The 72,089-nt window shown below is 29.5% G+C and overlaps 2 protein-coding genes across 5 annotated transcripts; one reads left to right on the forward strand and one right to left on the reverse strand.

The window, feature by feature from the left end:
- Positions 1 to 539: 539 nt before the first annotated feature.
- On the forward strand, positions 540 to 941 carry LOC129911147 (uncharacterized). Its single transcript, XM_055988844.1, has one exon. The coding sequence runs from the start codon at positions 540 to 542 to the stop codon at positions 939 to 941; it is 402 nt and encodes a 133-aa protein (XP_055844819.1).
- Positions 942 to 6,838: 5,897 nt separating this feature from the next.
- On the reverse strand, positions 6,839 to 54,682 carry LOC129914553 (protein spinster). Of its 4 annotated transcripts, none has more exons than XM_055993887.1 (9): positions 54,301 to 54,682; positions 53,575 to 53,859; positions 20,831 to 21,188; positions 15,300 to 15,626; positions 14,944 to 15,205; positions 10,725 to 10,823; positions 10,496 to 10,657; positions 10,294 to 10,435; positions 6,839 to 7,447 (listed from the first exon to the last, which is right to left on the reverse strand). In XM_055993887.1, exons 2-9 carry the CDS (start codon positions 53,813 to 53,815, stop codon positions 7,392 to 7,394), a joined length of 1,647 nt encoding a protein of 548 aa, XP_055849862.1. In that variant the 5' UTR covers positions 53,816 to 53,859; positions 54,301 to 54,682; the 3' UTR covers positions 6,839 to 7,391. The 4 variants fall into 4 exon arrangements, with proteins under 4 accessions (XP_055849862.1, XP_055849871.1, XP_055849854.1 ...); XM_055993896.1 differs by having other exon boundaries at positions 54,225 to 54,682; XM_055993879.1 differs by lacking the exons at positions 14,944 to 15,205; positions 54,301 to 54,682 and adding an exon at positions 14,483 to 14,744 and having other exon boundaries at positions 53,575 to 54,218.
- Positions 54,683 to 72,089: the final 17,407 nt, after the last annotated feature.

Below are 72,089 nucleotides of genomic sequence, written 5' to 3' on the forward strand. Positions count from 1 at the left end.
TAAACTAGCTCAATTACGTGCACATTTTTAAACTATTAAAAAAAAACATACTTTACAAGATTGGATCAGAAATTTATTGCATAAGAAATTATATACCTACCCATCTTCACTTTCGCTTTTAATTTATTTACGTTTTTCTGGTTATTTAGTGATTTATTGATTAAATTTCTTACCACAAAATTGCAATTGCTATATAATTTTCATAGCATCAATTCATCAATAATTGTAAGCCCATTTATTTTTTAAATATTTCCTTATTCAGAAAAAAAAAAAAAATAAATAACTACCACATATTATTTCTACATTTTAATCATTCGTTTGTAGAAAACCCCAAAGTTAGTTCGAGTTTACTAGCACCTATGTATATGAATTGTTAGCGTCAATGTGTCCGAAGAAACCAATTATCCTTTATTAATTTCATTGATAATTAAATGTATGAAATTAACGGCGTTAAAATTATTCTTTTTACTCAAAATCTTATAAAAACTTGAGATTCATTGGAAATTCACTAGTAAGGACGTGATCTTTGATTCGAAAAGATGTTGTACAACTTTATTTCGCTCGTTACCCTAGTGGTTTTAACTCTAACTCCTGCTACGAGTGATCCAACATTTAAGAAGAAGAAAGGCGGAGGTGGTGGTGGGAGAGGAGGTGGTGGTGGCGGTGTGATATTTGTATCAGCACCTGCCCATCCAGCGCCAGCACCAGTTTACGCTCCAGCACCACATCCTCAACCAATTTACATTCCAATTCCGAAGCCAATTTTCGTTCCAGTTCCAGCACCACCTCCGCGTCCACCACCACCTCCACCAAGACCAGTTGTTTTTGTTCCACATCCTGTGTATGTTCCAGCTCCTGCTCCAAGACCGCCACCACCACCAGCATACCATCCTCCTCCAGCACCGCCTTGTTGTCAACCGGCTCCTTGTTGCCATGGTTAATAAAGCAAAAGGACAATTATTTTATTTACCTACATTAAGATTATTAATAACAAACAAAAATGCAGCTGAAAAATAAAAACTTGAATTTAATTTAATATTGAATATAAAGTAGTAATAAAATATCACAAATCTTATATCATGAACAAACTAGAACCATAAAATATGATTTTCCAAGATTTTTCGAAGTATCTAGTGTCAGAAATGGTGTTATCGCAGTGAGCAGTGATCTTGATCTTCTTCTATTTACTTACAGGACTTTTTCGCTCAGGCTCATTTTCGTTTTTAGTGGAAATTTTATTTAAAAGGAATTAATTTTTTGTAACAAAAATTGTTTTTCATCAAGATAAAGTAGGTTTATATAAAAAAATAGCGGTATTAACAAAAAAAAAAACAAATAAAATTTTTTTAAAAATCACAAAAAAATTAAAAAATTGCCAGTCGGATTTTTTTTGAAAAACTTATTTTTTATTTTTATTTTCGAAAAATGGATTATCAAAACTTTGATTTTCGTAAAACAAAAATATTATTTTTTTCTAACACTTAACTTTTTTGTTTTAATTATTTTGTATTTGAGTTTTTAACGTAGGTACCTAAGTTAAAAAAAAATTCATTGAAATGGGTTGGGTTGTCTAGGAGGAATTCGAAAAAAAAAAAAATAAAATTCATTCAAATTTCAGTTAATAACTATTTTCGAAGAAACCTCTTTTCATAAAAAAGATAGAAATTATCCAAAATGAACACTTGAACTTTTTTCAAAAACGTTGGAGCCGTTTACCAAAAAATTGGAATTTTATAGGGACAAGTTAAAGCTGATAAAGAAAAGGGAAGAGGAAAAAAAATTTAAATCAACAATTTACTGTATTTCATGCGATTTCAAGCATGAACAACTATTCTTTGTTAAATGTACAGGGTGTCCCACAGTCACTGACCCAAATGAAAACCATGGATTCCTGAGGTCATTTTAAGTCGAAAAACTTAAGTGGAAATTTTCTCGTTTTCGTCCCGTTTTCAAGTTATGACGTTTTTAATGATTTTTGCTCTCTTTTCCTTTTACTGATCTTATCTTTGCCAAACGAATTCGAATGATATTTTTTACAACTAATCAAGCGCAAAAAATTAATACTCATTAACGTGTTTTTTTTTTACTTAATTGATACGAAAGTGTAAAAAACAACTTAAAAAACGAAGAAAATTGTGTTTGATGCAAAATGGCGGAGAAACGGTTATCCGCAGAAAAAAAAGTTTTGAGATAAATTCTTGATTGGTTGTAAAAAAAATCATCAGAATCAGACGTCGTTTGGCAAAGATAAGACCAGTTAAAGGAAAAGAGAGCAAAAATCATTAAACACGTCATAACTCGAAAACGGGATGAAAACGAGAAAATTGCCACTTAAGTTTTTCGACTTAAAATGACCTCAGGAATCCATGGTTTTCATTTGGGGAGGTGACTGTGGGACGCCGCGCCGTGTATTATTTTTCGTTTTGTATTTGTTGCATTTAAAAATACATAAAATACATGGCTGGATCCCGGGTTCCTATTCTAAGAGTTCAAGCTGCTAATTTTTTTTCAAATTTTTTTTGGAAAATCGTTAGAGCGTTTTTTTACTAAACTTGTTTTTTTATGAAAAAAAAAAACATGTAGTATAATCATTTTTATAAAAAAAAAACTGACTTCTATAGATCGAGACTTATATCACAGATTTCTCATGAATGCGGTAGTCAGAATTAAAATTTAACCACACTAAAAGCAGAAGCAAAAAGAATCATCAAAAACGATTCACCCGGCCGAATCTTTTGAGATAACACATAATCTAAAAAAAATACAGAAGAATTGGGAACATCCCCCCTTTTTGGAAGTCCGTAAAAAAAATCTTGGTAAGGTATAGCATATTTTGCACTATAACCACATTTTTAAATAAATCTATGTCCCGTTTTCGAAAATCGAAGTTTAAAAAAAAATCCCAATTAGTTTTTACCCAAAAATATTAATTTCCAAAATTTTTTTTTGAATTGTACAAAAACTATAAAATGGTTTGGTATGGCAAAAATTGGTTGGAATTGACTAAGCCATTTGGGAGAAATTCAGACTAAAAAAAAACATTTTTTTTTAACAAATTAAAACTATTCCAAATCTTAATCTTTAAAACCCCTGTTTTGTTGAACTCAAATTGTAATATTTTTCTTTCTAAGTTCATAAGTTTAACTTTGAAATTTTACATACCTACTTTTTTGAAAACTAAAACAACATCGCAAGTTTTTAAAATAGGACCAAAAAAAAAAATTCACATATTTCTGAATATTATGTACAGTACACGTTAAAACCAAATGGTTTTCTATAAAAAAAATTCTTTACTTTGGTCTCCAAGGTATATTAACTTCCCATAGGCAAATACGAGTTCATTGTGGCGTATGTGTAACTTTTTTGTATTCAAACACCAACTGTCATAGCCTTGATTGGCTAAAAGGTGATGTGAAAGAGTTATCAATACAACAGTTTTACAGTGAAAAATTAAGCAAAATTTGACTATTTAAAGGAAAACAACCAGTAATGTGTCCCTTTGTTGATACGTTAACTTCAACATGGTTAGAAGAATGTCATTTTTATGTCTTATGTTTATAAAATATTAAATAAAATAACGTTTTGGTTCCTTAGAAAAAAATTGGTTGGAATTGACTAAGCCAAGTCAATTACTAAGTAACTAAAAAAAAAGTAAAAAATATATAAAAAAACTTAAAAACATTTATATGTATAAGTATCCACATTTAATTTTTGATTTAATTTCTAAAAAAAAAAAATCGACTACGATCTCAAGCTTTATGAAGCGCGATATGAATAATATGCTATGATCTGTGCAATGAGACTAGTTACCATCCATAAAATTTAATTCATTAAAATAACCAGCTTCCCCACAATTTTGTTAAGTAATTTTTTGGCCGCTGATCTACCAATTGATTGTTATAATATAAATACCATACTGCAATCACCCATGCACTTGATTTTATTCAATAGCTACACAACCTCATTAAAGTGACCAATCTCTTGAAACTTGTGTCTGCCTACCATCTGACTTAGTATGTCTTCCTGTTGGAAGTAAGCACAAAGTTGTCATTACATTTCATCAAAGTTTAACTTACTGCTAACGGTTCATTGAAGAAGTTGTTGGTTAAAATAATTCCATAAATGCAGTAGGTATTTCTTGGAATTTGCGGAAACCTATTTTTTGACTTACTTCATGACATAGTTCCTAAACGGTTTTGTTTACGTGTGGTATGTGAAAATACGGGGACTCCTGTACTAAGATGCAGTAGCGGCAGTACCACTTCCTATAATCCAGTTTAAGCAAAAGTGCTTATATGAAAACTGGAACATGGTACACTTTGGAGTATATTCACAACTGTGTAAGCAATTGGTACTTACTTTTGGATTTGGCGGAAATATTGTTAGATATCTTTTTATGTTTTAATCAATAGCGGTGCTTTAACTGGGTAGAGAAAACTTCTGTCAATGACCAAGCTGTAACTGTAATAGCCCCGAGTGGATTGGTATTTAACATCTAGATGAGGCTCATTTGCTATTATAATTCAGTGGCGGGTCGTTAGCTTCAGTTCAGTTCCTTTGTTTCCTGTTCCTGAGTTAACTCCTTGATTTATTTATAAATCAATTGGTTTTAGCTTAAAATGTCTTAACTACGTGAACAGTATGGATAGGATATGCGCCTTAGTCTGATGGGTTTCAATACAGATCTTGAAAAAAAATATCAGAAAAATAAGGATAGCGCTTTAGTGGTAAAATCGGGTTTTTGGATTTTTTTCAAGATTCCGAGAAAATCACGTTTGACAGTTGGGGTAAATTTTTTTTTCGAAAACTCCCCCAATCTTTGAAAGCTCCTGGAAGCCAAACCGCTTGAGAACAATTTGGGAGTGATGCCAAATGATAGCTTGTATCATGGGCCTACGCTTTGCACATTGTCAGATTTAAAAAAAAATCATCTTCCATGTTAAACTTTCTCATCATGCCTATTTTTTTCAGAATCGGGCTTAACTTTTTTGTTACCTTTAAGTTTTCCCGGTTTGAGAACGCGGGCACCTACAGGGATGGGAGTTGTACCCAAATGTAGGTTAGAGTCCCCGCCACCTTTTGGCATCAAAAATATATGAGATATTGCCGTTTGAAGTTGGGCGGGCGGAAACGCTTCTGGAAGCTGAATGATTTGACCTAGATATTAGAACATTGGTCTCCTGAAATATTCGAAATTGAATTGGTTGTGCTTGTCGTCCCAGCGACATCAAATCACAGTGAAAACACATTTTCGTCTCTAGATTTTACTTCAAACGAAAAGAGATATAATCTTGGGTCTAAAGAACTTTAAGAGTCTATTTAGTTCATAAACTTAGAAAAAACATCCTTTTCATATTTATTTTTGCAATATAAAGACATTCTTGACATATTCGACATTTTCCTTTGAATTGACCATTTTTGATTTATTTTCAGCGAAAACGGTTAAAGGTTGACCTTTTCCATTTATTTTTTTGTAAAAATTTCAACCATTGAGAGATATTTAAAAAAATAAAAAATAAATCTCAAGCGATAACCTTTATTTTTGATTTTTAAAAATAAATCTCAAACCTTAACCGAAACTATTTAAAGTAATGTGGTAACTCTCAGAGAGAAACCGATTGAAAATAAAGGTTGACTGTTATTTCTGGTCTCTGCTGGAGAGTGTCTTAAAATGATCGCCTTCCAAGTTTGAAACGAATCGGCCAAATCGTATACAGTAGAAGATGCGTAGTCAGACGGCATTCTCTATCATTGTAATGTCATGTTTGATTGTTTGTTATCTGAACTTTTATTTTTACGAATGCTTACATAATGAAGTAAGCTTCGTACATTATATTTCCGATGTTCATGAGACAAAAATCTTATATTCGAAAGACACCGAAAATGAAAACTTCATTGCGTTGGCATCAGACAACTTTTAGGACGATATTCTAGATATTTCTAATTCATACTTACTTTGACATTTTAAAATAATTCAACATCCTTAATGCACAAAAGATTTACATTAAAAAAGTCGCAATCGTTTTCCAGATTCAATATCCACAACTAAAATCATTGACACAGGACAGCTCCAAAACAAAAAATTAGGTTGATCAGAAACAAATAAAAAACAAATAAGTTTTTAATGTTGCATGTTTTTTTTTATTTATAATAATAACAATTTCCAAATTAATAAGAAAGACTATAGCTCCATTGGGTACTGTTCATTTGTATGAAATTTCATTAAATTGTATTTTGGGGGTATTTTTCGTTACCGAAATAGTCTTGAAAATTCCAACAAAATTCACAATGCACTAGAGGACCTTTTATAATATTATTTAGTATTTACAGAGTGAAATTTTTTAAATTGAAAAATTTTAACAATTTCGAAAAAAAATTAGGCGGTTGTTAAAAATAAAATAAAAACCAATTTAAATCATCGACCAATTATGTATTAATTTTGTTTACATACAAATAATTTTATCAACACCACCGTCCATTACAATATTAATCATTCTTATCTAAATTGTTTTCTCTAAAATCTATTAATAAAACGAAACAAAAAAAAAAAATAAATACAATTTTTAGATTTATTTATTACTTATTACCAGCAGTCTTGTTCCAAAGCCTAATATTATTCATAGGTTTTTTTTTTAAAGGATTTTTCATTTGTTAATTTAATGCAACAACAATTTATCTTTTTAATTTAATTTAAAAATAATTTCAATTTTTCTTTTTAATTATAGATTGACACCAGAAACGGCAGCATTTTATATATTGTCTTTTTATATAATAATAAAAAAAATCTTAACATTTATTTAAATTCTAGTTAAACTATCTAAAAAAGCAAAACAAAAAATTTCTTTATTTTATTATCTATTTGCATGTTACCTACGAGACAGAGGTAAGATTTATGCAAATTGGAATAATTGATTTTTATTTATTGAGCAATCATTTATTTTATTTTTTTCATCTTACCACAAACAGGACGACATAGGACATAGACTTTGGATAATTGTTTCTTTTCAATATATCGACAAGATTGTCTTGTTTGTGGATATTTTATTTTAAATTACATTTAAATGATTTCATTATGAACCATATTTACAATATGTGTGTATGTATACTTAATACTAAAATTATATAATATTAGAACGCTGTCACGTAACTTAATTATTATAATGATATAAAGCATATTTATACCGTGACTAAGGAAAACATCTTTGCAAAAAAAAAAACAAAATCAGAATGAGTTTTTTTAGTAGATTTAGTAAGAGAGTGCACTTTTTGTAACTTCTAACCTACGTTATACTTCTTAAGATGCATATAATGTAAGACTACTGTGTATGCATAGGCACGTGTTTTTCATGCATCTTACAGCTAATTTTCTTTTTAGGATGGATTGCAGTAACTTATGACATCTGTTCAATATTCATGGGCATTTGGCTTTGTGCTGCAATTTGGCTATCTGAAAATAGAAAAACATAGTAAAAGATTAATATGGAAAAGAGTAACTTTAAAAAAATATGCAAATGTAAGAAGACCTAAAGTGTAAAATTTTAGCTCAACAAACGAAACGCCTTCACAAAAAAACAAAAAAGGACTTCAGGGAAAGATTACTCATATATTCACAATAAAATATAAAAAATAATCGCAGAGAACAAAAATAATTTTGAAAATCTGGGTTCATTCAAGACGTTAAGTTAAAACTTTGAAAAAAAAAAAGCACTGGCATATTTATTAAATGTAATTTTCACAAAACTGTTAGTACAAGGCTCATGGCACGTTTCCCACGAAACTGCTCTGTCCTGTCCTGATATAATTATTTTTTCGTTGACCGGAATATGCAACAAACCAGTCACAGGTTAAAATGGCTTGGAAGGAAAAATTTTGAAAAAAAAATCCTTAAATTCAGAACCCTAACTTTTGTGAACGTGATCCTCCTTGATTGTTTACATCTTCTATTCAGGTTTAATGAGTATTTCTGCTTATCTGTTATTCACACCCAATTGAATTTAAAGTCGCCATTTAATATGGGAAATTTTTAATGGCGACTTTAAATAAAGTTAATAAATTAATGTTAAAATTTGTCCATACAAATTTGGAAAAAAATTAAACTTCATTTTTTTATAGAAAATACGACTATGTAATTATAAAATTAATTTGCGCTTTAAAAAAAAGCCTGCAAGCTTTTTGACAAAAAAAATCAAAAAAATTATTTATCAAAATCATTGAAAGTCCAGGATCGCATTTATGCATAGAATGGACACATAGATTCGTCCTGATAACCATTTACTCGAAATTATTTGCCTGGCGACTGGCGTTGACATCAGACATCAGTTTGGATACATAGGAGTATGTACGAGTAAGCGATTGAACAATTAGGAAACGACCTAAGAAGCACATCTTACTGCAAAAAAGTTCTTATTCGGACCCGAACTAACTGAGAATCATTAACATGGCGACTTAAATGGAGGCGAATTATTTGTTCGCAAGAGTGCAGACGAACTAGCTCGATTGCACAGCGCAAGAAGAGCGGTCGAGTTCCTCAGGTAAGTCTGTATTGCCACGACTCATCGTGATGGGTTCAACAGTGATAAAACCGCTTTTCATTTTTTTCTATTACATATTTATACACCTTGCTTGAGCAAAAGTGGTTAGAGCGAGAAATCTAGCTCCTGAAACAATAACTGACCTGAAAACTGAACTGCTCAAAAACAAAGAAACGTCAGCGAACTCAACAGGTCATTGAACATTAATTTACAAGGGAGAAGAGTGCTAAATATTAGCTGTGTTTTTTTTTTAGAATTAATATCCGTATCCGCAGTTGGAGTTTACATGTATTTCATAAACAAAACGCAGCTTCCAACAGGAATAGAAGCTAAATCAAGTTGCGAATATAGTTTTGACAAAGTACATTAGTTTCTATTTTTTTTTTCTTGATGCGTGCATAAAAAGCTTTGTTCAAATTTTGATATTTTGGAAACCCTACTGCGCATAGCTTAGCCAAAAAACACAGATATTGAGATTTGAAAAAAAAATAACACTTGAGTTTCTTTAAACTATGTGTTTAATTTGTGAGCCATTCAATCTTCAAATTTCAATTTATTTTCCGCTTTAATTATGACGATTATCTCTTACGGCTATATTATTCACTAGTTTAAAAAATACATCTGGATATAAAGAAATTGAAATGTTAAAAATAAATCCAAATCCATAATATTCACTATCACAGAGAGATAAAAATAGTCATTTTTAACTATTTTTAAACTATTTTCATAGTTAAAATCGGGATAACTATTTTGGATTTGGATTTATTTTTAACATTTGACAATTTTACATCCAAATGTATTTTTTAAACTAGTGAATAATATGGCCGTTAAATACAGGAATTGATTTGAAGGAGATTCTATTTTATTGCATGTGAGTAAATCAATGTAAAGTTACCTATTTTTTTAATCTTCATTAACAAGTTTTTTTGGGAGATTTCCTCATGATAATTCAAAAATCTAAAGATCTACATATATTCAAAGGTCTGAAAATGTTGAGTGTTTAACTTAGGGCTCAGTTATAGCTATGAGTAAAATCCATCAGTAAAATTTTTTTTTTAGCTATTTTAAACTTTTATTTTGAGCAAAATATTGATGAAATAAGTTGAAAGCTTATTTAAACTATTTTTTTTTTCAAAAAGAAAAGCAATGCATATGATGTTAAATTTTATTTACAAATCCATTTAATAAATTTTACTGATGAAGTCATATTTTACTAAACAGCTGATTGCTAAATGCCAAAAAAAAATCGATTTCGTTTTACTGATGGCGTTTCATTTTTGTACTGTTCGGTGCCATCATTAAAAAGAACTACTGAAGCAATGATCAGTAAAAAAATTGTTTGGGAAGCGAATGTAAAAAAACATTTAATTTGATGACGTAAATTTACTGGTAGCTATAAATGCTCATCAGTAAAACATTTCAGATTCCTGATGTTTCTATTTTATCTGATGGATTTTACTTTAAGCCGTGTTTTATTGGTAACTCAGTTCTTAGCTCAGTAAAATTTTGCACGGGAAACAACAACAAATGATTGCTAAAGATAAACAAAAGTTTTTTATTTGTTGGTTTACAGAGAATTTTTTTTCTAGGCTTATAGGTTTTTGACCCTTCAACAATAAAAGATTAGTAATAATAAATAAAAGTAATTGTTTGTTGTTGTTTACAGATTAAAATGTTAACTCAGTAAAATACTGAGTACCAATAAAACACGGCTATAGATAGCTATAACTGAGGCCTCACTTTAAAATAAAAAAGAACTTACCTATTACAGCCTGACTAGCTTTCGTTTTGTCCTTAATAATGAACGCCGCTGTTAATAGGAAGAAAATACCACCAATAACTTCAACAAAACTGGTTGAAAACAAAGCATATTGTAATGCTTCGAATTTTGTTAGATTTGTATCCTTTAAAGAAAAAAAAATAATTAGTAACAATTTCAAAGCCTTAAACATTTAGAAATTTACCTCATCAACAATAATTGAAGGAAGAGGATTTATTGCTAACGTTGCCATCTCAGTTGTTGTAGCATTTTCTAGTGATAGCGACAAACTCTCCAATCCATTGCTAACAAACGCACTGGTTGTATGGGCTGAATTTCTCAAGTGCTTCTTAATTGCTTCAGATAACTAGAAAAAAAGAAAACAAAAATCAGTATTATTTGGTAAGAATTTTTGAAAAATTCAAATAACTTACCACTCCAACTAGATATGGACTTCCAGCATCACCAAATGCATGTGAAATGAGAATTTGGAAGGCTTCTGCCGTTGATCGTCTTGTTGGCACCACAACGTACTGAAGATAATTTTTAAATTTTAATTAATAATAAGAATAAGTTTTAAAAATTACAAACAAGAAGGAATGAGAAGTGTACAGAGAATGTCATTAAAAATTGCTATTCAAATAAATTAAAAAGTGTAACGGAAAGCATTGTTATTTACATTACATAAAGCTCTCAAAAGATGGTGCTGATTTGTAGAAAAATTTAAACGCATTTCGCTTTGAAAAATGGTTTGTGTAGGAGGAAAATTATAAATTCTAAACAAATAAATAGGTTTGGATACTTGCTCCATTTTTATATTAGTGGAGAGATTTATAAGTGGAAAAGCATACTTTTAGGCGAATCAGTTTAAATTAAATTGGGGCAAATGTTTTTGGAGTGCATATTAATTCGAATTTTAAGATGTTCATTTTTTCTAACCGTTAAATTTGTGTAATTTGAAAATCATCACTCTTGCCCGGAAGAATTTTATTATCATGAGTGAATGGTGATGCATGTTTTTTTTATATTTAGATTTTTTTTTGAAAAAAAAAAAAAAAAAATTAATATAAGCAAAAGATTTAAAAAAAGCGATATTCGATTTAACAAGAAATTTAAGCAATTTTTTTTAAGAACAAATCTAGCTACTGGCAGTTAACTGTTGTTATTGGTGGAATGAATGAAAGAATTTGCTTAAAATTAAAGAAAAAAACTTAAATAAAATCTAGAAAAACTAAATTTGTTTGGCTAAGTCACTAAGTTGAATTAAAATTAATTTCAAATAAGGTGGTATGGGTTATTTTAAAGGAAACCTTAAAAAAATGTTCAAAGAATATTTTCTAAGTGTTGTTCAGCAACATTTTGTTTTACGGTAGATTTGATTTACAATCAAATAGTAGTCGCTTGCAATAAATGAACTTTAGATTATTGCATTGTAAAAAAGCATTAAATTGATGGTTTATAGTTAAATCCGTCTGCAATTGTTTGTTGTTCGATGTAATATGAATTCATGTAACTTCAAGTATTAATTTACGTCAACTTATCTATTGATTAAACATCATTACTGGTATTTACCTTTCCTCTCAAGAATAGGTACTTCAACTGAAATTAAATACTAACTGCACATTTATGACTACGAAATGTAAAAATAGAATGAAATTATAGACTAAGAGTAAGCTTTTACATAAGACTTGTTTGTATAAAAATCATTCGAGTCGATGCAATATTGAAATTTACTATTCATAAAATAAAATTTTAAACTTTAAATCATTTTTTCGGACTGAGGCTATATGAATTTCTTTACCTAAGTATTTTTAGTGAGTTGGGAGTGGCTTTAGAGGAGGAGTGCTGTTTCACTATATAAAAGAAATAAGAGATAGAAAGGTTACATTGCGATGATGTTTAAAATAAATCAGTTGTTTCTGAAATTGTGTTATAAAGTTTGAGTTTTATTTTTTGAGAAATACCTGACCAAACATCAGGATAGTATTTGTTAAGGGCGGACGTAGTCTCCATAAATAGAAGTAGAGAATTTCTAGCAACCTTTAAGAAATCATGTGGAAATTTTAAAGATAATCGTTTACTGTCATACTAATTAATTATAGGTTGAAAAGCTTACGCAGTGTTTTTTCGAAAGCGTAAGAAAACCTCTTCAAAATAACGGTGGAGATACCATCTGAACTAACGAAGCCCATTCAAGCTCCCTAGAGAGAGCACAAATTTGACGGCTTATTTTTTCTTCAATTGGAAGATTTTAAAGGATTTATGGAAATGAAAACTTTTTTGATCTCATACAACCGAGCTAGTACGAAAAAAATATATAGTTAAATTTATAATCTTAATCTATGGATGTCCAATTGACTTTGTTAATTGAACTGGCACCAAGGACATAGGAATTGTAAACAAAAGTGAGAAGAAGAGCTCTCGATTGTCAATATACGTGTATTCGTTTCAGTAGTACACGTGTAGTTAAAAGGTAAAATACACGTGTATTTACGAAAAACGCTAAACTACTTAGAGCCGTTTGCTGAATTGAAACTAAAGCATTTATATTCAACATAAATCCTTTTGTGACAGTTTACGCAGAGGAAAAAGTAGTGATTAAGAGTTTATGTTCAACATAAAATATTTAAGTTTCAAATTTGAGGTTTTTTGGTGCAAAATGAACAAAATACAATACAAAATTGAAGTTAACCTTAGAAAGCTAACCTTCGTCGATTTGACGAACACCAATTTCATTTTTTCTGATTTTTCGGAAAAAGGAGCTTCCGATTGCACTTTTAATTCGTGTAATCCGTGTGTAAAAAAAATCCTTTTTTTGCTTTTTCTATTAAAAAAATAACTTTGTCGAGAAGTTCGAATGCATCCAGAAGTCTTCTGAAAACAAAAACTGTAAAAACGAAAACGATAAAGTTTGTTGTAAATTTGTTAAAGTGTTACGTATTATGTATATACTATGAATATTTGTGTTCGTTCTTTATGGGCTCCAAAACAATAAGTCCGTTTATAAAAAAATGTTGTGCCTTTGTCCACGAAGGTTCTTTAAGTAAGAAGTAAATTCAATGCTTGCTGACCAAAAAATAGTTCATATTTAAAACTTATGTCGGTTCGGTTATGAAAATTATATCGTTTGACCATGGACTCCTACATTGTTTGTAAAATCATGTGGAACCATTGCTTATTGTGTGAAGAAGTTCCTCAGAAAAGCCTTACTATTCTAGAAATAGAGTATTTATCGTAAATCAGGAAAAATGACATGCTAAGACTAGACACCGCCACCGAAATACTGAAAATATATCACAATGAGCCAAATCCGAAACTTCCAAGCACTTTACAGGTATTATTAATCTCTCAACCTACATCAATTCAAAAACTGAAAAGTCTTGATCATTTGAAATCCCAAAACTTTTTCAACTTGGATTGTTATTTTTTCCGACAACCTACAACCAATATCAAACTGGAGGATGTATTTCTCATGTAGAGATATGCCCTAGGAATCTTATCAATACATCAAGGGAGCAATATCTTTGAAAAATATAAATTGAAGCAGATTCTAATTTCCAACAGGATATTTTTACCATTTTCGACAAAGGGTACTTATTTTTATTTAGCTCGTCTTCAAAACTAAAAAAACAACCATAGTAATAATAATAAAAGTTTGATATAAACTACTAAAACTTTTTACTACTAAAGGTATAAGCAGATGTACACTTCTCAAAAATGTTTTAAATTACAGAATCTAAAAACTTGTACTATATTTTTAAAAATTAGATAATGTTAAATTGTACTTGTGCTTCAAGTGAATCGATCTTGGTTTTGTGTAAAGTGTAAAAAAAAAAATGATTGTGTTTGAATGTGAAATTAGTTACAAAATATGTGCTTTACAAAAAATAATAAAATACAAATCTGTCCACCACCTACCAAGAACAATAATTAACTGCATTTGTATAGTTAGATAATGTTTGTCAAATGAATTTGTGTTATGTTTAAAAAATGATTTTTTTTTTTTAAATTTAAATTTACAAATAAAAAAATAATAATTAACAAGAAAGTTTCAATAAATTTCAAAGCGATAGAATAATAAATACAAAAAAAAAAGGATTAGGAAATTGGTATAAAAAAAAAATTAAAAAAAGAAACTAATTTTCGCGTTAAAATTACAACACGCATTTTTTTTTTTTGTAAATTTCCTTACCAGCAGCATATCCGCAACAATTGCCCAGTTTAAATTTAAAGCTAATTCACCAAAAAATACCATCGTATATGCAGCTGTGCTATTTTTCGATACAACTATCATGGCACCAGCCATTAGTGGTATACTGAAAAACAGTCCAAATGCACATATTAATGGATCTGCTGTTGGTAGTCGTTTGACTAGAGCTCTTGAAATATATGCTCCCAATGGAACACCAATGATACCAGATATCATTGTTAGGGCACCAAATTTGAATGCAACTCTGAAAAATAATAGAAAATTTTTTGGAAAATTAGTCGAAATTCTTAAAAACTGCTAAAAGGATATTCCAAATTAATTAGAAGAAATTGGTAGCGTTCGTTTTTCAAGCAAATCAATAGCTCGCAGGTCTTGAGAGTTCGTTTTTCATCATTCTAGGCACACTTCTCTGTGGTTTTAGTTGGATGTAATTCTCGTCTTACCAAAAGTATATCAGCAACAATGGACCAGGTTATATTTAAAGTAATCTGTGCCAGCCATACAAACGAGTAGCACATAAATGAGCTAGTCCTTGGCAGTATCAGTGCCAAATAAACCATTGGCGATGATAGCAATAAACCACAGGCACATATATAAGGATCACAATTTGGAATAGTTCGTCGGAAATATTGAGACAAAAATGATCCCAAAGGTACACCAGCTATTCCAGCTGTCATTGCTATCAAACCGAATTGGTACGATACGCTAATAGTTTTTTTTGTTTGATTTGTTTTGAAAATTCATTATTCCTGTAATTAGAAACCAATAACTGTTTAAAGGATAAACTCAAGTTACTTACTCTTTTTGGGTTAATCCTTCATTTCCAGGTTGCATACGAAGTCCTAGATAAATGTATTTTGGTCCCCACCACGCTAAAGCACCAGCAACAAAAGTGACACATGTAAAACCCATTGTCGATAGCATAAAGGAACGATTTTTGACTAGATCCTTGACATCTTCGGTGTAGGTTGTGGTCTCGAGGTGATTGGATCCTTCACTCTCGCCACGTTCTGGATCGATGATGAGGAATATTAGTACGACGGCGATGATTCCGAGGAAGGGTGTTACACGAAGTGCCCATCGCCATGATCCAGCAAAGGCAGCTGTTTCGGCACCGACAATGTAACTGAAATTGAAAAAAACAGGTTAATGTACAAAATAAGGATATGGTGATATTAAGAAATGGAATCATTCAAACAGTTCAGGTTTCTGATGTCTCAGAGAACTTCTTCTAAACTACGGAAGTTGAGAAATTTTCTGGGAAATCTAGTTCGAGTTTTTGATATTGATGAGCACTCTAAGACATCAAAGGTTTACTGACCAGTTATTGATTTAATTTTTGTTCCCAATTATATAATAATTTGATGAAATCATTAATGCAAAAGACCAGAACCAGACAGAATTTTTTTTTCCAACAACAAAAGTTACGATAAAGAAGCTCAGAATTGAACTCTCATGTGATTTACTCAATAAACACATTTACATTGTGTGCTAGTGTGATTAAATGAATTGACATTAAGTGGAAATACCAACGCCGACGGGTTGTCGTTGCCGGTCTTTATTGGTTTATGGCTATTGAATTATAATGCATTCAATGGCATCACATGCGGGACTTGTGACTCATATTTACATTGAAACTTAAGTTTCTGGACAACACCAATACTAACTTATTCAGTCGTTGGCTAAAAGCTATGAAAGTGCCTATTGATTTTGTAAGTTAACATATTCAATGTAAAACTAGATTTTGGCGGAAAAATTGCTTTTTCTTGAAAGAAGTTGTTGATACGAGAAACTTAAAATAATGAAAGTATATTTTTAATATCATGAAATCTTTCAAACAAAATAATAGATTATTCATGCAAATAAGAATTTCTCGAGAAAGCTTATCACTTTTGCAGTAATATACAGTTAACAGTAATTTAATGACAACGGACGATGTGAATTTTGAAAATTTATTTAACGAGTAAACTGAGCTAGATATATTTGCACTTGTATTCATTTTAAATAATCAAGATTGAAGTTATGACAATACAATCGGAACGTTAAGATTTCAATATGATGAATCAGATATAAAAAATGTGTAAATTTAGGTGTCTCAAAAGAATTTACAAAAGGAAATTTTAGTTCTTGTAAAATATCGAAAAATTCATAAATCAAACTAAACTTGCAAGAAAAAATATGGAATCACTTCATTTGGTCTTTTAAAACAATAATTGGCATGGTTTAAGTACTTCTACTGAAATATTTTTGGTCTCATTTAATAGCTGGAACCGTAAACTTAAAACAAAAAATTAAAACACATTGAATTGGTGTCGTTATTCGTAGTTTTTACTAAAAATCGAAACATCACCATGAAGTTGACACAAGTACAATACATTAAAAGCCAATATCGAGTAGGCGTCCCATATTGGTTTGTGTAAATAGTTTGGTATTAAAATTGAATTCTGACATATTACGGTTTATTAGGTCTCCTAATTTTGAAAAACAAATTAAAACAAATAGGAAACTGGTAAAGAAGGTAAAAAAGCTGGACGTTTATGGTTTAGAAGATAACAGATTCGCCATAATGACTTTTCTGTGATAATGTCATTTTATTGGGATTTATGGTCATGAACAGGGATAGGATCTTGTGGACCTAAAAATTTAAAAAAAGGCAAAATAAAACTCCCAAAAAGGCAAAAAAAGGCATTTATTGAGAGAAAGCATGAAATATAAAAATTAAAAATCAACAATCATGAGTTTTTTTTTAATTTAAGGTAAAAAGCGCCAACGACCGACGAGTCAATTTTTGGCGTGCGGCCAAGCTTTTCAACTCGTGTGAACGTAAGCTGCAAGTCGGGCGATATATCGCGCGGCTAAAATCGACCTGTGAAAAGTCGGCATAAGAGTGCTTTAAAGGAGCTAAAGATACAATTAAATAATTAAAGCACTCGACATCACCCACTTCAACATTTGCCGGGAGCTCTTGATTTGTGTTCCCATTTATCACTCAATTTACTTGTTCAACTCTCTCGAGTATCTTATTGCCCAAAAAACTGATTTGTACTTCTCAACAACATCTTTTGCGACTGCCCCTTTCGCGGCTTCCAAATACCTCTTGATTGTCAAAATCTGGAAAACTTCTCCAATCGAATATTGTAAATTGAGTAAGTAAGCTTTTGAACCCTGATACGCGCAATAGAACATAGAAGGCAATAAATGGTAGCAATAGCAGACAAACAAGTTGCATAGGTAGATCTTTTTACTCGAATTTTGTTTGTGTGGGGTAATTAGTGAATCCTTAATATAGATATATTGAGTAAGTAATACCTATATTGAGTAAGTTAGCTTTTTGTTTGTATTTGAGTGTTTTGTGTGTAGGCATTACTTTAAAGACGCTAAAAAGATAAGAAACATAAAAAAAGGCAAAAAAGGCAATAACAAGAGAAAAGGCAAAAAAAGGCAATAACAAGAGAAAAGGCAAAAAAAGGCAATAACGAAAGAAAAGGCAAAATAAAATACATATATTTGGCACGAGGGGGACGTGAAACGTGTTTGTTTTTAATCTATAGTGTCGTACGATTGAGCAAGAAAAAAAAGGCAAATTCCACAACATCCTATCCCTGGTCATGAACATCTCAGGTATGTACGGTTAGTGAATTTGCAGTTAGGAGATATCTTAACGATGCCGTCTTTAACCCGATTAGCCCTTCCTAAAGTGATTATTATGGTTTCAGTCTTGATTTAAAGCTAATGAATCAAACTTTTCATGATTTTATACTTCTGCTCAATAAACAATTCTTTCACTTTAACAATGGTTAAGAGTTAACAAAAACATCTTTAATATAAAACTTGTTTTATTTCTTTCAATATTTCGCTAAAATAAATTATCAGTTTAGATAAAGCACCCGAATTTTTTTCTTCACAATAATTTTACTTCCTGAATGTAGAATTTAAATTTTTTTTAGCATAACTGTATTTTTAGTCTTCTATCGTTTTGACTCTAAGAAATTAGGAATTGGTTTTTTTAAGGCTGGAAAGAAATACAGTTCAAAGTTAGCAGTTGAAAAAAAATTTATGCTCAGGGGCAGAATGATGTCAAGCTCAAAAGTTCAAATTAATTATGTTTATAAAGTAGGTAGGTACCCTAAAGAATGAAGGAACCAATTGCATCAAAAGGGAAATAAACAAAACTTTAAAAAAAAATGGTGGTTCCTCTTTTGAATGTAATTTTATATCTAAATTTATGAATTTTGTTACCTTTTTAAGTCAATCCGTTCTACATGATTAAAAAAATGTAAGCTAATTTGACAAAAACTTTAAAAATGTAGCAGCATTAATAAAATAATAATATGGCAAGGTATTGTACAGAAATACAAAGTTGGACTCATTTCTAAACTAAGTTAATTTTAGTGAATTGGCTTCGAGTTCATAGCCGCAACTAAAAATATTAACTCAAAATGCCAAGCATATAGAAAAAAAAAATGATTTTTTATCATATAAACAAATTAAATTAACTACGTTTCACTTTTTTTTTTTTATTTTATTAATTTAAATCGTTAATTGAAAGTTAAACGATATTTTTTCGTGTTAATTAAATCATCTTCAATTAGTACACCATTTATTCCAAACCGGTACCTAATAAGGCTTTCAAACAAAACAAATTTTTATTGATTCATTTTGGTGCAGAGATGCCCGCATTTAGCGCAATGCCATCCGAAAAACCGAATGGTTGATGATTCTCTCCTCCTAGCATCATATATGACTAAGCAATTAGGAATATTTATATAAAAATGGCGTGATGCTGCTGACGATGATGACAGTGACCCACAACTTAGAGCTCTTTTATGCCTAAATGATGCCCACATCTAAAGTTCACCATCATCACCATTTATTTAAGTGAATTAAAAATATTCTTAAAATATTCCTAAGCGTGCGAGAGTAAAACAATTTATGTACATACATAAATACCTTCGCCGACTTTGACTTGTAAAATACAATCAATATTGGGATAGTAAACATTTCAATAATTGAATATTATTTTAATTGGTAGACAATTGAAATAAATCAATGCTTTTATTTAGTTGTATTCGTGCGTATGAAGAGTTTCTCAGAAAGAAAACAGATTCTTAAATGCGTAAAAAATGATAAATCAACATCTCACGGTAATTCAATATATTTTACATCAAACATTATTGACTTAATTTAATAAAGAGATGATTTTTTGAAAAATAAAAAATAAACAATTTTCGTGTAAGGTTCAGATAAATCAATTGGAATTTTATAAAATGAGACATGCGTGATAATTTTGATTAAGTTCATGGAAATTGATCTCATTCATATTAAATTATATCTTTAAATACCTTAATAAAAATATGTCACACAAAGAAAATGACAGGTCAAAATAATATAGAATTAATTTACATGATTTCTTATACAGACACGAATAATATTTTTTGTTAACGATCTTAACAATTGCTATGGTACCTATATAATTATTCTCAAATTCAAAATAATTGGGTTTTTTAAGAAAAAGGGAGCATTTTTTTGCCTTAAAAATTGCTCGTTTACTTAATGATTTTATGATTTCTGTGGTAAGCAATGACGTATAGTTACACTTTCAATTCAATCATCATTAACTTCGACAAATTCTAACCGATTTTGACAATGTTTTCGGTTATTTATCGAAAAACCTGTTAAGTATTATTCCTGTTCAGTACTTTTTTGAAGTCAACAACTTATATATTCTTATAAAGCTTAACTTTTAATCATCAAACAAAAATTATCACAGGTCAGTCGCTTTACTTTATAATGATAACCAAAAATATAATATTAATAAAAATATGGCAAAATAATGTTTTATCAATTTTTTTTTTGTATTATCTGTCAGACAAACACAAATAAACACAAAATTTGCAATGATAAGAAATTATACATGTGATGTGAAAATAATATTAATTATTAAAAAGATAAGCTACTAAATTTGTTTGGGTATAGAAAAGCTGTCGAAATCTTATCAATCATTTTGTTTATAGCTCAACTAACTAGCACGAGCCACTTGGACCTAGTTTTGTTTTTGCATTCAAGTTGAGCTATCTGTAGTCGAGATAACTAAGGAGCTTATGAAAATGACCTAGAATTATTAATTACAGTTTGATGAATGATGGGCAGAAAGAAGGTTTTATTCAAGTGATCTTTTGGAATGAAACATTTGAGTCTCAAAAATTTAAGAACATTCCTGTTACACAGATTTGGTATTTGGTATGATTCATGATATTTTGCCAAATAAACTATCGATATTTTATATCTCGTGAATATTTTAACAACAAAAATGCATAAATTTTAACTTACCCCAGACCAGATCCAACTGGAATTGCAAAATAAAACAACACCAACATTTTGGATCTCCATTCATTCACAAACAAATCAGATATCAATGTTGGAGCTATTGTACTGTAGGATGCTTCACCAATCCCCACCAACGCCCTAAACGTGATAAACCAACCGAAATTATTCATAAACGATCCCAGAATAGTCGTTGTACTCCATAGCAGTACACCAATCGCCATTATCCATTTGCGCGAATACCTATCGCCAAGGTATCCAAAGATTGGTGCGCAGATCATGTAGGAAAGGACGAAGGCAGTTTGCAAGAGACCGCCATCATCGTCGCCGATCTTGAAGTCTGATTGTATGTCTGTGAGCACGCCTGTAAGAGATAGAGATTGATTTAAAGGCATGTTATTGTTTACGTTTGAATGGTTTTAAAGTTTTAGAAGATATATTTTGAGAGAATTATCGCATAAATCTTTATGGTTTATTGAACTTAAAGGGTTTGGTTGGCTGGCGTTGTTGTTTAGATCGTGATAAGCAGTGATTACTTTCTGTTTCGAATTAATGGAAAATACATGTACTTGATTTTATTGTTCAAGGATAAATCCTTAATATTTTCAAATAAGGCATTTCTAAAGCCAAACAATTAATTATGTAAAGCTCCCTTAAAAGTTAAATTAGCAATAAAGCGCCAATTTAATGGGACTTCTTTTTTTGTTTTAATTTTTTTTTTGCTTGGTTTAACTTATCTTCAAGAAGAAAGAATAATACATAAATAATTTAATGGGATGCAATTTGAAAAAATCTAATTAAATACAAATGGTGTCAAGTTCAAAAAAAAAAAAAATATTTAAATAACCATAAGTTGCCATTAAAATGTAGATTATTTGGCAAATACGTTGCATGAATTTATTTATTTTATTCGGTTCTAAATTCAAAATAAATTAATTGTTTTTTTTTTTTAATTTAATTGAATTAGATTAAAAAATGGTAAATGTCAGAAGTATGAGCTTATTTTGATATAAATATATGATTGGATGACAGTTGCATTTTAAATGTTAAAAGCATCCAATTTGAATAACTTATCTGTTAATAACGGTGAATTTTGTTTTTTATAAATTGATAGTCTGTATGATGATGATTGAGTGAGTTATTGTGGAAATTGATTTGTTGCGGTGTTTTATTGAGTATAATAGGTATATACTTCTGACTTTTAACCTTTTCGGTACCAGCGTTACTCTCATGTAACATACATATATTTTAAAGTTCGTAAAAAATATTCCATTAAATAATTTTTTAGGTTTCGACGGCTTGATTGAAAGATAATAATGTCTAGTTACTGGATTAGTACACAAAATTTTTATATTTTTTTTCTATCGAAAAAGGGACTGAAATTCACATTTTTGTATATGGTCATAATTTTGCCCAAGGTAAGGTGTCTTTTTTGATCAAAAAGCAGTGTATGATAATATTTATCTTAATTTTTTTCTGTACTTTCGAATTTTTATTAAATTATTAGGGTTCACACATTTCTTCTTTTTGTATACGAAATTTCTAACTGATTTGGGTGTTACTATTTACTATTACAGGTATAAGTACTAAGTACTTCTTAATTTTGCATTTCCTCCAAATATTTGACTGAGAATTTTTTTTTTTGGAGGAGTCGTGGTTCTCCTGAAGTATGAAGTAGGGCTAAAAATGGTTCATATTTCCGCAGAACTTAAAATTGATAGTTTCACTTCATTACCTTTGTGGTGATGTCTTATAAGAAGCCATTTAAGGGGATGGGAAGTGGTTGACTTCTCTACATTAACAACTCTTTTTCGCTTTTTTTTTTTGCGCTGCTTTAACTGGTAGCACGCGGTGTACGAAGAAATGGATGACATTCAAATTTAGTTGAGCTTTTAAGCTTAAGTATATCTAGAGGGTCTTTAATTCGTTACTTAATTTATTAGGGTGTTTTCGCCAAAATTAAGCGATTTTTAACAGCATTTTTAAAAAAATGTTAATTTGATAGTCAGCTACCCAAGTAGCTGGTTATAAAAAAAAATTAATAAAAAGAAACGCAAAACATTTATCAGACTTTATCTTAAGTTCCAGAGTTTGTCAGAGTAAATTTCAGAAGTGAGTTGGTTTAGTGGTTAAGCATTTGATTAGTAATTCAAAAAAGCAGGATCAATCCCAACTGCTGACAGTTTTTTTTTTTTTATATTTTCTTCTTTTCAAAGTTGAACAAAATTTAATTTAACTACGCTTTTTGTTTAAAAACCACTTAAAATCAACATGGTTTTACTTTGATTTTAAAATTATAGTCATCGACTCAAAATCATTCTGAAAAATAGTTAAATCAAAGTTGTTTTCGTAAAAAGTTATGTCATAGAACTACGTTAAAACAGTGGTTTTTATTTTTTTTTTAATAAATAGCTAGTATATGAAAACCTGAATAATGCAATTCTCAAATGCTATTTTCGAATTTCAACCCAAGGATTTTTCATTAGTTTTCAAAAATCATAAACAATAAAATCGAAATGTTTTTTGACCCTTACATTTTTTCCACTATTGTAGCAAAACCATCATTAATTTAATAACAAGTTACAACATTTTATTGCGTGATCACAAAACAATATTAAAGGTTGCGTTCAAAACTATAAATTGATAAAATCCATCGAATACAAATTTTTTCTATTATAATTTCAACAAAGTAGATTCAATTTTCTAGTCTCAATAGTTCAATAAATATTTTGATACAGTTTTTAAAGAATGTGTTTCATGTAGGTACCTTAAAGTTTCATTTATTTAATACTCAAATATTGGTCATCAAAGTGTAAATAAATGTTTCACTTTATCTACTGTTCATACGTGTGAATATGAACCAATAATGTTATTGAGTCAAGAAATTTACCAAGGCATTCTGTGTTGACATTTCATATGGTTGCTCTTGCTCAACCTTTTATACCTAACTTTTTGACTACTTTCAAATAAAAAAACAAACAAAATAATCCAAAAGTAAATAAAAAAGATAAGTTAAATTTTTAAAACTCGAAGTTTATCTAAAAAAAAATGTGTGTCTAATTTAGACAAAAATGCAGTTTGATTCAATAAATATTAACTTGATGATTAAATTGAGAAAATGATCTACATTGATAAAGCACTTGAAACCTTTTGCTTACAAAATGTTTAACACTTCAAATTATTCTGACGTTTATTAGATTGACGCTTTGAAGAACCCTTACTTTAAGTAATGAGCTACACCAAAGTGAAAATATTCATTAATTTCAACTTAAAGTGTAAAATCATGAAGCAGTTTTTGACAGATTTTTTTTAATTAAACAAATAAATGCGATCACCTTATAAACGCATTTTATATAAAAATGGTATTTTTTCTAAATTAGACAGACAACTATATTATTATCTTAAACAAAAAAAAATTAATCATAGTTATTAACACGAATTTCATTTGCACTAAAGATAACAATATTTAATTATTGTAAACGAGAAAGTTAAGCATATTTTATTGCATCTTTAGTTTAATTACCCATAGAAACTATAGTAATAAATTATAATATCAAGTACAAACTATAACTATACCTCAATTTGAATTAAAAAAAAAAGAAAGAAAAAAAAACTTTCCATTATTTATTATTAAACAAAAATTGTTATAAAACCATTTTGTTATTAATACTCTTATGTATGTATCACTTTTCATCTATTTTTTTTTTGTTTTTATTTTTTTCTATCATTTAGTACCTAAGTTTGATCATAAAAAAATATTTACAAAAACATTTATGATAGAAATAATACCTAATCTAAACAAATATGGGCGTAATAAAATCTCTGTTATAATACTAACATTTTTGTGGTAATTATTATGTCTACCAAAGAAAACACATGAACTCACCACATGCGATTCCATATTGAACATTTATAGATATTTTTTTTTATTTTAGTAAAAACCTTGTATGCAATAATTTTTTGATGTGACTGCAAAAAAAAATTATAATTTCATGCAGGTTTCAACTTACGCAGATTATCACCGAAAGACTAACAACACATACAACGTTAAGTTGTTTTTTTGCACTATACCTACTCGTGTGCAAATTCATAAAACATTCAAAACACGCAAAAAAAAGATCCGAGAGGAAAGAAATGTTTATATTTAGTCATGTGAAACAGAAGTTATCAAGTTTTGTTTCTTTTTTTTTCAACTTCTCATTTTTACTTCGAATTTTTTTGCAACATTGAAATGAGAGATTCTGATGATCTTTGCTTACATTTTTTTAACTTGCAAATAATATTTGTAAAAAATATTAACAAAACGGTTGGGTTGAATGTATTTGATTTAAGTTTTTTCTTCTTCTTCTTTGACGCAATTACAATTACGCACAATGATGCGTCACTACATAAATTAGAAAAATGTCTACTTGTGAGCTAATTTTGCACGCTTTTTGCATGTTAATAAATTCTTAAATGTTTTTCAACTCTGTTGATGAATAATGTAAATTAGATACATACAAAAGTTATGGAAACGATTGAACTTTATCGATGGATAGTAGAATTGATCAGTTTAATTAATTTTTGAACTATTTCATTAATTTTAGTTCATTTAAGTAACATTTACCGAAAGATCAAACGAAATATGCTGATTGGCCAGCCTAAAAGCTCTCAGAATTTGGTAAGTTGTTTATCCCAAATCCTTACGGTTTGCAATTAAATGCAGTTCTTGTGAAATTTCGAAAAATCCCTACTTTGCAACAGCATTTTTTTTTACTATTCTTTCACTTCAACATTGCTCAACAATAAGAAATTCTAGTGCAGCAGCTCATAAATAACATACAGTATTTTAATTTTATTTTTATTAGCAAAGAAAAGCCTTATACTAAGTGCATAAGTCCGTATTGAGTAACCTTAAAATTTATCTTAGATCAGTACATTGCTATAATAAGTACATTTCTATAATAAGTACATAAAAGTCTATATTGAGTGCATAAGCTTCTTATTTAAATAGTTAACAATTTTTTTTTAATTTACTGAATTTTTTATAACACAGTAGGTACATAAAAGTGTACTGTATACTCAGCGCACAGTGCAATATTTTAGTCTAAAACCTGGCCAAAAATATTTGGGTACATTTTTCACAACAAATAGGTACCAAATGACTAAAAAGTTATTTAGAAGGAAAATTTTTCATTTTCTTGGTACAGTCAAATCCACAAGTGCTTACCTCCCGATAAGCCGTTTAAAAAAAAAATGATTAAAAAATCAAAAAATGCAGGTAAAGTCCTGTGCTATAACTTTTCTTAAAGCTAATAGTTTATTCTTTATTTTGTTTTTTGACTCAAGTTGTTTCATTAAGTAGTTTTTGAGAAATTAAGTTTTAAAGATGCAATTTAGAAACAAATTTTTTTTTCGTTGATTAGTTGATTCTGTATAAAATTTAGCAATAACATGGACCTTTAGTTATCAATATTTAATGACATGGTAGTTTTAAGTCAAATACTGAAGAATTCATTCTAATTAATAACAAAGTTCCTAAAAAAATAAAAAAAAAAAGACTGAAACATACTTTTTTCCTTGGAAACCCTGTTTTTTTTTATTTGCATTAAAATGTTGTTTGCATTTTTTTTTAACTGAACGCATTATATGTGTCAAAATTTAAGGACGATTGGAACCAAATAGACCAAGTTATGAGTATTTTAATACTTCGCTTACGAATGTTTTATTCCAGAGTTCAAAACTTTAAATCGTTCTCCCCACAACTAACATTTATAAAGCCTCATAACTTCAAAACTACTGCACTGATTCTCTTGAAATTTGAAATACTCTTTCTGTACATATTTTTAAAGGTATCCCTATCGAAATTTTCTCATTAATATAATACATTCAATGGATTTTTATAAAAATCTATTAGTAAGGGCCGCTTTTGAGGAGTTTTTTTTTTTCAAAGGACCCTTATTTCCGGGGGGACAAACTCGGGCATACTCTTGAAATGCAATATTGTTCTACATAATTAGCAGTTTAATAATATATAGCTAAGACCATGTTGCGGCTTGTTGCGCTATTTTAAAAACACTAATTTTTACAAAAAAAAAAAACAAAGAAAAAAGTGCAAATTTTTTAATTGTGTACTTTGTTCATGTTTTAATCTAATAGATATTTATAAACGTTTAAATTTTTTAAATTTATTTGAATTTTATAAAAAGCAAACACATAGGTATACTAAACATTTTTTGAAAAAATATTTGTTTTTGTACCTTTTTTTTACATTTTACAACATTATTTTAAAGTAACTAATTTTTCACCTCCAGAATCATTTGGATCATCTCCAAATGCGTACTTTATAACAAATTTTACTTCAATTGTTACTCTCTCTTATTCTCATCTTGAAGTGGGTGTGTGATATACAAAAAAAGGCATTAAAAGAGGTCAAATTAAATCGATAAAGTGAGTCAAAATATAAACACAGTCATGCGGGATCAAATTTAGTAAAGTTGAAACAAAATTGGCACTCAGCCCATAGGTTAGTCATAAATTGCAGTAAAAGTGTACATTTGCAACCCATTTTTATAGGTTGTTTCGGTTTTGTTCACAACTCAATTTTCAAAAAAAAACAAGAAAAACTTACTTTCACCTCACATAATTGACATACATAAAATAAAGTAACCAGAAGCACATATTAGTGTCGACCCTGTCACCTAAACACTATCTTGTTAAACGTGTGCAGAATTTATTTAATTTATTTACCTAAAAATCTTCATTTTTAAGCAAATAAACATACAAAAAATTGATAAATGCTTTCCGCACAAACAAGGTGAAAGCTTTAAAACAATGCTGAGGCTGATTATATACGAGACATAGGTATTTAAAAAAAAATATAATTTTGTTGCCAAAGTTATAAAACTTGATTTCAAAAAAATCAACAACAAAAAAAAAAAAGTAAACAAAAGAGACTGCACAAATTGCAAATTGTATAGACCTCACTCACTAACACAAATCTCAACCTTCAGCTGAAGTTCCGCAGCACACCACATCGTCCACAAGTTAACATACAAAATTGCAAAATTAAAAAGAAACAAAAATAAAAAAAAAAATAAAAAAAACAAAAATTTTGCGGCCAGTGTATTTATTTTTGCAAAAAAAAAAATTCACATCCGAAATACCAAAAAGATCTTCTGTTGGTATGAGTTTTTTTTTTTTTCATTTATAGACCTAACTTGTTGTTAGTGGGATTTCTTCTTCAATACCAAGTTATCTTTTAGTTGCTTAGGAAGCTTTTATCTTATTTGGCATGATGAGATACCACCAGACCGTAGCTTGAAATTTTTTTCAAAGGTGTTTAATTAAGATTGAAATTGTTCCAATGTTTACAATGAAGGAATAATGAAAACGAAACATTTTTAAATCAAAGTTGTTTCAACTTTGAAAAAAGCATCAATTTAAATTTTTAAAAAATTTGCCAGCACTATGGGAATCGATCCTACAACTCCTGGATTACAAGGCGAATAGTATACCAACGAACATCACTTTTGAAAATTAGTCCAACAAAAATTTAAAATTTCTTACGTTGGTTGTTTCAATTTCAAATTAAATATGTTTTATGTTAGTTTTTTCCTTCCGCACAGAATGGGAACTAGGTCCCTCACTCCCTCAGTAAACTTAGTTTCCGTGGACTGAAATCCCTTCAAAAATTCTTGCTTGCCTGTTTATAAAAAGTCTAACTTCTTTATTTGAAATAAGTGTAGGTATGCTTAGCAATATTAATTGAAAAAATATTAAGCATATTTAATAGGCCCCTTAACGAAAAGTAAGCTACAGTGTCTGACACGCTTTATTTGTAATTTTTTTTTGAAAATGTTTGATTTTTTTGTACTTAAAGTTATTTTTTATATTAAATACCGCTTGGCATCTACTTAAAAATATGTTAAAGCAATTTTAAAAATAAATTTTATGTTCTTTTACATTTTTTATGAAATTTCTTAAGAACTGTTAAAAAAAACACACCTATTGATTTAGTATTAAAAATGCTTAAGTAAATAATAGCTGTGTTTATTTTCTTCGTGATCCAGATCAGATCACTGTATTTGTTTGCGAAACAATAACAAAACAGAATCCTGCTTTTGTTGTAAAGCTAATAAAAACATTCTTAGGAAACTACTTCTTTAATGAATTAGAAGAACTATCTTAACTCTCAGGCAATAGCCTACTGAACTTTGTCAAGTCCTCCAAATGGCTCGAACAACCATAGCATTCATAGGTTAACACTTTTTTTTTCATGAAGTTACAATACTTCAGGGTATCACAAGGGATCTACATTGATCTAAGTGTGACGGTAACAATATCAACTGTCAGCCCACATAACCTAACCTAACCTAATAAAAACAATGATCTGATCTGGATCACGAGGAAAATAAAACACACCTAATGTACGCCTCAGTGGCCTTCTCAAATTAAATTTTGGAGATTGATAACAAAAAACTTCATGTAAATATGCATTCTTTGCTACAAATTAAGCTAACCCCTCTTAATGAAATTGCAAATATTTTTCAACATAATTATTGAGTGAAAAACTGATAGTTATGAAGTTAGTACACGTATTGCAATAATAAAGAGTGTTTTGGAAAAACTTTGGAAAAACAATTTTTTTTAAAACTATTAAGCTTATCTTTCTTCTTCAATTTTCAACCGATTTAAATTTTTGTTCTTATTCTAGATCTCGGCCTTTCCCAACAAAGTTTCGGTTAAAAATCCAGACTTCATAAATCAACAATTTCAAAAATTATTTATAAAAAAAAAAAAAAATAAAAGCAACTTTATTACTTAACCCTCTGTAGGCACACCTCTTTTTTGTGACGTGATAGGCAGACGGGTGCGAATTTGGCTTCTACTTTTTCATGTCGCCAGAACTTTTTTATGTCTCATATTTTATAGAGAAAACTTATATGAAATTGATGTAGAATTTTCCGAGGAATTCGAATATTGTTTTCACAATTAAAAAAAAATGTATTTACACCATTATAAAGAGACTTTTTTGCACCCACTTTTTTTGAAAAATAGTAATTTTTTCATTTTTGTCGTGCCAAATTCGCACCCTTGTGCCGACAGAGGGTTGAGTTAAATTTTTAATTTAGTGGACATTTTAAAATAATTTAAACATCTATTTTTTTGCTATGTCAGTTTGCATTTGTATTTGCGTAAACAGACATTAGGTCTGTTTGTTTTTTTTTTTTTTTTGTTTTTTTTTGTTTTTATTATGCAGTATACATATTTAATACATTTTGTTTTTCTACCAATTAGATTTTGTTAAGCGTTCACATCAATCAGTAACAGATATAAATATAAATTTTAACGCGTGTACATGGAGTACACACAGCATTTTTGTTTTCAGCACCAAAACTCTTACCAAAAATTGAGCTTAAACAAAACACACAATGTTTGGGCGCCAGTTACACGGAGAAAAAAAAAGGGGGCCCTTAAAATAAGATGATGCCCATTTTAAATCCCACCACCTTAAAACAATACGATTTCCGCTCAAAATAAGTGGAATCCATTTAAATTTAAGGTGCACTTCATTTGAATTTTAATGTGAATTTTCATCTTAAAAAAATAGCGCCAGATTTTTTGCTTAATAAAAATGTTTCCGCATAAAAATAATATTATTTGCCGCTTAAATTAAGTGGATATCTTTTAAATGTGCAAATTCCAGAAATTAAGATGATTTTTCCTCTTAATTTAAGACAAAGGTCATCTTGGCACAAAGCCATGAAGATATCCGCTTAATTTAATGTGGAATCCGCTTGTTTTTAAGTGATCTTTTTTTCGTGCAGTGTTATTTAAAAAACAAAATCTTTTTTTCTCACATTTATATGTCAAGTGACATTTCTTTCCAATTGTTCTCTGTCGGTTTCCAAAAACGTTCAGTGTGTACTTTAAAAGCTGAATAGTAAAATTTTGCAAATGTCACTCTAAGAAATTCTAAGCGATTCAATTGTTGTCTAGGATATCTTTATTAGCTTGATTAACCGTTTAGAAATATATATATTTCCTTTTGACCATGCAAGAAAATGTTTCATACAGTATCAAATCATCAATAAAAATGTAAACAAAAAAAGCGGTTTTTCAAACTTCTTTAAACTTTCCCCCATACCACGTGCCTGTTCTCCATCTATATAAACACAAGTACCTATCTATATGAGCGTTTGCGTTTGGCCATCTGATTCACTCACTGACTGTGGAATTTATCGTACGATTATTTTTAGCCAATCAGATTTTGTTGCTACAAAAGTGACGTAACGTTAAAAATATATGTACCTATACAAAATTTGCCAACGTGCAATGTATGTTTTGTGCAGCTGAAAATGATTTTTTTTTTCTGTTGAAGGTAGTTTTTGTTGTTGTTTTAGCCTTTTTACTCTTGCTACTTGCTACTAAACTCCAAAACCAGACTCATCGATTGAACGGCAAGAGTTTCTACCAGATACAATTTATACAACATGTGGAAAAGGGGGTAAATAATAATGTTGTTAGTATGGTGAACATGAAGGTGAGTTGGCGGTAGTGGCAAATAATGATGGTGGTGGTGGTGAATTTGTAGGTGACACTATCTCGCTAGACTTAATAAAAAAACTTCACACATAACCAGTTATTAATGCCGGGCCCGGTCGGTTATTGTCTCTTGACGTTTTAAGCAGGTTAAAAGAATGTGAAAGCAAAGCAAAGACTGGCGATAAAGTAGATGCTTAAAAGAGAAAACGGAATGTTCACACAAATGTTTCATTGAACTAGAGAGACGCCCGCTGAATGCTGCCGTCATCACCGGTTACTAGCGTCGCTATAGATATCGTTGCCACCAATGCACCGCACCGGGCGCGTCGGTGGGGTAACATATTTGCCAAATGCAACAAATTCTTGGCGCAAAGTATATATTCAACTGAAATTAAATTCAGGAATTTAAATGAAGAAATATTTCATTTTATTTTATGGTCTGGTGATATTGTTGCAAGTTTAAAATTTATTTAAAAAATTACAAATGACATATTTACTGAAAAAAATGTCAAAAAGATTGACAGCTTGGTAATTTAATTGATGACCAACTGACAGTTGTAGCGAAGTTGATAATTTATTTCATAAGAAAAATGACAATAGAATAAAGAATAGATAAATTATGTTTGCATTGTTTATTCAAACAATAGAACAGAAATGGCGCCCAACAAAAAACCAACATTTTTTTTAACTTTTCTCTTTTTTTTTCAAATTTAAAATTTGCATTATTTTCTGCAACGATTTTTTTGTGATAAACATTTTTGTAATTAACAAAACAATATGAATACATATTTTTCTATTAATAGCAAGAGCAACAGTAAACGCCACACCCACTTTGTGAAAATAGAAAACTGATTTTTGTTTGCTAGTAGATGAGTTGTATATGAGAGTCGCGCGACTGAAATGAATTTAAATAGATTTTTGTTGGGATTTTAGTGAATGGTATGCGCGGGAAATATAGTATTTTAAGATGACATTTTATAATATTATGGCCTAGATAATGCCTATATGCAGTGTACAAGTTTTCTGTATAGCTGAATGGAGTACTTTTTTTTTTTTATTTTTCATTGAGTGCTCTAGATAATTCTTCACAAGTGGGCGGGTATTGGGTTTAAATGATTTAACATGTTTTTAAGAGACTCTGGCTTTTGTGTGTGTTAACAAGTGCAGTAGGTAGGTAAACACAAACTTAACTGTTGCTACCAGGAATAAGGGCATAGTGAAAATTGAATTTTATATAAAAGAATATACACTTAGGTTAAATTATCGAGTAATGATACTGTTTTATATTTATAAAAGTCTAACATAGAATAAAAGTCATATCTACTCAAGAACTAAAGTAGGTGTTATTATAAAACAATTTTTAAACTAATGATTCTATTTTTAAAAGTTCTAAGCACTTAATTATAACAGAGTAATAAATTTCTCCAGTTCAAGGACATTTTTGAGAGCAATACAAGCAGACACAATGGCTCTTATGCAAAAAGAATGAACTTAAGCTCCATCTTCAAGAAAATGTACTGAAAAATGAGATAAGAGCTTAAGCTTATTTTTATTGCATAACACCCAATGCATTATAAATTGCTGTAAAAAATCTTTTTTTTTAAATGCATTTGTTTTCAATTTAAAATTTAAAAAAAATATTTATTGCATCTGAAAAAAATTTGCATTAAAAATAAAATTTACATCGCAACTGAAATAATATTTGCTAAAAAAAAAATATTCACTGCATCTGAAAATATTTTGCATTTGCATTGAAAACAAAATTTTTATTGCAAAAAAAATATTTTGCATTAAAAAACATTTTATTGCAAATAAAAAAATGTCTGCATTGAAAAAAATGTGTGCATTTAATAATTTTTTTTTAATATTCGTCGAATTTTTCAAAATTTCAACTACACTGGTCTGCAAAATGTATCCTTTTTTTTCTCCTTCAAATAATTTTTTTTGAAATTATGAAGGATTTGACTTTCCTGAATCTAAATCTGGTTACAGAAAAATTCTAGCACGTACCATTTTTTTTTTAAATGATGTTTTAAAAATATAACTACTCATATTTTTAGAAAATAACCCTTTTAGATTCGGTTGACCTTGTACAATAATAAAACTATTATTCATATTAAGCTCAAATTTGGAGGACTTATTTCTCATAACATGATCTGTCATATGACACCAAATTTACATATCGCTGGCTGAGAATTATAAGGGTGTATTTCATACAAAATACAAAAAATGAGTTTTATACACCAAAATTTTCGTAATTTCAGCAGCTTTCAGATAAAATTAAAAAAAAAATTTGAAAAAAATTAATGGCGACGGTACAGGTAAAAAAGACATACAACTTTCATGATTTCAAATAAATGTATTTATATAATAAGGTTCTAAGGTTATTCAAATTGCAACATAGAACCCTTTTACTGATTTTTTTCAAACAAAAAAATGCATTGATTTAAGTTACATAGAACTTTTTTACGCAAATTTTTCAAAATGAAATCTTATGGAAATGATCTTTTTTTTTAACTAACGTAAAAATAAAAGATCTTTTGATGTTTCGCTGGTATTGAACATTAGGGGTGGAGTCGCTAACTTGATAGTCAATAATTGACAGTCAAAAACGACGATTTTGCTCCATAATTCGTCGTTTTTGACTATCAACTATCAAGTTAGCGGATTTCACTCCAGGGCATTTGCTAAACAGCAAAGAATTTTTGTATCTCGTTCTGTACTCTTTAAACCAAAATATGTACTATTCAACCTTAACTTTTGCAATAATTCATTCGGATTACCTAACCCAGATATTCTTACATTATAATTAAATTTGAGTAATATTTTTCGTGTGCCAAGAATTGGAAGTGATTTTTTGAAAACTTCTTTTTCATAATCGAGGTTGGGAATTTCATAGTTCTTATTAATAAACCAAAAGTTAAAGAAACACTAAGATTCCTTAACTCAAAACAAAAGAAGTCAAAACTCAAAAAGTACCTAAAAAGTACCTTCGGACAAACCTAAAGCCGATGGCAAGATATACTAGGATAAAGAAACTGCAAACGAGATTCAGCTTTCACCTTAGTACCCAAAAAAAAAAAGGGTCAAGATTTTGCTCTACTAACCGAAGTGAACTCTTCGTTATTCATCATTACAATTATATATTAGTTTATTTCTATTAATAGTTTCATCGAATAAAATTTTTTTTTTAACTTGAAGCAAATTTACTTACGTTATACTATACCTACATGGAGACAAATAAAGCACTTAGAATCAAGATTATACTCCTCTAAAATCCAATCCTCTTAAATTAATAAGATTTCTAATAAAAATATGTAAAATTTCTTTAAATGCAACAACATGATTTGTGGTATTTTTTTCTGTTATTTAAAATAGAATTTGACTGTTTTGTGCAAAACTTGAATAAATCAAAGCCTATTTCACGATGAAGTCACTTTTTTTCATATAAAATCCATTTATTACATGTAAACTCTTTATAACAAACTTTTTCATAAAAAGGTTCTGTCATTTTTCAAAAATGCTCATAGAATCCTTTTTTGTGATGAAATTAATGTTTTTTTTCATGGTTTTATGATTTGTTTAGGGTCTTTTATAAGATTGCATCAATACTTTACTGCTATGAAACTATTTTATCCAAAAACCAGCCTTAAAAAATTTTGAGATCGATTTTCTCAAAACTAAGGTGAATTGACATACAACCCTATAATTCTCAGCCAGCGATATATTAAGTAAAGTTTAAACACATTTAAATATACGAATTGACAAAAACAGCAAAAATATCGAAATCCTGCAGTTTTTAGTAAATCCCACATGAAAAAAAAAAAAACACCTTAACTAAGGAAAATATAAAATATCAACGCCCATTATATTTAAAAAGTCAAATATGTAAAGAAAACCATAATAAAATACATAAAAAAAAAATTTTTACGTGTTTTGTAATTTTATATAGTATTTTTCTTTTTAGAAATATCTTATTTGTAATAAAGCATTCGATAAACTGCCTTGTAAAGCTTCAGATTTGTTTCTCCTAGAAACAAAAGTATACTTTTTGATGTGCTGAGTTAGAATTCGAAGTCAAAAAAATTCTATAACGTCAGGATTTTGAGATATTCGCATTAAAAGATCACAAAATCAAGTTTTTTTTTTTTAGAAAATCTCAAAAAAACTACTATATTCCAAAAACCAGAGCTGACCGAAATTTTAATTTTTTAAGTTCGAAATCAAAATCAGCACACTAAAATCCATTAGAAAAAAATACTTTTATGAATTTTTAGAGATCAGTTTCTTTATGCTAAGATTTGCCAAACCTACTAAACTTTGAGAAGATTGTACGTAACAATTTTAATTGAAAAAAATTACATTATGCCAAAATATTTCTTCAAAAACAGCAAAAAAAAAATGGGTTTTTTAGATTTTTTAACGGGAATATCTAAAAAAAAACGTGACGTCCTAGGCCAATTCTGACTTCGGATTCGGAATAAGCATACAAAAATCGTTTAGAAAAGTATAGTTTTATTAAAAGGAGGATTTCCTTGCAGACCAGTGCTATTTGACCACACATTAGGTTCAATGTTATAGTTGATATAGCTAATGTATGATCAAATAGTCAAAATTGTAAGAAATTCGACGAATATTAAAAAAAAAATATTTAATATGTATTGTATACACATTTTGCAAATTTTTTTGGTAAATATTTTTTTTACCACATGCATTTTTCTGTTTCAATTGATATTTTTACAACCCTGTGCCTCTCACACCAAATCGATTGCTTTCATAAAATTAAAGTGGTAGAAAAGTGATGGATACAAAAATATTTTCCGAAGTTATATTAAAATAAAAATTGTTTTTAATGAATTGTGTGATTATGTCATCATTTTAAATTTTTTAAACGTAATTTCTACTATCCGCCTATGTTGAAGTCATCAATTTTGCAATCAGTTTTGAATTTAAAAATAATAATAATTCTATTAATGTAGGTGGTACAAGTAAACGAGTATATGTACATAAATGGGGGTGGATATCCATTAATCAATTCAAAATAAAATATACACCACATTATACTCTTAATTATTATTTATAAAATATACCAGTGCATCAATTAATTTTGTATTATTGACGTTACTTTCCTGAGTAAATATATATAGCGAACAACTAGAAATATTGGAAACTTGAACTTTTATTCTAAAACGTTGACTTTATTATGTTTTAAACTTGAACTCTTGGATAGTCCTTACTTGCTATTATTGACCATGAAATGAATACCAATGTTAAATAATTTAAATATAAAAAACTGACCATATTACGGGAAGATACAATATTGCAAATTCAACAAAATATCACCAGGTTAAAATGAAACAACATTGACTTTTAAATTAGTTTCACCTTTAAGACAATGAGCTTGTATTAAATTTATTCTAACTTGAATTGATTAGAATAAATAGCTACGTACTTGTTGTATCTAAAAATTCAATTAAAACTTTTCAACATAATTACATCCAAACTGGGCTGTCAGAAAAGTCAATGGCAATTCACAAAAAATTTACGTAATTGAACTTCCTGCTAAAGATCAAGGAGTTTAAACTTTTTTGTAAGGAGGAATAAATTTCAATGAATGTTACTGTTGCTTAAGAACTTTGTACAAGGTTTTAACCCTCTGTCGGCACACGGGTGCGAATTTGGCAGGACAAAAATAAAAAAAATTACGATTTTTCAAAAAAGTGGTCATAAAAAAGTCTCTTTATACTGTGAAAATATTTTTTTTCGGAATTGTGAATACAATATTCGAATTCCTCGGAATGTTCTACATCAATTTCATATTTAATTCTCTATAAAATATTGTGACCGAAAAAAGTTCTAGCGACATGAAAAAGTATAAATCGAATTCGCACCCGTGTGCCTATCACGTCACAAAAAAGAGGTGTGCCTACAGAGGGTTAAGAAACCTTTGATTTCCATAAGAAAATTGGTTCTGAGGAAGATGAAGCTTTACAGAAGATTTAATTTAATTTAATTTCTTTCTATTGTTAACGAAGCTGTTGTGCAATTTTAACCCTTTCGAACCCAAGCTATGAAAATCAATATTAAAAAATGTTTTTTTCAGTATCATCGTGTCAAAAACATAACAACTAAGAAATATGAATAGCAAAAAGCTATTTTCTAAAATAATAAATAGCTAAAATAATGTGTTACTCTCTTGTTGCATGTAAGTAACATGCACTGCCTACGACCACCAACAAAAGTCGGACAACTGGGAAAATATTTTTTTATAGAACAATAATGTTTGCTACTTCTTCTAAGCCAAAAAACAAAACACTTTCTGGATTAACATTTTTTATATTTTTTTTCAAAATTATGACCATATATAAAAAAAAAAAATTTTGCAAAAAAAAGAAAAAAATTTGAATTTCAGTACCTTTTTCGATAAACAAAAATTATAGTCTAAGAGCCGGCAGCATATTTTGGCAGTTTTGATATAACCGAAATTCGAGTGTGCACATATCTAGATATGCACCACAGTATATCAACGGAACAAGTCTGGCAGTGATCTTTTTCAGCTTTCCCTTGCCAGACGCATCCAAAGTGCAGCAAAAAATCAATTTTTGGCGTTTTGGTATAACCGAATAAATGATACACCAAAAAATCATAAAAAATCCCCTGATTTCGAATCTGTGGGTACCGCAAGTTTCTTTTTCAGCTTTCCCCCCGCCAGACCGCTTTAAAGCATTTTTAAGTGCATTTTTCTAATAAAAAACCTAATTACTTATTTTCTGTTAGGTATAACCGTATGATGGTAACAAATTAATATTCTATGTCTATTCCAGGTCTAGAAAATATAATTTTTAGCCAGCTATTTTTTAGTCTTCCCTCTGCCAGACGCATCCAAAATGCAGTCAAAAATCAACTTTTGGCGTTTTCCTAGGTATTAACTGAATAAATGATAGGTACACGAAAAAATCATAAAAAATCCCCTGATTTCAAAAATGTGGGTACCAGAAGTTTTGTTTCAGCTTTCGGCCCGCCAGACCGCTTTGAAGCATTTTGAAATGCATTTTTCTAATAAAAAACCTAATAGCTTATTTTCTGTTGGGTATAACCGTATGATGGTAACAAATTAAAATTCTATGTCTATTCCTGGTTTAGAAAATAAAGTTTAAGCCAGATATTTTTCAGCCTTCCCTCTGCCAGACGCCCTTAAAGGTTTCCCAAACAGGTTTTTCCATAGAAAAAACACCTAGTTTCTGTTTTTTTCTTATAAAATTGAAATAATATTTTTTGTTTAGAGTAACCATATGATGGCCAAATATTAACTTTCTCTGCCTTTTCCTGATTTAGAAAATGTAAGTTTAAGCCAGTTTTGTTTCAGCCTACCCTCTGCCAGACGCCCTAAAAGGTATCTCAATAGTAGGGGAAAGTTAGATTTTGCTATATGGGGCATGGGGGTCTGGGAAAAAATCCAAAATGCATTTTGACTTCAGGGCTCGAAAGGCATAAAGACACGAGTCGTAAACCAAATTTTGTTCAATCGCACCAAGAGTCATTTGGCCGCCATTTTTTTTTAATACAAATTTTAGTTTTTCACATAACTCGCGTATTTTTGAACCTACAAAAAAAACAATGTAGGTATGACAAACTTGAAATAATTTAATTTTCTACAATATATGTTAAATAACATTTTTCGATTATCCCTTTGGTTTAAAAGTTAGGGTGTTTTTTTTTTTAAACACGTCAAAAAGTGATTTTCTTTTTTTGTCATATCTCTTTTACTTGAGCGTTTTTTAAAAAAATTGTTCGTTGTAAAAGTTGTAGATCTTTTAATTACCTTCATTTGTTACAATATAGGTTTTTCGATTTCACACACCGTTTTCGATCTGTAGGCAAAAAACTTCAAAAAATTGCAATTTTTTGTATAGGGACAAACAAAATGATTCTTGGTGCGGTTGTACACCTGAAGACAAAATGCATTTCGGATTTTTTCCCAGACCCCCATGCCCCATATAGCAAAATCTAACTTTCCCCTACTATTGAGATACCTTTTAGGGCGTCTGGCAGAGGGTAGGCTGAAACAAAACTGGCTTAAACTTACATTTTCTAAATCAGGAAAAGGCAGAGAAAGTTAATATTTGGCCGTCATATGGTTACTCTAAACAAAAAATATTATTTCAATTTTATAAGAAAAAAACAAAAACTAGGTGTTTTTTCTATGGAAAAACCTGTTTGGGAAACCTTTAAGGGCGTCTGACAGAGGGAAGGCTGAAAAATATCTGGCTTAAACTTTATTTTCTAAACCAGGAATAGACATAGAATTTTAATTTGTTACCATCATACGGTTATACCCAACAGAAAATAAGCTATTAGAAAAATGCATTTCAAATTGCTTCAAAGCGGTCTGGCGGGCCGAAAGCTGAAACAAAACTTCTGGTACCCACATTTTTGAAATCAGGGGATTTTTTATGATTTTTTCGTGTATCATTTATTCAGTTAATACCTAGGAAAACGCCAAAAGTTGATTTTTGACTGCATTTTGGATGCGTCTGGCAGAGGGAAGACTAAAAAATAGCTGGCTAAAAATTATATTTTCTAGACCTGGAATAGACATAGAATATTAATTTGTTACCATCATACGGTTATACCTAACAGAAAATAAGTAATTAGGTTTTTTATTAGAAAAATGCACTTAAAAATGCTTTAAAGCGGTCTGGCGGGGGGAAAGCTGAAAAAGAAACTTGCGGTACCCACAGATTCGAAATCAGGGGATTTTTTATGATTTTTTGGTGTATCATTTATTCGGTTATACCAAAACGCCAAAAATTGATTTTTTGCTGCACTTTGGATGCGTCTGGCAAGGGAAAGCTGAAAAAGATCACTGCCAGACTTGTTCCGTTGATATAGGGGAGAGTGGGGCTAAATGTAACAGGGGTAAGAATTAACAGCTAAAAAAAGCGATGTTCCTTTCAATATTAAGAAACGCGTAAAGGAGAAAAATGCTCAATTTTTGAATATCTACCGGCACATTTTCTTCAGATGAAGATTAGACGACAGGGTGAGAAGTTACACTAGTGGTGCCCAAAAAATGCATGTTTGTAACTTTTTTTTTTAATTTTATTTTTGGTCTACCTCTTTACCCGAAAAAGATAGAGTGCTAAGTGTTTTTTTGTTATATGCAACCGTGTTTTGGCTCAAATTGCGTGTATGTGTTATGTCTATATCAGTTTCGCTTTTTTTTTAAATTGATTTTATGTGCCAAATTTCATGCTGGGGCTAGTTGTAACATTTTTCCGGGGCAAGTTGTACCATGTAAAAACCTACCTATACTGAAAAACTGTTTACCTAATATAATTAACAACCCTGAATATGAATGCTTGTAATTGAATTTGTATTTATTTTGAAATTGGAAACACATTTTTGAACCACCATTTGAATTCATAAAGCTTATAAAACAATTTATGAATTCGAATAACTTTTATTTAAGACTACTGTCAAATTTTCTCTGGAAATCTTGGATTTGCTCCACTTTTTACAAATTTGCACCAAAATTTCATGACTAAGATTTGTTTTTATTGTTATTAATTAAAAACAAATAAATATAAACAAATAAAGGTATTTTTCTCTTATTTTTAGTTCTTGGTACAACCTACCCCGGTATGTGTTACACTTTGCCCCGTATGTGGGGTAAGTTGAAACAACACGATTTTTTTTTTGGAAGCTATATTTTTCAACATTACCGTTATGTTTTGCTAAATTTTTATGATGGATCTTGGAGCTAAAACATGGGTCTTTAATTTAAAAAAGGTCTGGTTGACCCACTTTCAAATTTGTAGGAGAACCATCGATTTTAGAAAAAAGTGTTACATTTGGCCCCACTCTCCCCTACTGTGGTGCATATCTAGATATGCGCACACTCGAATTTCGGTTATATCAAAACTGCCAAAATATGCTGCCGGCTCTCGGTCTATTAAAGGTATGATATTTGACTAACTTTTTGTAATAATCCAGTAACTAGGCATTATTATCTTTCAATTAAGCCATCGAAACCTAAAAAATATTGAATGGAATATTTTTTGCGAATTTTTAAAAATATGTTACATGAGAGTAACGCTGGGTCCGAAAGGGTTAAGAAACTTCTCTTCGTTAATTTCTGTTCCTAAGCTAAAAGTACCCAAACACAATCTCTTTTATACATCTTTGGTTTTTCTTTTGAACAAATAATAAACGACAGCACTGTTTCCCAGTGTATGCATTTAAATTAAAACTAAAAAATATAATTTATTCAAAAAGAAAAGTGCATGAGAAGAACTTCCTTCCTTTATTTTGAATAAATGAAACACGAATAAGTTTATGTAAGTTTAATAATATACCGTACTAATTATTATTAAGTAAGCTTTGTAACTTTATAAGCATTCTCTTTTACTCTCCATTAGTTGGAACACAAACTTTTACTTTACGCAAAGTCAAATATTATACAAAATTCAAATTTATTCAAATGAAACTTGCTCCCTCAACGGGGACCATCCATATCAAGAGATGGTTTTTTTTGTTTTGCCAGCTGCAAGTTTTTGCATGGATTTACTGATACGCATTTAATTTGTATTGTGTATATGGCGAATATACATATATTTTATTTAAGTGAGCTTTGTTTTTATTTTTTTGATTTATACATTTATATATTCAAACATACATATAATGTTGTTTTGGCTTTTTTTATTTTGTTGATACGAGACATTAATATCCGACGCGAGGCAGCATCTAATTTTTATTTAATGATAAACCGGACCCAAATAAAATGTCCAAAGTTCAATATCTATTTGAAGAAGTTGTCTTATAATTTTTTTCAAAATTATTATATTTTCGTCGCAAATTGTTTTTGTTTGATCAATATTTTTAGAGTAATTTTCAAATTGGACAGACGTTTTTAATTTGAACTTTTCGTTTATTAATTAAAATCTTGTTTAGCCAGTTTTTGAGTAACTCACTGACTCAATAATTAAATTTAATTTTTATAAATGTTATTGTGCGGGCTGGATGGAAGATACCTAATATGGCATATAAACAGGGATTTCCCAGAATAAGGCTTTGGGCAGGATAGTTTCATATATATCTTTTATATTTGAAATACCTTATCAGAAAATTTAAGTTAATGCAGAGATAAAATATGAATTTTTTAATCTTTCAATGACGCCAATAAAGTATTCACTTGAATGCAATAAGTTATCAGCCAAATATAATACGTGGACACTTCAATTTAAATTGATTTGTTGTATGTGTATTTATCGTTCTTATACAAACAATGAAGTTGTTTTATTTAAGCTTTGAAAATAATTGCAACAATATTCTGAGCAATTGAAAGTACGAAATAAAGTTTAAATAGACAAAATGTGTATTGGGGTTTTAAGCAAAGAGTATTTCCCGCCAAATGAATACTTACGAACCATTAAATGAATGAAATTACTGAATTCTATAGAAATCCTAGAAAATGCATTTTATTTACAATTTTGTAGTTACTTGGAATTTTATACAAAATTACATAGCTTCTATAATGAGCACCTTTGATTCAGGGGTTTTTGGTTAGGTACGATATGATTATTTTCTATACTTAAATGTTTTGTAAAAGATATACATATGCAAATATGTACATATGAAATAAAAATAAAGTAAAAGCTTGTGAACTAACGAACCTAAAAATAAAAAACATGTTGTGGTGGATAAAGAAGTAAGAAAACAATACTGAAAAGAAGAAAAAACAACATATCTACTCCACATGCACATGGTAACTTACTTATTTATGTAGCTTACTTCCGCAAAGTATTTTATAATGCAAATGCAAAGTGAAGAGAAAGTTCGTTGCTTTAAGTTTAATATTCATTCTGTATGGATTCATTGTGAGCATTTTTTTTATATGCAACTGAGAATTTGGTTAGTTTTTTTTTATAATATACGAGTACACGAAATTTTAAAATGGTACCTTATAAAAGGTAGAGATGATTCTTATAACATTTATTCATCTATTATGAGGATGAGCAGATAGCCTTAAGTTTTGATTTTTGTAAAAGCTTTCTATTTCGATAGAAAAATATTGAATTCGTCAGGTTATAACTAAAACAGTTTTGGGCGTACAAGAAAACTTTATATGGGCCAAAATACTATTTAGTGGCTAAAAAAATGTCCCTTTTTTTGAATTTAATTTTTCTTGAAGAAAAAGTACAAATTAGTAAAAAAACTATATTGAGTTATAAAATTAACATTATTTACTTTAACAAGTTTGAAACCAAAATTTGGATCGAAATGTTTAAAAATCACGGTAACATTGTGGTTTATCTTGGTAACGTAGTGGTATTTAAAGTTTTAAAGCTGATTTTTGGTAATAAACTATTAAGAATATTTAATTGAAATTAATTTTTCTGTGATTTAACTTTATAGGAGACTTATCGTTGTTCCTATAGTTTCAAATAGGAATATCAGAGAGCTTAATTATTCCAAATATATCGGTGCAAATTTTATTTTATAATAGATTAAAGTATAACCATTCTATGTCAAATAAAATATATCAAAATATATTGATAAAAATGTCCATATTTTTTTTTTTCAAAATTCACTGTCCAAAAGAACAACTTTTTAGGCACAAAATAGTAAGTATTTTGGCCAATATACCAAAATGTATGAAATTTAGAGTTGTACTAAAGTTTTTATTAGAACTTTATCGCTCAGATGAACCTAAACTGAAAAAAAAATGTTAAACACACGATCATCTCCGAAAATTTTACATATTTTTGTCAATAACTTTTTATACAGAAAAATTACAGAGAAAATATTATTCAATACAAAAATTAGATAATTCGTTTTTCTACAAAAAACAAGACAAAAAATCCGAGAAAATCACAAACACGATTTTTTCAAAATAGCGGCAAAAGCACACATTTTTGGAATAAAAAAAAAAAATATTTTTTATGTTCGTTTCAATGTGCCTCATTATATGAAATATTAAATTCAAATCTTTTCCAAAAATTCTCAGATGATTCCCTAATGCCTATTGCCTGCAGTAAAAACTTTTTGGCAAAATAAAGAGATCAATTCATCTGAAGCTTAAATTGGTATTACACTGGCCAAAAAAAATTTTTCCAGCTAAACTTTAAAAACGCTTGCAATAATAAAATCTAAAAAAATATTATGAACTTACCCCTAAAATGTGAAAAATTAAAATATCTATAAAAATAGAGCTGATTTTTAGGCTAAGTGAAACCAAATGCATTATGTTTGATTAAAAAATATCTGGAAAATGTTAACAAACAGTTAAAATAAGCATAACTTTAAAATAAGTACGAAATTACCCCAAAAATGTGGAAAACTAAAATATTTCAACAAAAAAAGTTCCTAGAAAAAAAAATGAATATGAATAGGTTTACTGACCCCAAATAAATTGAGTTTAATATAAATTTTTCTGGAAAATTACAATAAACGCTAAAAAATAAGGAAAACTTAAATATTAATATGAATTTTCCCCCAAATATGAAAAATATTTCAAAAACTAGAGCAGCTAGAAAGAAACCAATATGATTTTTGAGCTTACTGAACCCAAATCTATAAAATTTGATTCTTCCTGGAAAACTTTAAAAAGTTGAAAATTGTTGGCCAGTGTTATTTTTAATGTTTTGGCTATTTACATCAATACTTGTGTTAGCTTGTTATTACAAATAAAGCTTTTTTTCTATTGATAATGATGAAAAACTACAATCTGGAAAAAACCACAGCTAACAGAAGTATCAATAAAACATCTTAAATGCTACATCAGAGGTGCTCTTCACAACAAACTTTCTGTAATTCCAACTAAATTACTAATTTTGATAAGATTTAAAAAAATTCAATTGTTTATAAAGCAATAAAAGCTTAAAGCTGGAAAAAAATAACAATAAAATAAAAACATTCAATTTGACAAATTGTTACTAAAATATTTTAAACAAAAATACCACACAACCCTTAACGACCCTTGTTTCTTTTAATGTGTATTTAAAAAGCCTAAACAAGTGAACATATAATTAAGTTTTATGTGATTTTAAAGTCAATTTGTAACATCGTATTATACTAATTACATTCAACTTTGTAAAAACAACAAAAAAAAAAAAAGCTTTATAATGTGCGACAGTAGTACCTAAGTATTTTTAAATAATAATGCTTCATAATCAACATCACGCCATATTATGTAGGTATTTCAATTTTACAATATGACTATATTTAAAGGAATTTTCAATTTTTTGTACTTGATATTAACGTTAATAAATAAACAAAGAATACAAAACAAAAACAAGATAACACCATTAAGAGAGTCTACAATCATTATGAATGAGTCACAATCACAACCATGAAACTCTAAGGTTTGGAGGGCTCGTCTCAAAAGCTGTAAAATTTACAAAAACAAAAATTTTATAGGCATAATGGTATTGGTATACCGGCTATCTTTTTAAAATCGCCTACCAGGCTACTGAACTGAATACATTCATATTTCGAACAAAATTCATTCACATGATTGGAAGTGGTGTGTTTGTTGTCCGCTTCCCCACAAAAGGCGGTCAAATTTATATATAAACTCCGAGCCACTTGGCGTTCATGAAAATTGTACACAAATTTTCATACCCACAAACCAATATGAATGTATACGTAATAAATGTATTACCTCGACTGACCTTAACTTATTTAAATTTTAGGATTTTTCGATGTTTCGAATGATGTCAATTGTATTTATATTTGAAATGAAATTGCAATTTTTTGTTAAATATTCTTTTTAATATTTTCGACGACGACTCGACAGAACGACGATGACTTGGCTAACACACTCACAACATGCATTCAATGCGAAGCGTTAGAATCTATTTTAAGTCTCAAAGAAAAAAGAGTCTAAAGTCTCCTCGAATGAATATCGCCAAAGATTTCAAGATTTTTGTTATTTGATTTTGTCGATCGTATGATTCGCAAGTTCAAACAAAAATAGAATTTATATTTATTTTGTATTTTTTTTTTGTTTTGTTTATGTTGGTTTATTTGATTTAAGTTAGATTTATCTGAAAATGAAGGCAGCGTAAAAAAAAACATACGATTCGCTTAAAGTGTTGTTTTCCTCTGTAAGCAATGTTCATTGGATGGAGAGATGGGGTGATGTAGAAGTATTTTTGTTTTTGTTTTGTTATTTGCAATTTTAATTATCACATTTAAGGATGGAAAGGGGAAGTCACAAGATATTAATTATAGCTTGTGATGAGTCTATATGAATTAATCAGTTAGTTTCCTTTAAAAATTGACATTTAAAAGTTAAATATTCTTTTAAATTCTTCTTAAACTTTTTTCTAGAATTCAAAGAATGCACCTGTCGTCTTCAAAACTGCTATAAAATTTGTGACTAATTATCTACAAAAAAGCAACTGGTTTAAGATGTTTCAATTTAAAAAAGGAAGCACCACAATTGAACAAACAATAAGATGTTTTACCTTTTCAGTCAATGTGATTAAATACATTTTTAAAAAAGTTGTCTTCTCCGGGTTAACTTTTTAACATTTTTTGTATCTATTCAAAAAGAACAAGTTTATTAAATATGTAAATAAAAAAATAAAAGATAAAATCCAGTCAAATTATATTAGTCATATTCGCTAAATTTAATTAAACTTTCTATCTTGTGTGTTTCATCAACACTTTCCGTTGTTGAATCATCAAAAATGTTTGCTATTTACTGTTTTAAGTATCTTTTTTTGTAAATTGATCATCTGTTTATTTATTTTTTTTTTTTTTGCAAATTAAAATAAACAACAAATTGGATGCAATCAGCAAATTTTTGGGGCAGTTGTTGATTTAAAATTGTCATCGTCAACAAAAATTTTAAGTAATAAAAACAAAAAGAGGTAAATGTTTTTGTTTACTTGCTTTTTATGCTTTATAGTAAATTTTCTTGAAAAATATAGGTAATATATGTAACGAAGAAAAAAATAACAAAAATAATAAAAAATTATTAAAATTATTTTTATTTTAAGGGTACGACAGATCTAACTGATGAGCCCACTGTCGTACCTGGGCGAAACGCTTTATACATTTTTGGAGTTGAGGTCACTTGAACTTATATTGGGTAATATATGTAGGTATTTTAGTTTTAAGAAATGCTACGAAATTTTTAATGAAAGGAAAAACAAAAAGTCCTCTATCTATACCTATTTCGTTTAACGTTTTTCATTATTTGTTTTTTTTTTTTACCATCTTCATTAACTTTTTCCACTTGAACTTGAAATTACGATTAAATTATCCACTGTTTAGTGTTTAGGACGACAAAAATGTTTTTAACTATACTTTTGAGCTTTTTTAATACCTACTGCTTAAGGGCACACTAAGTTCAACTAAAAGTTTTGAAACCGAAAAAGAACCGGTCTTTTAATGGCCTTGTGTTTAGGTATATACCTAACCTATGCTAGGATTACCAATCAACTGTGTTTCAAAAGCAGGAATATCAGGAACACAGGTACTTGTAAAAGTAAGGTTGGATAATTGGGATTCCAAGACGTTACAGTAATGTTTATTGTTACAATGAAAGTGGAAACTTTTAACAAATTCTTATTGTCATTTTATCCAGGCTCTTTGTATATCCTTGGCTTAGACCTTTAACTTTACTGACTGGCTACGAATTACACATTTTTAGCAGATAATAGCATTGACAACTATTCTTTATTCTCAAGCTCATAACATTGGTTCCGAACAAATTTCATTGGTTTAAATGGATACCTACAAAAGAAAAACCATTTTGAGTTTGAAATGAAGTTAGTAATTAGCTAATAAAAATGTGATTTTTGTTTTAATGTGGTACCATGTCAGTCAGCTAGTTTATCTGTCAGTGGGCAAGTTACGATTTTTGGTGTTATTGAATTAAATCAATTTATTACAGTAAGTACTTTTGCTGGAAAAGCAATATTCTAAGGTTATATTTATTTTTTTCTTATTGGAAGAAAAAGATTTTTTTTTTGTCTGTACGTGACAATTATCTTATTAGTACCTATATTTTCTCATATTAACAAGGTTTTTGTGTTTTTTTTAGACTAAGAATATCCTACAGACACCATAAAAATAAGTTTTCTAAGATTTTCAACTTTCACTTGTTTCAAGCTAATTTTTTTGAGTTTTTCCAAGATGAATGATGTCTTTGATAAATGCAACCTATAAATTACTTTAAACGAGAAAGTATGAACATTTTTTAAAAGAAATGACTTAAGTTTTGCCTGATGGCATATTGATCTGTATGTGACCGTGGAGTGCAGGTAAAGGTTTATTTGAATCTTATTCTGTAGTTTATTGGCCCATTTTCTACAATAAATATAAGAGGTAATAAATTATCAAATTAGGATTGGACTTTTTCAATGAAAACTCCCTAAGTCCATATCGACTATAATTACCAGTACCCGAAGCTTTATTTTACAATTGTAACAAAACAATTATTTTACCGAAATGTTAACACGTAGATTAAACCGTTTTTGGATTTTTAATATTGGATAACAAATTTCTAATGCAATTTCTCAAAAAAAAATTTAAAAAAAAACGACTTAGGGGTAATTCCATGAAAAGTGGACACGAATTTTGAACAAATTATGCAGTCCTTTTTACTTTTTTTATTAGCAAATTACTATTTACAAACGGCAACTCTTTATGCAAGTTGCAAGAAAAGATTCTTTGTTGTATTCCCTTATGGATAGACATAAGATTCAGGGAGTTTAATAATCTTTAAGCATTTTTATAGCATAAGCTTGCCAACAACAGAAGAATTTCACATGAAAATGACGGAAAAACAAGCAAACTGAAAATATGATGAGTCTAATAGTGACGATGACAATATCCCCTCGTGAGTGCTAAAATAAGTTAACATTTAAGCAAGCTTCGTTACACACTAATCGGTTAAAAAAAAACTTGAGTGAAAATGCATCTTTTCTTTACTTTTGGAACCACAAATCGCAGGTAACATGAGTTACCAAAATAATGTAACGTGAGTTACCTAAATATTTTAAAATTTTTCCTCGAAATATTGAAAAAATGTTTGGTTTTGTCACTCATATTAAAAGCTTGTAATTTTGTATGTATGGAATCTTCATTGAAAACAAATTGAGATTCTTAATTTCACATAAAAACTTCATACCGTCGGACTCTTAAAATTCGTGTCCGATTTTTGTAACGTGAGTTACCATCAAACTTTTATTTTTCCCAAGCAAATGTTAAAAATAAAGACAATTTTTTTAGTTAATTATGAAAGTAATAGTTATGCTCCTTTCATGGATAGTAATTTCGTATCAATTTACATTAAAATTGAAAAAAAAAAAATTATTTATGTGTTGGAAATTTTTGTGAATGTAACGTGAGTTACCATGGAATTGCCCTTAGGTAGTTTTAATTAAACGACAACAATCTATCGAAAACAAAATCAGAAACGACTTAATAAAATTATAGGCTTTTACATTTGCAATGAACAACCTAAGATATGTAATATGTTAAATCAAACACTATTTAAAGTCTGGATGAAATTAAGAAAGAATAATCTTAATTGCCTTTGCACAATCCATTTTTATCTAAGAAGATAATATAGTATTTTAGTATTTTCGACCTATCAAACAATAAGCAGTGCGTTTCAGGCTAGCTGGTACCTAATTAAAAATTTTACAACATGGAAGTAGGAAGAAATCTAAAATTCTTCATAAACACAAGAATAGAATTCCAGTTTGAGGACAACATATCGTGCGTCGGCTTAGAGTGTTAACCTGCTAACTCCACTTTTGGGCAAAATTGAGTTAGGTATGCAGTTTGAATTGTCTAAGGAAGGCGCATCGTCTGACATCAAAATCTTCGTTCAACTCCACTTATAAGTCAGCCAAGTTGCGTGATGAGTAAAACAGCTAACTCAATTATTCCCAAAGAATTCCTGCTAACTCCATCAAAACTTCTTAAATCAACAGTTATCTCATTAATAAATAAGAAATAAGAGAACCTATTCTCATAATATGTAAGAACAACAGCATTCTTGATTACATGGTTGGCATTCAAATTAGAGTTAGGCACTTTAGTTCATTTGAGTGATCGATCACTTTAGTTCAAATCACGATACTGAACTAGTTCAATTTATTTTAATCACTCCGGTTTTGTTAGAATTGAAAAACAAAATTAGTTTGTACAAACTGTATCCAAATTTATGTAAAATTGACGCATTCTACATAATAAAACAAATACAACCTAAAAATAACAGATACGTATTTTATTTTTTATTTCGTTCATATACTTGTCAAGCTTTCTGGTTCCTGACGAAAGTCTAGAAGAAGTTCGTTTTGCTTTCATTAAATTAAAATCATAGTAATGCAAAGACCAAGATGCTACTTGTTTTTTGTTCTTGCTCAGAAATAAGAATAAGTGGTGCTTGAAGAAGAAACGCTGATACTGGCACAAGCGACTTTGTGTCTTTTGTTTTACATCTAAATCTTGAGAACTGATTTCGCTCCACAAAGAATTGGATGCAATTTCATATGCACTTTGGTTTCTGAATCCCTATTCTTTAAACGTCTTTCGGGTTGAAAGGGCGCTGTCGGCGTATAAGACAAGGACCAAATTTTGTAATGTCATATTACGACTGCTATAGGTTGCTGTTTAGTTTGTTGAAAAAAATCTTTTTCTATATTCGCGAATTAAATTGAACTAAGTAAGTGAACTAAGTTCACTAGTTCACCAAGATGAACTAGTTCATTGAACTAGTTCGTTCGCGAACTACACAAGCCTGATTCAAATCACTTGATGTTAACATGAGGCTGAGAGAGATTATGAAAAAAACTAGAGATGCCGCGAACATTGATTTGGCCGAATACCGAATATTCGGCCAAGACCACTCAGAAAAGAACGTTGGTAATTTCAAAAATTGTATACTTTGTCTCAAGAATAGATGTGGCTTAAAAAATTCCCAACAACATCGTATTGTAACGATGAATAACTGAACTACTTTTAAGGTATGTAAATGTCGGAACACACTACCTACTACTGCAAAGGTAGACATCCAAAATCGAATTATATATGAGGACTGTTCGCCAATATCGAACGGCGGCGGACCCATACAAGTGGTGGTCAACACATACTACAAAATTTCCAATTTTGACAACATTTGCTAAAGTCTACCTTTCGTCTCCTGGGAAATGTGTTTACAGTGAAAGACTATTTTTCGAAGCAGCAATAGTCTACGAAGATAAACGTAATCGTTTACTACCAACAAATGCGGAACAAATAGTAGGTATTCATTCACCACAACTTGCCTTTAGTAGATTATGAGTACTAAAATTGCAATTTTTTAATAAAACACACATTTTAGTATAATAATTTAAGTCTTTTTTCTTCTCCATTTGGTATTCGGCCGAATAGTTAAACTATTCGGCGGAATACCGAATACCAGAAAAATAGGCCGAATACCGAATAGTGGCCGAATGTTCGCGGCATCTCTAAAAAAAAACCTAATGCAAAAAAGTCCACATTATTATTTTTTACTATTCTTGGTGTCAATTAGCCCTATTGTGGGTTTTACATGGACAATTGTTCTTTCCTACTTTGTTCTTTCCTCGAAGGGAATTGGTAACGTTTTGCATCTTTTTAAAAAACAAATTTTTTTTTTTTAAATTTTGATTTTGAAAATTAATTTTTCAAAAACTATTTCATAAAACAGCTTTAAACAAGAAAATGGACGAGGTTTTTGAATAACAAAAAGGTACACCACTTTATACCTAGTAGGTGTAACCGCTGATTTGTAATATTTTTTTTTTTCCAAATTAAGTTAATTTTTTAGAAAAATTTCCAGTCCTGTCTATAGGGCTGGGAAATACCATCCCCCCCCCTCCCGGCCTTCCCCTCCCACTCCCATATGAATATTTTCTTGGCACATTCCTCCTGAATTATACCCTGTTTTTACAAGAAAATAAAAAAATCTATTGGTAAACAATTCATAACATTGTTTTTATTTTTGTAGGAAAACCTGCTAAATCCAATATTTTTTGCATTACTAACAGAAGAAAACCTGCTAACTCACAAAAATACTAAAAAGATACAAAACTACTACTCTTTTTGAATCTGCTTTCGTATAGAAATGAAGAGCACTACTCAACACACAAAATGGCATTGTGGATTTTTCTTTTAAATTGATAAAAACCATTTTGAGAAGTTTTTTTCTCTCTCCAGTAAAATTTACTTTAATGGAGTTAGCAGGTTTACACTTAAAGCCAACAATATACGATTCATTATTTAGAGCGAAATTCATAGTCGTTACGGTACTTGAGTTAAGATTTTTCTCAACTATAGTAAGTTGAGAAATATTTCAAGCAATCGCTCAAGGAAATTGAAAATAGGGCTGTCACTTGAGTAAAGAAAAATCTTGTCTTGAGGAAAATTTTTTCTCAAACTTGAAAATTTTACTGATTTGAATTAACTGTCATAAAAAAAAAAACATTTTTTTAATAATTCGCACTCGTTTGTCCAACATACTCGTCGAATTCATCGTCCTACTCGTACAACTCAAATCAAATATTCGCAATTCATTTATTTTATTATAAAATTAGTGCTACTTTTAATTGTTTAATAATAAAACAATGACATTTGCGTTTTAATGTCAATTGACTGAAAAAAAAATTAAGCGTTTCCTCAAGTAAAAAAGCCTCCTCAGACATTCACTTGAAGAAAATTTCGACTCAAGTGTTGACTATGAATAAGGATTCGCTTGAGTGAATGCTTAAGATATTTCTCAACTTGAGTGATGACTATGAATTCCGCCCTTAATGTCCAGTTTTGGAGTTCGAATCAATTTTCATTAAAGATTCTGCTTCTGAAGCTATGATTCGAACCCAACAAAATTACAACAAAATTCTGACTTTTACTTCCATTCCCTTATCAATTTGTGCATTTTCCAAGTCTCAAGGAAATAAGAAACTGATTGTTAGGATTTAAAATGGGGAAACAGAAGAAGCGATTCTCATTTCTGGGGTTGGTTTCGATAAGAAATTATGAATTAGTGATAAGCCAATTCTTTTTTTAGACATTCTGTTATAAAATATGAATAACTATTACCCATTCCCATGCAAAACTTGTTTGCCAATTTATCTTTTAAGACTCAAGAACAATAGCTTTACTTTCCTGCAAAAAAGTTTCATTTCATTTAAAATTCTCTCAAAATAAAAATAAAAGCAAAAACCAAATCTTACCTGCTATCGTAAATCGATCCATATAATTGATTAAATTAACAAAACACAATACACCAACTGTAAACCATTCCATGCAACTGACACTCGATCGTGTATTTGCAATTCGAACTGGTTGCAACATATTCTCCTCGGAACTGTTACTATTACTATCAGTTGGCATTAATTTCTGTGATGAATATGCCGATGCAATGCCAGCAACACTATCATCGGAAGCTGCTGTTGCTACCGATGCGTTATCCATTGTTGAAAGTGGATTGTATCCTTGATGAAGTCTTTGATGGCTCCCTGAAGACGACGACATTCACGTTTTAGATTTTTTATTTATTATATTGGCAAACAGACACAAAAACTACTTTCAACTACGTCAACAACAAAAGAACTACGACAACGACACGAAAGGAAGAGAAGACAAACAAAAGAGACGCCCTAATCGCCACCGCTTACACGCGAACTAAAAGAATCTGGAGCAGATGAAAATGAGGAGAATTCCCTTCCCTTTGCTTTGCTTAAAAAAAAGTCCACTTTGCAAATAGATTTTTTTAATTGAATTTTTCGATTTTTCCTATCGCATTTGCATGGCGAATAGTTTTTGATTCACTTAAAATAATAGGGACAAACTAAAAACATACAAAAAAACAAAGTAAATTTACTTCTTATTTCAGTTTATTTAAGTTTTTAGTTTTGCGTGTGGTTTACAGTAAAAAATTAATGATGAAAGATACAAACTTTTTATCGCGTTGGCAAAATCTCAAGGTTTTTTTATCTGGCTTTTTTTGTTTTGTATTAAATTTCTTGAGAGTTGCTGTGGGAATTTTTTTTTGGAAATCGATCAAAGAATTCTTGTATTTCGCGCTTCTCTTTCTTGTTCAAAAATCTATGTGACACACTCTAAACGAGGTAGTGAATTCAACTGATAGAACAAGTTAAATTGAAAACTAATTTTATTAAAAATTAATTGAAAAAAAATATGCGGCGTAGAGTTGACCGGGAACTTGTGGTGATATAAAATTGCAAGCAGTTCTTCGGATCGACGACGTTCGTTCGACGATGACGACGATTTCTTTTCAACTGAACATGCCCAACAAATACAACTGTACTTAACTGTCATTGAATCGGTTTTGTATGACATTTTGGGGTGAAGCATGCGCATTGTGAATATGTCAGACGAGTAGTGACGTCAGTCGTTAACTTTGTTTTATCTTGAATTTGTATGATATTTCAAAGAAAAACAAGTGAATTTGTTATAATTGTTTAATTAAAGTAGATATTTTTGATGAATTTGATTGGAAAATGCATAAAATATCTTTAGAAAGACTACCGGTTTGTTGCGAAACGGTTATTATGAAGATGAACACGTCTAATTTAGTTGTCAAGTTGAATTATAGGTGGCGAAAAAAACAAAATGGCTTCTTGTTTCAAAAGGTAGATGTATTTGCTTAAATATATAGTTATTTTTTTCACTAGCAGATGACGCCATATAGTTTTCTATAAGTGAGTTCATAAACCAATTTAGTTTATTTCCGCTTCTTGTTTACGTTGTTTTTTTTTTTGAAAATAAAACAATATGAAATAGAAGGGAAAGACGGTATTTCTTATTTGAATATTGTTTACGTATATGTACATTAGTGTCTTCTATTTCCCAAAGTGATGTTTTCGGGAGAGACACCCCCTAAATCGAAAGTTTAGGACCTAAATAAGAAAAAAAAAAGTTTTTATGGAGGGCATTAACCCGTGCCTCTAGGGTCATACTTTACGCATACAAATTTGTATGGGAAATTTGCAATCTTTTTGATGTCATTTCTTAGCTTAATAATTGTTAAACAAAACCACAATTGAAAGATTGCAAACAAATCTTTTCTACTTCGAGAAAAATAAATTTAAATTTAAAAAAATTGTCGTATAAAAACGACAAAAAGTTCTAATAAAAACTTAAAAAATCGTTAAAGATTAAAATTTTTTGACTTATACATACATTTTTGAATGATTTATTGTAAAACAACTTAAAACCAATAAAAATGCATCAAAAATGTTGTTATAGGTTGTGTACTTTGCGAAGGAAAAAATTAAACGTAAAAGCAAAAACTACAAAAACAGCTAATGATTTCAAAATTCAAAATAAAATATTTAAAAAAATTATATAGTAGAGTAACTAAAGCAAATTATTAGGGAGCCCGGCCGAACAGCTCTGATTTTGACGATTTTTTTTTCAAACGTAGGTAATTAAAAATACTTTAAAGTCAATAGATTAAAAATTGCCGGTGTTGCCGTATTGTTTTTTAAAATTAAAATTAAATTTTTTTTAACAAAACCATTTTTTTTGCTTAAATTTCATAAAACAAATGATAGCAAAAGATTCTCTAGGTAATTTAAGGAAAATATATAAAAGGCAGTAAGGGACAATCTTCCATCGTTTAAGCGATAAATGCAATTTTCTAACATTCTGACCTCAAACACAAAAAAAATATTTTGAAAACAACGGCAACACCTACAATATTTTAAAATACATTTTTAAAAAGCCAGAAGCTCATTCTTATTTCTTAAATTTAAATCCACTAAATTTAATCAAGACTTTTTGAAAAACTGGTCCTCAAACTCAGAATTGAAAAAAAAAATGTTATTTGAAAAATTTAAAATGACTTTTTTTCCAAACTTTTTCTAATAAAATATGAATTTATTTAAAAAAAATGTTTGGCCATAAATATTATTAGTTGAATTTCGAAGCAAAAAAAAAGGTAAAATATATCACACTTTTGAAAAAAAAAAATGAAAAATTATACTTCAATTTCAATGGTTTTTTTTTTATTAAAACTGAATTTTTGCATTGAAATAATTAATTTTCTCAAAGACTGTGGTAAATAGGAACTTTAAATTTTTTCTATTTAACTTTCATCAGTAAGGGTTATTAAATGAATAAAAAATAATTTTATGTTTAGATAAGTTACATTTTTTTTCAAAACTTTTATTAAAAAAAGTTCTTCGAAAATGAAATACTTTTTAATTTTTTTCATAAACCGTAATCATAATAAATGCGGCCAAAAAAATTTGAAAATAAATGCATTTTATATTACGACCAAGTTTAAAAAACGACATGTTAAAATTTTTTCAATAATTTTTTTTTTCAAAAATCTGAGTTCAATTGCCATTCTTTCAAAAGCCGTTCATTCAATTATCTTTATTTAAATTTTACATATATGACTAAGCTTCTAGCTTTTAAAAAATGTAAATTTGAATATTGTAGGTGTTGCCGTTGTGTTCAAATATTTTTTTTTGTGTTTGAAGTCAATTAATAAGAAAATTGCATCTATCGCTTGAACTATGGAAAATTGTCCCTCACTCCCATATATTTTTTTTTTCCTTGAATTTCCTAGACAATCTTTTGGCATCAATTAATTCATGAAATTTAAGAAAAATTTTTGAAAAAAATTTGTTTTTGTTCATAAAAATCTTCAATTAAATTTAAAAAATCAAAACGGCAACACCGGCAATTTTTAATCTATAGACTTTAAAGTATTTTTAATTACCGACGTTTGAAAAAAAGATCATCAAAATCTAAGCTGTTCGGCTGGGTTCCCTAATATTGCCAATTTTTGAGCTTTAGTTACTCCACTAATAACGGAAAATTTTGAATGTGATCTTTTAAAGGACCCATTTTCCTACCACAATCATCAAACATTTTAAAAATATATGCTTTACCTTGAGTGAAAAAAATTTTAAGAAAAAGTTAAAAATATTGCATAAAAATTTTTATGGGAAAAGTATGACCCTAGAGCAGGCATGTCAAACTCAATGGCTTTCACGGGCCAAAATAACAGGATCTAAATTTCTATGGGCCGCAAAAAAAGAAACAATTAGATTTTTATGAATCAGATTTACTTTTCGTCGACGTAAAGCAAAATTAATCTAAATCCACTTTTTACCGAAAAAGAATTAATCATGCAGTTTTACGAATTTGAAAACCGATTTTGTCAAAAAATTTCATTCCGCAGATAATATAATTTAATGGGACATAGAACAATAAAAACAGGGAAGTAGCCTTTTGAAAATGAGCCCGAGCATTCTTGATTGTTCCATCATATTTTGTTCTAAGTCCACTTTTTATTTAAGGAAAAAACGTACTTGTATAGGAAGTATTCTATGTCCAATTTTGGGTTTTTAGTTTTAAAAATATTTAAAAATAGTATGCAAGAACAATAGTATATAGTAATATTAATGTTCTCTGCCTGACACTTGGCACCTCTTTTCTGCTACTTTTGGAGAAATTTTATCAGAAGTTATTACTTTTAAAACAGACCCCACTTGTTAATCTGTTATTCTGGGTCACACTGGATTTCGATTAGCTCCATTTGCAAATGATTACGTACTGATTCTATATTTATAGAACAAATCGATGAAAATAAAGACAACTTGTCTTTCAAAGACTAAAAATTTGCGAAGTGAGAAATTCAAAACAATTTCATGAGATTCCCCGATTTGTTTGTTTTCATTATATACATTTCAATTTTATTCTTTTAAACAGAAATTGAATGTAGAAAAATTGAAAATGCAAGTTGTACCGAAATGAAGCTTGGGCCGCACAAATATATGTTGTGGGCCGCATGCGGCCCGCGGGCCGCAAGTTTGACATGCCTGCCCTAGAGGCACGGGTTAATGACCTCCAAACATTTTTTTGTTGCTAAATTCCCCTTATTTAGGTCCTTAACTTTCGATTTAGTTTCTGACAAAAGCCTATAGTGATCATCAACACAACAAAAACAAACCACTGTGTGGCAACATCTTCAAGAGAAGCTGAAGGCATATTTTTTTTATTACAAAGGTTGCAATTTGTTGTATCAAGTTTCAATTTAAACGGTCACTGGGGTGTATGCGCAATATTTTTTTTATACATTTTAGTTCAAAGTAGACTTTTTTGAACTATTTTCAGACCATAAACATTATTTAGGAATCAGTTAGGATTTTAGTTATGAAGATAGTTAGCTCTTGCGTTATTATCAGAGGGTTGTTTATAGATGAAACGGATTGTTTGTATTTCGGTGTTTTGCGTACCTCTTTATTTTATGACTGAGAGTATAGTACTACTTTTTGGTTTGTAGCTCATTTTCTTAGAAACTTACGATTTATGATTGATTCACAATATTGCGAGACGAGACGTGGCTTTTTTAGAATCTTGTTGAAGATTTAAAAAAAAATTAACTGAAATTTAACAGTTTTTTTTTTAGGAATAATTCCGAATTCCACAATTTTTTTTTAAATTTTCTAGAATATCGTTTTTGGATTATTACACTGAGGGAAAAAATAAATTGAAGTTGAAACGTCTTTGTTTCAAAGATGAACTACTTTGATTTATGTGACTTTAAGATACGAAACCATCAAAAATTAACCTTTTTTCCACGTTGATTTTAAAATGTTCATCTTCAACGCAAAATCCTTCCGAATAATAGTTAAATCAATGCGATTTTAATTGATTGTACGTTGTTTTATGGAGGCTTTTCCCTCAGTGTAGAATTTTTAAAAAAGGTAAGAATGGCATACCCTTCCAATTTAAGAAGTTTGAAATTCGTAAAAATAAAACAACTAAAAACCCATGAATATCCAAGTTAAAAAAGATGTTGTATGGAGAGGAATTTAAATCTTGAGCAATGGAAGCATATTGTACCTAAATGGTTTGAGCGTGTTTTACAATTCAGCATAAAGTAATACACTTTAATTATGCCCAACATTATTCCATTACTCCAAAATGAAATTAAAGTTATAAAATCGAACTTTTCATTTCTGTAGAAAAAAATCTTGAATAAAATTTTTTGGTTAGGTATTGATAAATGATAATAATCATATCAACTGCAACACTTTTTGACGTCGCATTCTATTCAGCGTTCATTTTTTTTTTTAAACTAAATTCAGACCATACATTAGGTTCAATATTAAAGTTGTTATAGCTTATGTTTGATCAAATAGTCAAAATTGTAAGAAATTCGACGAATATAAAAATTTAAATTTTTTTTCAAGCATAAAATTTTTTATTTGCAATACACATTTTTTTAATGCAAAATATTTTTAGTTGCAATTAATATTTTTTTAAATGCAAGTATTTTTTTGTTGCAATACACTTTTTTTTATAATTTTGTAGATTTTATATTTTTTGTGTAAAAAGAACCCAAACATGCCTTTCTTTTGCCCTTAACTTATGTCGTTTTCTTTCACTCTATTAAGGAGTACTCTAAATTTTTACTCCTTTTTCTGGAGTGAAAGAACATAACACTGTGCTACAAGATAAAAAAAAAAAAAAAATACACCCGAGAAATAACATAGTGTAGGCTGTTCGTATGCATTAAAAATATTTTTGTTATATTTTTGGAACCCTCCATTTTTTTTTTTATTTACAAAAAAACATTTTTACAGACCTTACGATGTAATCTATCAATATTTTAGTCATTTTTCTAACAACTCTCAATATATTATATGTTTTTGGAAAGAGGATTTCCAGACCTTTTGAATGATGTATATAAGTCTATTGTTTAAACAAATTAAGTGTAGGCTTTTATCCCACAAATCTTGAAAAAGTGATTTTTTTCCCAATTTTTTCAACTTTACCCATTTTTTTTTTGCAAAATAAAACAAACAAAAAAATAAAGTAAGGTTATATTCTGAAAGAATATACATTTAAGCAAAGCGTAGACCTTTTGAATGATGTATATAAGTCTATTGTTTAAACAAATTAAGTGTAGGTTTTTATCCCACAAATCTTGAAAAAGTGATTTTTTTCCCAATTTTTTCAACTTTACCCATTTTTTTTTTGCAAAATAAAACAAACAAAAAAATAAAGTAAGGTTATATTCTGAAAGAATATACATTTAGGCAGAAATTGGAGTATTTTTTGTTGAATTTGACCAAAACTGCGGAATCTATGCTATTTTTTCGTAAATAGAAAATGTGGCTTTTCATGATGTGAATTGCAAGGTGCACAATAGGTTGTTCATTATTTTAAAATAATAAGATTTTCTATGCTCCTAGGATCTTATATGGTTGGAAATAAACTAAAAAAAATATTTTCCAAGTTTCAAGTCTCTAACTTAATTCTAACCCGTGCCGCCAAGCGGTTGAAGTTTCTTATGGGAATAACATGGGGTTTCTTGGACCTTGTTCGATCAATTTTAAATTCCAGCCAAACCATTCGTTCAAAAGTTTTAAAACTTTACAGACTCAAATTTAATAAGTGTAGCTATCATGTGAAAATTTTTCAGATTTTTAATTGTCATAATTTTAGAGATTTAGCTTGGTAAAAAAAGTCATTTTTTCAGACCTTTTCAAAAATCGCTTTTTACCCGTTTAATGTCAAAAAATTAAAAAACATACATTTTTAATCACAAATAAGCGTAGTATGTATATTTGCTTAAATGTATATTCTTTCAGAATATAACCTTACTTAATTTTTTTGTTTGTTTTATTTTGCAAAAAAAATTGGGTAAAGTTGAAAAAATTGGGAAAAAAATCACTTTTTCAAGATTTGTGGGATAAAAACCTACACTTAATTTTTTTTAAACAATAGACTTATATACATCATTCAAAAGGTCTGGAAATCCTCTTTCCAAAAACATATAATATATTGAGAGTTGTTAGAAAAATGACTGAAATATTGATAGATTACATCGTAAGGTCTGTAAAAACGGTTTTTTGTAAATAAAAAAAAAATGGAGGGTTCCAAAAATATAACAAAAATATTTTTATGCATTATTCGACCATACGAACAGCCTACACTATGTTATTTCTCGGGTGTATTTTCAGTGTCGCACCGTGTAATTAGAGTAATTTTTTTTTTTGTAACTGTATGTGTGACAAGGCAAAAATGGATAGGGAAAATTTTATGAATTGACAAACAAAATTAATATTAATAACATATCAAGCATAATAAGCGTTCGTTGATAAGTCTGCTTCTACACAAAGACGCAAGGCGCAGAAATTTTCTTAAAATTTCCTTTTGATTTTCGTTTCGGTGCGTCGCGCTTTCTACACGTAGTATTTTTTTGAAGACTCAAATTTGACAGCTATTTTCTTTGGTTTTATTTTGTTCTTGTTTTCGTATGACGACTTCTACATATAAGAACAAGGGAGAGAGAAAGATCGATTTCTCCTTTATGTGCATCTTGTGCGTCTACGTCTTCGTGTAGAAGTTGAAAGAGAAACGTCAAAAAGAGTCACAACATTTTTTACCGGAGACTAACGGTAGAAAATCTTCCTTCCCTTTTTTTTTAACTTTATTTCTCCCTTGCTCTTATGGGCGTCAAAGCAAAGCGCTTTGCGTCTTCGTGTAGAAGAGGACTTAGTTTTACTTTTGGTATATTTTTCATTTTACTTCTGATCGGTTATTTTCAACCTAATTGACCCTTAGTTTGATAATTGTAAAATAAAAATATCCCATCACCGCAGAAAAAAATAAAATGCACGACTGGGTCGCACGAACTTGCTCTTGGAGTTAAAGTTGCTTAAATTTTTAAGACTTTTTATGTAGAAATTTGGAAAAAAAAATAAAATTCGTTTAAAAAAAAAAATAAAATAAAATCTGAAATTAAATTGCCCTCCAAAACAAGTATGCAGTTTTGATTGATATATTAACGTGCATTTTTAGAAAAAAAATTTTCAAAATCGTTAGAGCCGTTTTTTAAAAAAACAATTTTTTATAAATAATTTTTTGGAAAAAAAGTTTAAAAATAAAATTGTAATGCCATTTTGTAGAAATCACTAATCAACATCTAAAAACAAAATTTCAAAAAAATTCAATGTCCCGTTTTCGAAAATTTCATTTTTCAAAAAAAAATTTTCAAAATTTTTTTAAAAATCCAAAAATTATTTTTTTGGAAATTTTATTTTTGGTTTATATTTAAATTATATAAATGCTTCTTCACAAAAAGTTTCGTTGAAATCCAATAAGAAGTTTCGGAGATATTCGAATTTTAAAAAAACGGTTCTATGGCAGGTACCGTTAATAATGATTTTCAAATAAAAAATTTTTCATTGAAATATAGACCTTAGCGTAAAACTAACATTTGAATTTTTTAAACAAAATCGTTGGAGCCGTTTTCGAGCTATTTTAATTTTACTAAAATCGGTATATGACAAGTACCGTTATTTTTGGTCCAAAAAAATTAATTCCAAAAACCCCTCTGGAGAGTCGCCAAATAACGCTACATACCAAGTTTGACATTAATCGGTCCATCCGTTTAGGCTGTAGCTCCTTATACAGACAGACAGACAGACAGACTGACAGACTGACAGACAGACAGACAGACAGACAGACGGACTTCCGGGACCCACTTTTTTGGCATTGTCTACCATCGTAATGTCATGGAAAAATGTTATCTCAACTTTTTTTTTTTGTACGAATGCATAACTTGATATATAGTACCTATATCGCAAGTAAAAATGGGATTTTTTTTTATCTGGCACAGGATTTTTTTATTGATGAGGAACACTGGCTGAAAAACTCTTTTATTCGGTTTTCAATTTCATTTTGGAAAAAGTGAAGAATTAACGAACAAAATGGAAGAAATATATCTGGCGGAATATAATACAATAGAAAATATATTCATAATGGTTGTTTTTGTTAATAACAAAAGAGTTTGAAAGAAATACTTTTCGCATTTTTCACTTTTCAAACAAAATTTTAAAATGTCAAACTTCAAATTCATAAGTGTGTGTGCAAATCGGTGTAAATCTGACTAAAAATGTGGAGTAAATCCGTGGTACTCCGTAGTACTAAAATTACTCCAGAGTAATTTTTTTCTTACACTTTTGTGGCGTCAAAGAACACAAAACCTGCAAAAATAAGTACTAAAAGGGTAAAGAAAACGACATTAGATTCGAACAGCTTTTTCCATATTAGTGTAATAGTTCCTTTTTTTTTGTAGTAAATCTTTTTTTTATGGATAAGGAGACGAGTTCAAAAGAAATCTTGAAAAAGAAAATCATTGGTAACCAAGCAATTTAGCTAGAGTAAATTTCTTTCAATAGTTAAAAAAGATCCTTAATTAATAAAAATTACAAATTTTTTTTTATTTTCTGAAAAATCATAATGAGCTTAAATGCTACTACAAGTTAACTAATGGGGGTACAATATAAGCATTTAATGATGTCTTACTTGCATTTTGTAAAGTTCCTTCTATTCCAATCTTCTTTCAATAAAAAAAATTAATTTTCTATTATTTCCGATGCAGGTACACTTTCAGGGCAAGATATGGGTTTACAAAAAAATGGTAAAAAATGGCACAGCACCACATAAAGAAGCAAAGCCTAGTGACTAAAGCCTATCAACCAATTTTATGTTCGTGTGTAGTTAATTTGTAAGAATAGATGGGACTTCCGAAGCCGGACGGATAAGCAGAGATGCACTTTTTCATGACAATGATACTTTTGGAAACGTTTTCAATTCTTCACAAGAGGCAGTACCCCCGCAAAAAATGTTTTAAGGTTGAATACTGGGATTCGAACCCAGACCTCTGATTTCCTGATTCTTTTGACAATCTCTTTATCACCATGAAATGTAAGTGAGAAAGCAACAAAGAACTATCAAAACAATTCGGCGAACTGAGACTAGTGTCAACACTGTCTAAAATTGCGATTTTGTTACTTTGGTGTTTCAGTTTAATGTGCAGATTCATGCGACCCATTCTTCAACTTTATTTTTTATTCTCATGTTAAACCACATCCTCTCCATTATAAACGAAGTATCGTTCCAATGAAAAGAGCAAATTCATAATAAAATATAGTTGTTGCTCTCTTTTTTAAAAATTCAAACTCACAGTCACAACAACAACAATAATAACAATCTCCATAATTTAAGAGGATATTTTTTTTCTTTTCATTTTTTGCATAAAGACGAGAGATCCACTTCTGTGTAGGTCATAAATATAAAAATAAAAAGAAGAAAGAAAAAATTAAATTAAACCGCACAATATAATTGGGCATCAAAAGCGAGTAGAACAACTTTTATAAATGGAAAAAAAGAAGAGAGAAAAGAACAGAGAGACGACTTAAAGTATGATCCTAGCCCTCTTTTATACAGAAGAGGGAGAGAAGAGTAGCCATGAAGCCACATCTTGTTCTCGAGGCCTCTAAAAATTAAATCTTCTGTATAGAAGAATCTGGAATCTTATTCTTATTCCATTTGAATAGATGCTATGGATGCTGAGTGAGCTTCACCAAGTTCGTCGTCGTCGCCACACCAGTTCCAGCTATTTGGGCAATCAACGACCTTGCAATGAGACAGTTTTTTTTTTCTTTTGTCCGTTTGGCATTGGGAATCCATTTAGCATCTTCCCACCACCAACACCCTCTTGTGTCGAAAAATGACAACAACGACGATAACCGCAAGCACTTATCAGCCAGAGCGTTTCAAGTGGAGCGACCTACCAACAACAACACTATCAGAGCAGCAAAAGCTCTCTGAGAACAAATTTAAATTTCGAATAAAACGCTTGAGTGGACACCGCACCATAGCCATTCGCTTTTGGATGCGGTTACGACTTGGGAAACTGATGGAAAGATGGGAAGAGATGGCGAATATGGGGTTGTTTCCCTGAACTCGACAAGTATAAGGATGACATTCTCGTATAAAGTGTCAGTTGATGGTGTGTGCCAGGGCAATAGTAAGGGCGGATGGTGATGGCGAGTGCTAGAGCTATATAGACCGATCTTTATGTGTAATGGGACACACAGAAGTCAAATGGAACGATATAGAGCAGGTGTACGAGTATTTGGCCGTAGTTCGTGTGTTTGTCCATTATAGAACTCAAGATACGATAATAACGATGGCTACACCACGTCGAAGACGATTTTAAGACGAATACGACGACGAAGATTGTGTAAAGAACCGTTGTTTGAGATGGAGAAGGAAGGATTCTGGGGGAAAGAACTTCCTACGAGGATATTTATGAATTTCCTAACATTATCCTATCTCTCCATTTGCGAAGACCGACCGACACGGAACGGCCAAGAACCAATTGAGAATCTGATTTAGGATCAAAAATTGAATGCTGCTTCTTTAACTGTGTACGAGGCGACCACCACCGATGGCTGGCTATGTGGAGGATTGCTAAAAGAATCACTGAGATTCAAATCCCTTAGCAAGCCAAGTGGAATGGAAGACGTCATTGAACTCTCTCCTATTTATCTGTAATTTCCCATCTTATTTGTTTTTTTTTTGTGGTAAAGAGTCGACCGTTTGACTGTGTCGTGTTGACGTTGTCGTATAATATACGTTTCCTAGGGAATAGAGATAAGCAAATAAGGATTCCAAATATTTTATATAGGAAAGGAATATACACAAGGAACATTAGGTTAAGCTTTGATTTTCTTACTAAATATGAGCTCTTTTAGATATTTAGATACTTGATGTAAGCCAAAGAAAAGGAAATGAACTTCATTCATATTTGTTGAGAGAGAGAGAGATTCAGAGACATGTCGTTACTTTATGATTGCTCTCTGTTTGAGGAAGTTTAAGTAGCATGAATGTTTAGATGATGTCGGAAGCAGAGAGAGATGAGGTCGTTTTACGATGATTGACTATGTATAAAATCATGTTTGAAGAGTTGATGCTTTGATATGGTGGGAGGATGTGGATCAATTTAGTGTTTTTATTCAGATTTGAAATTTACGAAAGGTTGATATACGAGTTAAACTCATTGCTATTAAGCTTTGATGAGGTCAGCCAGGATTTGAAGAGGTTTATGTATATTATGTTAGCCATATGATGATGGAGTGCTCTTGAAACTAATGGAAGTAAGCTATTTTGGATTTATGTAAAATGAAATGAGATCCTTGACAGAAAATCATATTGGTTCTTCTTCCAATGAAATGGGAAATAAAAATAGAAAAAAAACCGTTATATTGAGTGATATTTATATTGCAATTAGAGTACATAGTCAGGGTCGTTTGTATATGCAGGGGAGCTCTTAAAATCTACAGAAATAGATGAATTAATTGGAATTAGCTGAGTTTATATCCAAATCCAGGTGTTTTATAAAAAGATTTACTTTAAAGGGGATTTGGATGTAGACATAATGCTGTGTCCTTTCAATTTATATGAAAAGTCTTAGGCTACTGCCACGTCCTGAGCGGCAATTTCAAAACCCTACAAGTGCAAAATATTCGATGAGTATTCGGCTCACACGCGGGCGTCCCAGGTTCGATTCCTATAAGTGACAATTTTTTTTTTCTATTTTATAATTCTAAATAAAAGAAAGTTGGTATGCCATATTGTAGTTAATATAGATCAACACCGTAAACCAAAATTTCAAAAGAATTAAATGACTTGTTTTGGAAAAATTGATTTTTCAAAAAAAAAATTCAACATTTTTTTTTCAAAAATCCAAAAATGCATTTCTTCAAAATTTTATTTTTGATTTATACTAAGACTATAGAATGCATATCAATCGGTTAATGTAAATTGATTAATTTTTAAAACAAATTGTGTCTAAGATTTTTTTTATAAAAAAAAAAGTTACGCATACACCATAGTGAACGTCTGAGTAAAATAGCAAAATAAAATAATTAATAACATAAAATTATCATCTATCCACTCCCTAATGAATCTTCCACTGTATCTGTCAAGTATTGTGAACCCAGAGCGAAAAATGTCAGGAGTCACAAAAATTTTTAAACACAAATTTTTAATAACGTCATAATATGAGAAAACAGGTTTTGTGCTTCTGTTAAAAAATAATATCTAAAAATTATTTATTTGTCAACTTTCTTGTAAAAAAATGTATAAGAAAATAAATCTTATGGTAAAGTAAAGAGATTTATAAGAAAAATCCTTATCAGACCCCTAATTTTTTTTTCATTAACTTTTGAATGGCACTTTTCAAATTGTCAAAAAAAAAAATTTCCCTCACCTATAATCACTACTTTGTCAAAGGTCTACCACATATTTTAGTTTTAAAAAACCATTTTTAACTTGGTTTTGAATTTTTTCATTACTTTTGTCAGCCTTTCAATAAATTTATCTATCGATTACAAAAAAAAAAAAAAAAAAAAAACAACTTTTTATAGCGTCGCGTTTAGAAAATATCCACTTTTTTGCAATTATATTTTACCCCTATTTACCCTATTTAATGATTGAATTTTTCAAAATCATTCATCAGTTTTCACATTTAGGTTATTATCTTTCAAATAAGCTATAGAAGATTTTTGTATCGCCAATAGTTTACTATTAATTTTGATGGATTGAAATTTCTGCCGCACTGATAAAAATTTCACGTGGAACGAGAAAATGGAGTCACTTTTTCGTGGATGCTGCCATGGTTCATTGAAGTATAAGACGTCAAAAAAAAATTAGGGTTGAATGCTTAAAAAATTGAAATTCTTCAAACAAAAATTTGTTTCACTTTAGGCAAAAATAGAGTCATTTAAGAAAACATCTTAAATCATAAAAACCGTTTAAACTCGAAAACAAGAAACCTTCGGCCTAGAATCATCTCAAGAATTTATGGTTTTCGTCTGTGGTATGGTGAATGTGGAACATCCTGTATAGTAGAAGACTTTATATAAGTAAGAACACTCAGTGCCCACTTCATACAATTACAAAATTATCATTCGAAGTCACTTCTAGCTACAGTGCATCAGTAGCCAGAGAAAAAAGTTAAAAAAAATTTTAAAAACTAACAAAAATCTATTATAGGTATATATTAAATTTTGGTTTTGTGTACGTTCGCTAACCGGCCACACCGGCTGACTTATTTTCTTAATTTTTTTTTTTAAATCAAAGAGGTACATATAAGAGGAGAAGGTGTAAGGCAAAAAAAATTTAAGATTTTATAGGGTAAATAGGGGTAACACGACATTGAAAGAGACTATTTTCTAAACGGTAAGTCGTAAAGAGTTGACTTTTTTTTAAATGATAGACAAATTTATTCAATAGTTAAAAAAGGTATTGAAAAAAGTTCAAAAAAATTTCAAAATTAAGTTGTGAAGGTTTTTTTGCAGTCATAGACCTTCGACAAAAGACTAATTAGAGGTACGCAAAATTTTGCACAGAAATTTGAGTTACACCATGAGAAAGATATTAAAAAAAAAAATTAGGGGTCCAAAACGTATTTTTTTCATAGGCCCTGTATTTTGAAATAAAAATTTTTGAAAAACAACCTAATTTTTAGGGACATTTTTGAGTAGTCTTTTATTTTTTTGGAATTTTTTAAAGTCTGCAAAAAATATAAGTTTCAATCATGAGCATGCATGTTTAAAATGATTTTTGACCGAATAACGGGAAAAACAATTTTTTTTTGTCCGTTTTTAACAGTTTTTTATTTTTATCTTTTTTTCTTCAATAGATAAATGAATTAAATTTACAGTGTAGATAGATAATGGGCAAGACTATATTTGTACAAAGTTTCAATTAATTTTGTAATGACAAATTTTAAATAACGGTAAAATAAAACTCTATTTTTCAACATATTACATCTTTTGATCTGGAGCTTATAAAAATTTGATTTATCTTTATTGAGCATCCTGATAATATTACCTTTCATTTGATTACACATTTTAAGCGTGAGAAAATAAAATTACATGTTTTTTTTGCTTTTTATATATATTAAAGTTTGGTTTTTTGTACGTTCGCTAACCGGCCACACCGGCTAACTTATTTTTTAAATCAAAGGGTAATAAGAGTAGAAGGTTTTAGGCTGAAAAATTAATGATTTTATAGGTTAAATAGGGGTAACACGACATTGAAAATAGAGGCTATTTTCTAAACGGTAAGTTGTAGAGAGTTGAATTTTTGTTTAAATGATAGATAAATTAATTGTAAGGTTGAAATTGGTATTGCAAAAATTCTAAAAAATTTCAAAACTAAGTTGTGAAGGTTTTTGTGCAGTGAAAACATCTGGTAGAACTTCGACAAAAGGCTTATTAAAGGTAGGGAAAATTTTACGGAAACTTGAGTTACACGATTGGAAAGATACGAAGAAAAAAATTTAGGCGTCTTATACAGATTTTTTTCATAGGCCCTGGATTTTGAAATTTGAATTTTTGAAAAACAACTAATTTTTAGGGACATTTTTGAGTAGTTTTTTTTTTTTTTGTAATTTTTATAAGCCTCCAAAAAATCTCAAGCTTATAGGAAATATAGGTTTTAGTCATGCGCAAGCATTTAAAAATTTTTTTAAAATGATTTTTGACCGAATAACGGGAAAAACAAGTTTTTTTGTCAAAAGTTTTTTGGCCGTTTTTAACATAGGCCATATTTTTGGTAGGCCACTTTTGCTAAAAGTTTAAAAGTGAATATTTTTAAACTCATTTTACGAACTTTTCAAGTTTTGATTCCCTTTTTCATTTAAAATGTTAACTAATTATAGCGTCGAAAATTAAAAATAAATACAAAAAATGGCGGAACGAAGTCCGCCGGGTCAGCTAGTAAAATTATAAATAGATACCCTTTAACACTTCCAGAATGCATTTGCTTTTTATTTCAATATATTTGTTTTTTTAATAATTGAACCTTAAACGAAACCTTTTTTTAGAGGATATTATAATTACCCAGTCTCAAGAGATAACTGTTTTAATTTTTATATTTATCCGACAAAGTTCATCATAAAACAAACTTTATGGAGCAAACTCGATTTAAGTACATACCTTCCAAACATACTAATACATAAATCTTACATTCACTAAGTTTTTTTTAAGAATTTCAAATACTTCCTGTCTAACCCAATTTTCAATTTCGACTTTAATTTAATAAACTACCTACCCATACCCAAAAACAGATTTTTAGACTTTTACTTCCATCTTATTTATTTTGTTTCAATCTAAACAAAACAATTATGTATTCCAAACATTTTCAAGTAGCCATAAAGTTTTTGAACCCTTTTAAGGGACTAAAAGATTTTCTTGTTTTTTTCCACTCCTCCTTTGAATTATAAAATAAAAAAAAAAAAAAAAAAAAAATATGTAGGTTAGGAACCTAACGTGTTTATAGATTCTAAAACTTTAGCAAGTCATTATTTTGTGCTTATAATAAAATAATATACCTATTTTAGGTCTATCTTATCGTATAGATAAATATATTAGCTCTATAGGCAGGTAGGGTAGAAGTTTTTGTATTAAGAAAAAAAGAAAAACTAATATTAGCCATTTCAAACACGTATCTATCTAACTAACCGTCGATTTCATGGCGTGTTAACCAGCGTTTTACTTTTATTCAAATTGATTTTATTAAAAGTTAATATCGTTACGTAAAGTAGCAGAAACCAATTATAATGACACTCCTATAACGTTTCTTATCTAGATAAGACTAAATAGAATGTGTGAGGTGTATATTTTCTATTAAAATTAGCCTGAATAAAAAACCTAGGCAACGTTTAAAAGGTATACCTACAATTTAATGAAGATGACTAATTAAAACAAATTATGCAGTCGCAATTGAATAACCTTGCTTGCAGCAAGCAATGGACAGTCTAAATGGGGAAAACAGTGCTCATGGCTTCATTCACAATTGAGTCCGAGTTCAAGTTCACATTTTGATTATTGTTATACAACTTAATTAGGTGACATTTCAATCGTACAACCGACAGACGGGACGATGACAGAACACAGAAATACTGATGATGATGTCAGAATGACATTGACATGTACCTCATGTGGTTTTTGGTGTGTTGTTGAGACTGAGCTCTCGATTCAAAAACCCCGTAATTACGGCAATCACCATCATCGCCTCTCACCCACTCACACAATTTTCAATCAACTCAAACCCCGGTTAAAACCCAACGAAATTGCAGAACAAGAACACGAAGGAATAAATACCGATTAAGCTCAAAATGAAAAATATAAAATGAAAAAAACTGTTTTCGACCGTTAGTGACGGATGATGATGGTGACGATGACGATATAGCGACATCGTCAACGAAAACGACGACGAAAGTAGTGACTGACCCTATATGTGCGGCATTGGCATGCGGCATGTAGCATGTTGATAGGTAAAGGTACAACAAACGTACATCACATATTCTCCTCCTTATGGAATTCTTCATCCGGCAAGCAAATGCCAGTACGGTGCACAGTGGTGCCTTTGGTGTTTTTTGGCGTGAAAATGAAAATGACGTCACGTTTTTGAGATATAAGAAAGAAGTTCAAAATAAATTTTTATCTACGAAATGTGACGTCATAGATTTTTTTTACTTCGGATTTGAATGTAGAATATTAAAATCTAGGTTTACAGAAAAAATTAATTCTCAGTTTTATTGCACATATCGATATCTTCCCGTAAGAATGTATTAAGCGACATTTATAAAATTGTTCAGGAAACGATATTATTATGTTTTGTAATATTTACTTAAAAACATAGTTGGCAACTATATAACCCCAAAATACTCAATTTTTTATGAAACATAATTAGAAGATATGTTAAAATTGTGCTAAATTAAAAAATATATCCATGAAATTGCGTAATAAGAGGTCTAAAAGTGTGTTTTTCTAATTTGGCACTTTTTGGACTTTGTTTTCAAAATGTTTGATTTTTTTTTATGGAATATAAT

This window comes from Episyrphus balteatus, chromosome 1 (assembly GCF_945859705.1).
Source record: "Episyrphus balteatus chromosome 1, idEpiBalt1.1, whole genome shotgun sequence".
Classification (NCBI taxonomy): domain Eukaryota; kingdom Metazoa; phylum Arthropoda; class Insecta; order Diptera; family Syrphidae; genus Episyrphus; species Episyrphus balteatus.

What these genes read in the sequence shown, in the direction of transcription:
- LOC129911147 (XM_055988844.1), top strand. Translation starts at nt 540, where the DNA reads ATGTTGTACAACTTTATTTCGCTCGTTACCCTAGTGGTTTTAACTCTA.
- LOC129914553 (XM_055993879.1), bottom strand. Translation starts at nt 53,875, where the DNA reads ATGTCGTCGTCTTCAGGGAGCCATCAAAGACTTCATCAAGGATACAAT. An exon ending in GGATCGATTTACGATAGCAG is followed by an intron (nt 21,189 to 53,574) that starts GTAAGATTTGGT and finishes TATCTCTTACAG; the next exon opens with GCGTGCTCACAGACATACAA. An exon ending in GAAGGATTAACCCAAAAAGA is followed by an intron (nt 14,745 to 15,299) that starts GTAAGTAACTTG and finishes ATTATTTTTCAG; the next exon opens with AGTTGCATTCAAATTTGGTG.